At 39.8% G+C, this 72089-nt stretch overlaps 2 protein-coding genes and 1 pseudogene across 2 annotated transcripts; 2 read left to right on the top strand and 1 right to left on the bottom strand.

Annotated features, from left to right (window-relative positions):
- The first annotated feature begins 5179 nt into the window (after positions 1-5179).
- On the top strand, positions 5180-6691 carry LOC148119130 (putative sperm motility kinase W). The gene has a single exon (XM_087897804.1). It carries the CDS (start codon positions 5180-5182, stop codon positions 6689-6691), a length of 1512 nt encoding a protein of 503 aa, XP_087753930.1.
- A 12060-nt stretch (positions 6692-18751) lies between these two features.
- LOC148119131 (sperm motility kinase-like) lies at positions 18752-20285 on the top strand (annotated as a pseudogene).
- Positions 20286-35776: 15491 nt separating this feature from the next.
- On the bottom strand, positions 35777-47970 carry LOC146890786 (uncharacterized). Its single transcript, XM_087897805.1, has 6 exons — positions 47896-47970; positions 46837-46963; positions 46574-46634; positions 44601-45271; positions 44285-44332; positions 35777-36081 (listed from the first exon to the last, which is right to left on the bottom strand). Exons 1-6 carry the CDS (start codon positions 47968-47970, stop codon positions 35777-35779), a joined length of 1287 nt encoding a protein of 428 aa, XP_087753931.1.
- Positions 47971-72089: the final 24119 nt, after the last annotated feature.

Below are 72089 nucleotides of genomic sequence, written 5' to 3' on the forward strand. Positions count from 1 at the left end.
AGAGCTAGGAAGTAAGGGTGGGGTGGGGTTAAGGGAAGAAAGGGAGAGAGAAGTGAGAAGGGGAGGATGGGGAGAGCTTGGGGGATAGGGACAGTTAGGATGGAGGAGGAGTGGATATGGGAGAAGGGAAGTATAGATCATAATTAAGTGAGCCATTTTAGGGTTGGCAAGAGACTGAACTCTAGAGAGTTCCCAGGTGTCCAAGAAGATGTCTCCAGCTTGTTCCTTGAGCTGTTGAGGAGAGGGCGCCTGAACTGGCCCTATCCTATACACACACTGATGAATATCTTGCATATCACCATAGAACCTTCAACTGGCGATGGATGGAGAGAGAGACAGAGACTTACATTGGAGCACTGGACTGAGCTCCCAAGGTCCATATGAGGAGCAGAAGGAGAGAGAACAAGAGCAAGGAAATCAGAACTGCAAAGGGTCTGCCCACCCACTGTGACAGTGGGGCTGATGTAATGGGAACTCACCAAGGCCAGCTGGACTGGGACTGATGGAGCATGTGACCAAATCTGACTCTCTGAATATGGCTGACAATGAGGGCTGACTGAGAAGTCAAGGGCAATGGGACTGGGATTTTATTCTATCGCAAGTACTGGCTTTGTGGGAACCAAGACTGTTTGGATGCTCACCTTCCTAGACCTGGATGGAGGGGGAAGACTTTGAACTTCCCAAAGGGCAGAGAACCCTGACTGCTCTTTTGATTGGAGAGGGAGGGGGATAGGGAGTGGGGTTGGGAGAGGGAGAAAAAAAGAAGGAGGGAACGAGGTGAAATTTGTAATAATAAAAAAATAAAAGGGCCTGTAATAGACAAAGCAGGGGACCTTCTCCTCTCTAGCCTGAGGGATCTCTGCCGAGGCAGCAGAATAAAAATTCCTCTTGCTATTGCATCAACCACACTGAGAGTGTCTCTTGGGGCACACTCCTCCTTGGTGGGACTTAAGGTACATCAATACAAGAAGTTTAAAGGCCTTAGTTCCCCAAGTACTCTCTTAGGGCCTTGTGGGCCACCCAGGAATGCTGGCATTAATGCACCTGGGATTTTTTTTTTTTATTTTGCTTTCATTTGGTCTGATTCAGATGATTGTGTTTGAACGAGTTATTGGGCTCAACAACCTTCTATCTGGCGGTTCCACCAAGGGGGCTATTTTTCCCACTGACCTGGGACTACATACTGGGAAAACACCCAACTCTCAAACCACCCAATTCTCAAACCACCCAACTCTCAAACTACCCCAAAGCCCTGTCAACAATAGAATCACACTTTCTGTGGGCAACAGCGGGTTATCTGGAATGAGTCCCAGTGATGATCTGGTATTTATCGTCCATAAGAAAGCAAAAAAGGTCAGATGGTAGTGACTACAACCTTTATCCCAGCATTCTTCAGGTAGTGTCATCCACATCTGACTGTGAGTTCAAGGCTAACCTGGCTTACAAAATGAATTCCCAAACAATCACAGCTGATACACAAAAAAATCTCTCCAAAGTCATAAAGTAAAAGATCTGAAGAGCATAAAAATGATCTGGAAGAAAGAAAGGAAAGAAAAGATAAAATCAAATGCCTAATTGCATTGTAAGACTGACTGGGAAGAAGAATATGTTGTGTGAGACATTTCAGTTTTCTAAAGGCTTGAGTGGGGAGCTGAACCACTAACATCTTCAAAGGAAATCAGAAAGCAGAGACAGCAAATGGTGAAGGCTAGGCTCCTTACTCTCAAGGTCAATGCCACTGAAGGAATTCTGCCATTGAGATGGTTACTTTTGGTTGTCAACTTGACTACATCTGGAGTGAACAACAATCCAGAAAAGGAGGGCACACTTGTAATAGGACATTTTTGATTGGTTTGTTCTGAATCTCAACGAGGGAAAGACACTCCTTTGAAGAGTGGATTTGGTGGGAAGATAATCCTTTAATCCAGTTCATGGCACCAGAAGACACACCTTTAATTTTAGCCACGCCTTGTGCTGGAAGACTATATAAACACCTAAGGCGAGGCTTTTGCTCATTTCTCCCTGGCCCTCACCTTGTTAGCATCTCCATTCTTTCATGGGAATAGGAACCAACTTCTTTGGGATTCCAGCAGATACTGAAGACCAGTCAAGAGAGAAAGCACTCTGGACTGAGCAACTCCAGAAACTTTTGAAGTTTCAGTTCATAGCCAGCCATTGTCAGATTACCAGGAGAGCAGCCTGTAAGTGATTCCAATAAATTCCGAGGGGGAGAGAGGTTGATGTTACTGTTGTATATGGTGCTCTGTTGTTTAGAGAACTCTGACTAATAAGGCAACAAGGCTCTACCACATGAAATTACCCAAATGGGTCCCAAACTGGTGCTCAAATGCCCAATACTGGAGGGACCTGTCTCATTAAAACTACCACAGTGGTGTTCTTAGCAGTATCTCAGGTCTTTGAGCACTAAGTGACAATTAGCTAGTACTGATTGGAAAGCTTTGGAAGTCATAGAGGCAAAACTTTATAGGAAGTAAGCCATTGGTGGATAATTTCTAATGTAAGGTCACCAGCCACAGAACAAGACATTTCCAGGACCTGGGTTTCTATGTTGTTGAAATTCTGAGTGCGGAAAAACCGTTCCTTCCTAGAACTGATTCTTTTGATTGTTTGTTTGCTTGATTGTTCGTGTTTTGAGACAGGATATCTCTGTATTTTTGGAGTCTGTCTAGGAATTAATTCTTGTAAACTAGAGTTGTCTGGACCCACAAAGTTCCTCCTGCCTTTGCCTCCTGAGTGCTGGGATTAAAGGCGTGTGCCACCATCACCTGACTAGAATTGATTCTTAACTGGGACTTGATTACAGTCATGCTAAAAATAACCAGGGCTCTGTTATGGTATAAAAGCTTAGAAAAAGAAGGCAATTCCGGATTTGAGAAGACAAGATTGATTGGTTTCTTGTGGGGAATTACAAAGAGGCATTATAAATAATAGCAGATACTGGTCCATAAGGGTCACAACCTGCAGCTGTAACATTTCATTGTACATTGGAGTCACTGTTAGATGCTTACACAACAGTTGGGATGTAACAGTGGTCCTGATAGATTTGGAGTTCGCTATTCTATGGGACCTCAACATATAGATGTTCATTCCCAATGGATTGGTTTAGTTCTCTGCGATTTTTGTTTGTTGTTTATATTGGTATTTATAATTTTTTGTTTCTTTTATGGTTTAATTTGTGAATCTATTGTCGCTTTCTTAACTAAATATTACCTAAATGTATGTTTTGAAATTTAATCCTTTATTTTCCTTTTGATTGTTTTGTACTGTTAAAATATGATAATTGATATACCACACATAACAAACTTGATTATAACTTTCTATGCATGCTTGTACTGTACTTTGACCGTATTTCATGAACTGTTTAACTCCATCCAGTTTGTCTTTGTGACTGATCCTACGACTTTTACAAAACCTCAGGCCCGTTCTTCCTCATGACCCAAGCAACACAAAATTTATCTAATTTCTATACATGGAACTGCTTTGTTTCCTCCAAAATTATATCTAGTTGTAGCTGCATTCATTATATCACAACGGTTCCCTAATCACTGTGATTAGTGTGGTACCGTCCCCATAGTCTACTTACCTGCTATGCTATGGTTTGATTTGTTTAATCTGAATTCTCCTCTGGGTCCACAGTGAGGCAATTTTGATTGTGAATGAATAGGTCTTTTTTTTGTGGTTGACTTAGTAATTTTATCTTTTATTTATTTATTTATTAAAAATTTTCACTTCTTCCCCACCTGCTTTTTCCCTCCTCCTCCCCACCTCCCCCTCCCTCTCTAGTCCTAAGAGCAGTCATAGTTCCCTGCCCCGTGCGAAGTCCAAGGTCCTACCCCCTCCATCCAGGTCTATAAAAGTGAGCATCCAAACAAACCAGGCTCCCACAGAGTCAGTCCATGCAGTAGAATCAAAACCCAGTACCATTGTCCTTGGCATCTCAGTCAGCCTTCATTGCCAGGAATAATGAATAGGTCTTGAGTGGAATTCTGAGATGGATATGATGTATCAAGAACTCTCATTAAAATTATTCTCAATAAGTTAATGAGGTAAAGGAGTTTGGACTTTATTTACTGTGCTCATTTGGTTGTGGGCTCAGGGTAATCCTGCCATAAGCAGCAATGTAGATACCTTCCTTTACGTCCTCTTTCTTAAAGTATTTTCTCTCACTAAGGTGTTTGTCATAGTTAGGGTTTCTATTTCTTTATCAAAACACCACAAACAACATGAGTAATGGGGAAGGAAAGGGTTTATTCATCTTACACTTCCATTACTGCTGTTCATCTCTGATGAAACTTAGGACAGAAACTCAAACAGAACAGGTTCCTCGAGGCAGGAGGTGATGTATTGGCCATAGAAAGGTGCTGCTTGCTAGCTTGCTCAGTCTGCTTTAGTACAGAAATATGACAAATGATAGTATCCTTGAAATGGTTGTTTTGGGTTCTATTTAAGTGAACTGGGACCTCCCACAGTAATCACTAATTGAGAAAATGTGTAGCAGCTTTACCTCAGAGAGAGATTTCCTTAACTGATTTCCTTCCTCTCTGATGTCTCTAGCTTATTGTTTGTTCATATGTTTTGAGAGATGTGGAGAATCTCAGATGCCTGGAATCTGCCTGACCTGGAGTCATTTTTGTGCATAGCCACACTTGCTGCATATGTCTCATGTGTTTAAGTGTTCTCCTTTCACCTTATTTCAATGTTCACACAAGTCTAGGAATTCCCTTCAATCTTTGAAATTACTTAAGTTATAATATTGAAAGGTCCAGACAAGATCCACTGGATTGTAATTTGGGTAGGACATTACCTCCTTTTACTATAATTCAATTTCTATCTTTTAATACTTGATAAGGTTGCCCAAGGATTTTCATTTTGACTTATTGGTGAAAATAACCAAATCTTTGTTTCTCTGTCTAAGTACTTGGATTTGCATGAACTGATCAGTGAATTCCTCTTTGATCTCTACTGTGATTCCTTATCTACTGTTGGGCTCTTCTAGTATTTCTATGTCCTTGAAGTGCATCATTTGTTTTATATGGTATATCTAAGATTTGATGACCATGGATTCATCGTGCTAGACCTTCATCTTAAGATTGATTAAATTTCTGGTTTTAGCATTGCCTGCCAGCAAGAAAAGCTGGTGAAACTGAACGGACACATTATGGCCGTTTCCTCGGACCCGAACATCCTTCAAAAAGATTTCAGGATCCTAACACCTCTAGCTGCAGGTTCTTTCGGGGAGGTGAAGCTTGCCTGCCACATTCCAACGAAGACAACAGTTGCTGTCAAGATCCTGAGGAAAAAAAGCAATGTTCTGGGTGAGATCAACTCTGAAGCAAAGATCCTTCAGTCTTTGGAACACAGTAACATCATTAATTTTTTTCATGTCATTGGCACACGGTCAAGGACTTATATTGTAATGGAGTATGTGGCAGGAAAAGATCTGCAGATGTTCCTCAGTGAAGTTGGACATCTAAAGGAACAGGAGGCTAGACCCATCTTCCAACAGGTCGTATCAGCGGTGCACTTTCTCCACCAAAGATGCATTGCGCATCGTGATATTAAATTGGAGAATATCCTTATTGACGGATATGGCAACGTCAAGCTTTGTGATTTTGGTTTGGCCATTCAGCTCACAAAGGGGCAGATGTTGAAGAAAGTCTGTGGTTCGTTGCTCTATATGGCTCCAGAGATATTGGCAAGGGAACCTTATGATGGGCTGGCTGTTGACATGTGGAGCTTGGGAGTCGTCCTATATGTACTGGTCACAGGAAAATTTCCATACACAGAAAACACATCACATGGTATGTACAGGCTCATCACCAACACAATGTATCCCATTCCCTTTGACTTGTCAAAACCCTGTTTCATCATCATTGAACAATTACTCACAGTCCCCACCAACAGGAGAATAACAATATGTCAACTTGTGAAAAGACCATGGCTGGGCGCCATTATAAAACATACAGCCCCTACAAGTAAAGATATCCTTCCAAGGCTTGTAGAGACTATGTGCACCATGGGTTATGACTTGGAAGACATTTTTTCATCCCTAAGACACAGGCAACCAAATAATATAACAGCAACTCTTAATATTCTAAAACACAAATTGAGCTGTGAGGACAGTTATCAGCAAACTGAGCATCCCTCTTTAAGGAGCAGCCACATAGGTGCTCATCACCCCCTTTTCCCTTTGAAGAGGAGAGCCAGTGAACCAGCCCTTCCAACAATTAGAGAAGCTGGGACGAGACAATCTAAAGAGGGTGTAGAAGGAAGACGCAAGAGATGCCAAAGTCTAATCGAACTCAACAAATACCCCTGCCTGGTGTTGAAGCCCTGTTCAGAACACACAGTCCCAGAAGGAGGTGTCCTGATGTCTAATGTTATCAAGTGTGCTACTGGGGACATTGGAGACAGCATGGATTCTCTGGACAGCTCGCCTGGTGATCTCTCCTTATGTGAATCACTCTTGGATGGAAGACCCTCATTGTTTCTTAACATGGACTTCTGGACAGAGAAACCATCCATGGAACCCAATATGCCCCACTATCAGCCACAGATTGGATCTACAACCTCTGCATCCAGGGCATTCAAGGGTTGGAAACGGATGAGGAAGCGAATTTCCCATGTACTCCGTGCACTGTTGATCTGTGTCACGCCTGTTCCAGAGTGAATTCTGAATCCTTGTGTAAGCTACAAAGAAAGAGGTGATAGAGTAATGTGTAAGGGGTCTAATTACTTTGGTCACCAAGATCTTCTTTTCCATTGTATTTTAACTATGTTATATTAATAAATATATTTTTGTAAATGACACAAGTACAATCTCATGGTATTTGTTATCCATCTCTCCCCTGAAGTCAAAACCACACACAAACACACAGAGAAATGCATGAACACATACAACTGGTTGTCAGGGCCTGCAAGGTATACAAACATAAACTCCCAGCCCTCCACATAGCATTGGTTCATGACTTATTCTGTATCATATTGTGTACAGACAAAGTCTCACCTCATACATGTATTTGTTTCAGGTCTTCCTTGCTATTCCCTGCCATCCTGACAAAGCACCAGTCCATTTCTCATACCTACACATCAGGGTCTACCATATAACTTACATCTATCAACTTAAAGCCCACTCATATTAATCCAATTCGTTATTAAATTTTACTCTGTATCCCCCTGCATGATTATCATGGTCACAATATTCATAAAAGGCAAGTGTCTCTTTCTGTTATATTTCTCTTCCTTTCTGGTCACCCATACACAGGGATGGATAACTATCACGTACTACACAGAAGTTCCTACCATACATTCGAATAACTACCAGCACATGACAGGATAGGAGCAATTCCTCCTGTGCATTCTCTCCAAAACAGCCATGGTGCTCTCATATAGAATGGGTTTAGCTCCTGCTAGGTATAAACTTTCCTATAACAAAAACAAACATAAACTGGTGTTCATTATCACACAGCATGCTGTTAGAGTTTCTATTGTTGTTGGGTACACATTGACCACTTACAAAGAAAGATATTTAGCTCGATCGCTAATTAAAGCTTCAGAGGTTCAGTCTAGGATCATCCTGCCCAGCTATGGTGGCATGCAATAAGACATGGTGCTGATGAAGAGCTGAGAGTGGATGAGGATGTAAATTTTCATCCTACAGATAATGGGAAGAGGTGTAGTACACTGCACATGGCTTGAGTCCCTATGCCACCTCAAAGCTCACCGCCATAGTGACACACGTCCTAAAACAGGGCACAGTTTTCCAAGAAAGGCACACTTCTTAGTAATGCCACAGCATAGGATTCTGTGGATGCTGGTTATGTTCAAGCTACCACCTTTCATCCCTGTACTCTATAAATTTGTAGTAAAATCATAATGCAAATTTCTTTTTATGCAGCTTCAAATTCGCCCATTGTATACCACAGTCTCAACAATGTTTGAACTCAAAGTTGAACATCTCTTCTGAGTAGGTTTATACAAACTCTAATTATAATCTGCTATAAAATTAACAATCAAAAGCCATTTTCAACACTTTCAAGTTATAATGGCAGGAGATATCCACTACTGTTCAAAAAGTAGGGAAGAGAACATAGTGAGGAGATACTAGACCAAAGCAATGCTAGACCAAAAACACCAGTGCTTATTCGAAACTCTGTATTTCTAAGTCTGATGCCAAAATGCTCTTAAGATGTCCACCTCCTTTCAGCTTCACTGCCTGCAACATACTTTCTTTTTTCCATTTTAAATGATTTTTAAAATAAGATCTTTTTCATTTCACATAGCTGTCTGTTCCCATTTCCTTCCCATTTTCTGCCGCACCCATTCTCCAACTCTCTCCCGGTCTAAGAAATAATGTGAACCCAAGGAGAAACATATATAGATCCTCCTAAAAGTTGAAGCAGACTAGATTGCCAGGCAAAAGTTGGGAGCATGGGCATGGGGTGATATAGTGGAAGAGGAGAGGGAGAGAGAGAAGAGTGAAAGCGAGGTTTGGGGAGAGCTTGGGTGAGTGGGATGGATGACATGGAGGAAGGACAGATATAGGAGCAGGGAAGAAGATATCTTAATTAAGGAAGCCAATTTGGGGTTGGCAAGAGGTTTGGCCTTAGAAGGCTTTCCACGTGTCCACAGCGATGACCCCAGCTAGGACCCTGGGCAGTGGAGGAGAGGGTGCCGGAACTGGCCTTGTCTCATAGTCAGACTGATGAATATCCTGAATATCACCATAAAACCTTTGTGCAGCAACAAGTGGAGATAGAGGCAGAGACAGATATCAAAGCACTGGACTGAGCTCCAAGGTACAGTTTAAGAGAAGAAAGAGGGAGAATATGAACAAGGAAGTCAGGAATGCGAGGGGTTGGTCAACCCACTGAGACAGTGTGCCTGATCTAATGGGAACTCACTAAAGTCAACTGGACTGGAACTGAACCAGCATGGGATCAAACTGGACCTTCTGAATGTGGCTGACAATTGGGACAGACTGAGAAGCCAATTATAACAGCACTGGGATTTGTCTCTACTTCATGTACTGGCATTTTGGGATCCTACTCTATTTGGATGCAAACCTTCCTAAGCCTGAATGGAGGGGGGAGGTCCTTGGACTTCACACAGAGCAGGGTGGTACCCTGATCTCTCATAGGACTGGAGGGGGAGAGGGGTAACACAAGTGGAGGAGCTTGAGTGAATTGAGAGGAGAGGAGGAAGTGGAAATTTTGAATGGTATTATTTATAAAGCAATAAAAAATAAAAAAAGTTGCCACAATTAAAGCAATGGGAAAAAAGAGAGAGTGAATGAGCATAGGGATCAAAACCATGATAGTGATACCCACAAGAATAGCTGATCTGAGATAGTGAGAGATACTGACTCTGGACTGATAGCAAGGGAATCTGCAAAAACACCAAATTAGAACCCCTGAAAGTGATTGTGCGTCTTGCAGATATGGCCACTGATTGTGGAACCAAAATTTATCCATGGTGCTTTAAGTGTCAACATATGATTTCCACTTAGGCTGGTGCTGCACCAGAGAAGCAGCTGCCCTTGGCAGATAACCAATGGTTCTGGCATCCACAAAATCTTGGTGTTCTCTAGGCAATACAGGCTTCAAGATCACGCCTTCACACAATTTCACTATAGGCTTCCATTGAGGGTCACTCTTGACAAATGCCTGGGCTCAACTGCTTTTCTTAGGTAGAAGGAGAGTTACTAAAATGCCATTGTTCTACTTTTGACTCTAATGTATGAACCATGTAGCTAAGGCTGACAGGTTCTGTTACTAGCTGGATCATAGTCCCTGGTATTATTTCACCTTCACCAATTTTCGTTTTCTCTTTGTCTACTATAGTAACTTTGCTTGGCTCCTAAGGAATTTGCTGTGAATACTGTGCTTCCCTAAATCTCAGAGATCCATCGGCCTATACTTTACTAGAGTTGGGATTAAAAGCATGTACCACAATACCTGGTGCTAAGCTTTTCTTTAATTCTTTTTCACTAGTTGTTAACTTAACTAGGTTGACCTTGCCCTGAGGTCACCACTGCCTTTATTTCATTTCCTAATGTGCTTTTTTCCTTTAACACAGGATTTAATTCCATTCCACTTCCTGGTGCTCCTTTTCAACTTGAATTTTCTACTTCTTTCATTTTTTAAAGCAGTTTGTTGCTTTTTATTATAAATACTACTTAAATTCACTACTAACAACAGCTTGACAGAGACTATACTAGTGGTCTCTTTTTTCTTTTTTCTTAGAATTTGAGACTCCACAATTTAGACATAGAGAGACTCTTCAGAAAAGGGCAAAACCCAGATACATTCTTCATGTTATTATCACAAGAATCTCCAGGGCACATACTAATGTTATTCTCCTCTGAAACCTCTCAGTGAAGTCACACACAGTTCAAATCCCACTCAGCACCACTGTCTTCTTTTCCCTTAATTGTGTGCCCTAACTAGGAGCACGTAAACCTTTGAACTGCTTTTCTAATCCACAGTACCTAAGTCCATATTCCTTCATCAGAAACATGATCTCACCTATCACAGCAAGACTCCAGTTCTTGGCATCATCTTCCATATTAGTTATGGTTTTGTTGCTGTAAAGAAATATCATGATAATTGAAATATCATAATAATTGCAACTCTAATAAAGGAAATCATTTGATTTGGTGGCTTACATTATCAGATGCTTAGTCCTTTGTCATGATGCTGCAACACAGTATTGTGTTGACAGACATTCAACATACATTACATACATTGTATACATAATTGTATACATTACATACATGCTAATTCCTGGAAATAGGAAGTGAACTGAAACTCTAACCAAGGTATGTGCATATATGAGAGGTCAAAGCCTGCTTCCACATTGGCACACTTCATCCAACAATGCCATAACTACTCCACCAAAGCCACATCTGCAAATGCCTTTCCTATTAGCATATAGTTGGCAAATACTTCAAACTCCACAAATGATAACCTGACAAACAGATCAGGTCTTGGAAGGTAGAGAATTCTGTAGACACACATCACACACACACACACTCACACACACATCACACACACACACACACACACACATATATGGATACATTTCTAGTTCTCTGGCATGCTGGTACAAACATCCATGACCATGCAAGGAATGTCACCAGTCACAAAACAACCCAGCTCTATAATAACAAAATAATGTGAGCCCTACGGCTTTCTATGTCATTGAAAATCTGAGTGCTGAAAAACCCTTCTTTTCTAGAACTGAAAGTTTTCTATGTTTGCTTTTTTGTGTTTTGAGACAGGATTTCTCCATAGCTTTGGAACCTGTCCAGGAATTATTTCATGAAGACTAGAGTTGCCTGCCACGCAAAAAGTTTCTCCTGCTTCTGCCTCCTGAGTGCTGGGATTAAAGGTGTGTGCCATCACCACTTGACTAGAATTGATTCTTAACTGGGACTTGATTATAGTAATGATAAAAATAACCAGGCCTCCTTTGTGGTGTAGAAGGTGAGAAAAATTTAAAAAAAAATTAAAAGCACTGCTGGGTTTGAGAAGAGAGTAGTGATTGGTTTGTTGTGGTGAAAATACAAAGAAGCATCATAAATAATGTCACATACTAGTCCATAAGGGTACAGCCTGAAGCTGAGCCTTTTCTTTGTATATTGGAGTCACTGTTAGATGTTTTGGAAACCTGATTTTTGTCAAAGAAACCAGAAACTCATATTGGAAAGTAGACAGAAACATCAACAAATGGTGCTGGTCAAACTGGAATGCTGAGTGCAGAAAAATCCAAATAGACTCATATAGATTAACCTGCATAAAACCTAAACCCCAAAAGATCGAGGATCTCATCATAAAAAACAGATACACAGATCCTAATAGAAGAGAACATAAAGAATAGCCTTGGAAATAGTGTAGGAAAACTTACTGAACAGAACACCATTAACACACATACTAAGATCAACAGTTAATAAACTAGAACTTGTGACATTGAAAAGTGTCTGCACATCAACAGACACCACCACTGAGACAAAGAGGCAGCCTACAGATCAGGACAAGAGTTTCAATAACTACATATTCGATAGAGTGATAATATTCACAATAAATAACAATTAAATAACTGAATATAAAAACCAATAACCCACCTAAAATGGGGCAAAACATAAACAGAGAATTTTTGAAGAAGAACCTGCAACGAATGTGACATAAACAAATTTTTTGAAGCCCTTGCATGACTGGTAGAAGCCTCAAGTGGGCTGACCCACTCAGGTGCCATCAGGGATTAGATCTGGTTTTTAAGTCCACACACCCTGACAACTACTCCATCTACAAGCTGCTGGAGCACATCGAGGAGCTGGTCCTGTAGAAGCAGTTGTTATCCGTAAATAAGGGACTTTGGTCCACCAGGAAGCTTCTAACTTGGAGGTGCTGTGGTTGCAGTCATCACTGCTTGCTTTCTTGGGAGACTCACATAGTGGTTTGGGTTATGGGTGAGGGTAGGACAGTGGTGCTGTCTGCAGAACAAGCATAAACGTAGAGCTTGGTAAATTTTAGAGAGGAAGACATCAAGGGAAGAGTGGTATCTGGCAGCCTGGAATTCACAGGGAAGTTTCATGGCCCGGACCCAAAGCTGTCAACAATAGAATCACCCTTTCTCTGGGAAACAGCAGTTATCTGAGATTATCCCCAGTGATGATGTGGTATTTATTGTCCACATGAAATCAGAAACTGCCAAATGGTGATGATTCACATGTTCACTCTCAACATTCTTAAGACAGAGTCATTAGAACAGATTGTAAGTTCAAGCCTACCCTGGTTTCCAATTTGAGTTCCAGGTCAATCAGAGCTGTTACATTCATAAATCTTCTCTCAAAAGTCAAAAACTCAAAAAACAAAAGAGCCATGAAGCCAAAAAGAAGAGAGAGAGAGAAAGAGACAGAGAGAGAGAGAGACAGAGAGAGAGAAGAAACAGAAGTGGAAGCGGAAGCGGAAGAAGAAGAGGAAGAGGAAGAGGAAGAAGAAGAAGAAGAAGAAGAAGAAGAAGAAGAAGAAGAAGAAGAAGAAGAAGAAGAAGAAGAAGAAGAAGAAGAAGAAGAAGCAGAAGCAGAAGAAGAAAAAGAAGAAGAAATAGGAGAGGAAAAAGAAAATGAAGAAGACAAGGACTAATTGCATTGTAAAACTGACTGGACAGAAGACTATGCTGTGAGAGACACTGCAGTTTTCTTATGTGTTTAAGGCCTGAGTGGGGAGATGAACCATGAACATCTTTATATTAAATCAGAAAGCAGAAGGAGCTTGATGAAGGGAAGGCTCCTTAATCTCAAGGACAATCCCGCTGAGGGAATACTGCCATCGTGATGTCTATTTTTGCTTGTCCACTTGACTACATCTGTAATGAACTACAATCCAGAAATGGAGGGCATAATAGATCATTTTGATTAGTTTGTTCTGAATCTCGAAGAGGGAAAGATACTTCTTTGATGATTAAAAATGGTGGTAAGACACATGCCTTTCATTCAGTTCATGATGCAAAAGACACACCTTTAATTTTGACCACGACTTGTGTGGAAGACTTTGTAAATTTAGAAAAGGAGACTTTTGCTCATTTCTCCCTTTCCCTTGCCTTGTTGTCAAGTCCATTTCTACACTGAAATGAGAGTCAAATTCTTTTGGATTTTAGCATATACTGAAGACCAGACAGAAACTATAGCCTTGTTGACTGAGAAACTCCCGGATTTTTGAACTTTCAGTTCATAGGTAGCTATTGTTGGATTAGCTGGACAGCAGCCTGTAAATCATTCCATTAAATTCCAAGGGGGAGGGAAATTGATTGTGTCATTCTATAAGGCACTCTGATGTTATAGAGAATTCTGTGTAATTAGTCAACAAGACTCTACCACATGAATTTACCCAAACAGGCCAAAGCTGGCACACAAATGCTCAATACAATAGGGACCTGTCTCATTAAATCAACCACAGTGGTTTTCTAAGCACTATCTCAGGATTTTGAGCACTAGTGACCATTAGTTAGTGCTGCTTGGAAAGCTTTGGAAGTCATAGGGGTGAAACTATCCTATCACTGCAGAATAGAGAATTTATAAGGCAATGTTCCCAGCCACAAAACAAACCAGCTCTATAAACAACCCAGCTCTATAAAGAGCAAGATATCTCCAGCCTCATGCCTTTCTATATCTATTGAAAATCTGAGTGCAGAAAATTCTTCCTTCCTAGAACAAATTTTTTTGATTGTTTGTTTGCTTGCTTGTTTCTGTTTTGAGACAAGGTTTCTCTGTATCTTTGGAGTCTGCCAAGCAATTAGTTCATGTAGACCAGAGTTGCCAGGCACTAACAAAGTTCCTCCTGCCTCTGCTTCCTGAGTGTTGGGATTAAAGGCATGTGCTACCACCACCTGACTAAAATTCATTCTTAAATGAGGCTTGATTACAGACATGATAAATAACGTGGGCTCCTTTGTGGTGTAGCAGTTGAGAAAAAAGAAAGAAAAAACACTAAAACTACTGCTGGGTTTGATAAAAGAAAATTGATTGGTTTCTTGTGGTGAAAATACAAAGAGGCATTATAAATAATGTCAAATACTAGTTCATAAGAGGCACATCAACATTGATCACCATTCAGAAAAAGAGGCTGCCTACAGATCAGGACAACATTTTCAATAACTACACATCCAGTAGTGACATAGTATTCTCAATGTATAAAACTCAATAACTAGATATGAAACAAAAGAGTAACCACCTAAAAATGGATAAAACCAAAACCAGAGAATATTCTACGAGGAAACTGAAATGAATGCGAAACAAAAAATTTTCTGAAGCCCTGCATGACTGGTGGAGACCCAAGCACACTGACCAACTCTAATGCCATCAGGGCTTAGATTGTTGGACCATGGAGTACAAACACCGAGGAGGTGTTGCCCCCAGAGACAACCCCTCACATCACAGCTGATGTAAAAGCATGAAGATTTTATTAATTTCTGTCATTACAGGGTCCCTCAGCATTCGGGAAGCCAAGAAACCTCGAATAGCTGGTACAGGCTACTTTTAAAGGAGAAGGCCACAGACGCAAAGGGGGTTTGTTCTTTGACTATTATGATTGGGTTATTCAACAGGGTTATTACCAATAATTGACAGGAGAACTGTTGCCAGATCAGAAGAGGTAAGAAGTCATTTTGACCCCATTTCCCAGGGACTGAATCAAAACATACATGTATGAGTAATTGTTCAGGAACTGAGTCAACATCTTAAAGGTTATCTTGCCCCAATTTCCGGAAACATATGTGCATGTATAGCTGTTAGGTTCTTGGTTCCCAGGGGAGAAGGGGAAGCACTATGGCACAGAGGCTGAGAGGGTTCAGAATTGTCAGAAATGGTTTCAGAATTGTCTTAAAGTTTTACAAGATCCAATGCTGTCAGTCCACACACACACACACAAAAACTACCCCAAAAGCTGCTAGAGCACATGAAGAAGCTGCTTCTGCAGAAGTAGATGTCATATCTAAATAGGACAGGAGCTTGTAACTTTTGAGGTGCTGTGATTGCAGTCGGCACTGCCTGCTATCCTGAGAGTCTGACCTGGTGGGGTTTGGGTTGGAGATGAGGGTGGGACAGTGGTGCTGTCTCCACCTGGAAGCCTAAAGGTAGAGCCTGGCAAACCTTAGAGAGTAAGACCTCAAGGAAAGAGAGGTGGCTGGCAGCCTGGAATTTACAAGAAAACTTTCATGGTCCTCACCCTAAATCCCTGACAAAAATAGGATCACACTTTCTGTGTGATATCTGAGATGAACCCCAGTGCTGATCTGGTATTTATCATCCATAAGAAGCCAGAAACTCTCAAATGGTGGTGATTCACACCTTTAATCTCAACATCCTTCAGACAGAATCATGCAGATCTGTCTATGAGTTCAAGGCTAACCTAAATTACAAATCGAGTTCCAGGACAACCAGAGCTGTTACACACATAAACCCTCTTTTAAAAGCCAAAAGTAAAAGGAGCCATAGAGCCTAAAACCCAAAGAGCCAAAATAAAAGTAATGGAAGAAAGTAATAAAAAGAAAAAAAATAAAGTCCACTGACCAATTGAATTATAATCCTGACTGGGCAGAAGAATATGCTGTGTGACACAGTGCAGTTTTTTAAAGGCTTGAGTAGTGAGATGAACCACTAACATTTTCAAAATAAATCAGAAAGCACAGATAGCATATGATGAAAGCTAGGCTCCTTAATCTAAAGTTCAATTAAATGGAGGAAATTCTGTCACTGTGAGAGTTATTTTTGGTTGCCAACATCACTACACCTGGAATGAACTATAATCCAAAAATGGAGGGCAGAACTGTAATGGATCATTTTTGATTGGTTTGTTCTTAATCTCCAGGAGGGAAAGACACTCCTTTGAAGAGTGGATTTGGTGGGAAGACACACGCCTTTAATCCAGTTCATGACGCCAGAAAACACACCCTTAATTTCAGCCACGCCTAGTGCTGGAAGAGTATATAAGGACATACAAGGAGACTTTTGTTCATTTCTATGTTGCGCTTGCTTTGTTACCAAGTCCATTCCTTCATTGGAATAAGAGGCAACTTCTTTGGGATTCCAGCAGATCCTGACGACCAGACAAGAGAGAGCACATTGTGGACTGAACAACTCCTGGACTTTTGAAGTTTCAGTTCATAATCAGCCATTGTTGGACTAGCTGGCCAGCAGTCTGTAAGTCATTCCAATAAATTTCAAGGGGGAAGAGAGATTGATTGTACCATTGTGTCAGGTGCTCTCTTGTTTAGAGAACTCTGACTAATAAGTCATCAAGGCTCTACCACATGAAATTAAACAAATGCATCCAAAACTGGTGCTCAAATGCCCCAAACTGTAGAGACCTGTCTCATTCAAACTACCACAGTGGTTTTCATAACAAGATCTCAGGATTTTGAGTACTATTGACAATTAGCTAGTACTGCTTGGAAGTTTGGAAGTCATAGGGGTGAAATTTATAGGAAATAAGTCACTGGTGAATAGAGAACTTATACTGCAATGACATCAGCCAAAAACCAACCAAGCTCTATACTAACAAGATATTTTCAGCCCCATGGCTTTCTATGTTGTTGAAAATCTGAGGGCTGAAAAATCTTTCCTCTCTAGAACTGATTCTTTTGATTGTTTCAATTTTTTCAATAAGTTAATGAGGTAAAGGAGCTCATACTTTATTTACCGTGCTCATTTGATTGTGAGCTCAGGTTGATCCTGCCACATCTATCTGTGTAGATACATTCCTTTGCTTCCTCTTTCCTAAAGTATTTTCTCTCAGTATGGTATTTGTCATAGTTAGGGTTTCTATTGCTCTGGAACAGCACCATGACCAACATGAATGATGGGGAAGAAAGAGTTGATTCATATTACACTTTCAAGACTGCTGTTCATCTCTGACATATCTTAGGGTAGGAACTCAACAGAACAGGATCTTTGAGGCAGGAGATTATGCAGAAGCCATAGAAGGGTGCTCTTACTAGCTTGCTCAGTCTGCTTCAGTATAGAACCCAGGACAACCAGTCCAAGGATAGTACCATTTAAATAAACTGGACCCTCCTGCATTAATCACGAATTGAGAAAATGCCTAACAGCTGTACATCATAGAGGATTTTTTTTCCTCAATTAAGTTCCCTTCTGTGGAGAGCCGCAACCACATTCTCCATTGCTTCAGGGGACAAAGGTAGAGATTGACCTCTGTGACCTCAAGGTGTGGTGGTGCACGCCTTCGGTCCCAATGCCTGGGAGGCAGAGACAGGCAGATCTCTCTGAGTTCAAGGTGTTGTAGCACACGCCTTTAATCCCAGTACTTGTGCTTGGTAACTTTCTACTGCTGTGTCCCTGCCTACTTCCGAGGTATCTTCTGGGATAATGGGCAGCGGATCAATCCAAGAGTGACATGTCCGAAGTGAGGACTGTTTCCTTTATAAGGGCTGGTTTCCCCTCATTCTGGGTCTCTGCCATGTAAGCTTATGCTCTCTCTCTCAAGATGCATTAAAGCTTTTTCCACAGAAGGATCCTAAGTGTCCTGCGTCGTTCTTGCGGGCGAGATGGCAGCGTGGGACACCGTTCCTTTCTGACTCTAGTTTATGTCAATTCTTTGTTCTTTATTTTTGAGAGATTTGGGGAATCCAAGATGCCTGGAATCAAACTGTGCTGGAGTCATTTTTCTCAATAGCCACATTTGCTATGTATGTCTCATGTGTTTAAGGGTTTTTCTTTTATCATATTTCAGTGTTCACACAAGTCTAGGAGGAGTCTAGGCATTCCTTTCATTCTTTCAAATGTCCCTGGTTTTAATATTTGAAGCATCCAGAAGATATCCTCTGGAAAGTTATTTGGCTAGAACATTATCCCTTTTTACTGATAATTTAATTTGTATCTCTTATCACTTTATAAGGTTGACCAAAGATTTTTATTTTGGTTCATTGTTGAAAGTAATCAAATTATTATTTCTCTGATGTAAGTATTTATATTTCCATGGACACCTCAGCGATTCCCTCTTTGATCTTAACTGTGATTCACTGTCTATTGCTTTGAGGTTGGGCTCTTCAAGTATTTCTATGTCCTTGAAGTACATCATTAGGTATGTATTGGAAATCTAAGATTTGATGATAATGGATTCATAGTGCTAGACCTGTGTCTTAACGTTGATCAAATTTTTGTTTCTAGCATTCCCTGCCAACAAGAAAAGTAGGTGGATTGAGACAACACACTATGGCCAGACCCTGGGATGAAGACATCCCTGACAAAGATTTCAGGATCTTAACACCTCTAGCTGTAGGTTCTTTCGGGGAGGTGAAGCTTCCCTGCCACATTCCCACAAAACACAGGTTGCTGTCAAGGTTCTTAGTAAAAAAAGCAATTCTCTGGGTGAGATCAACTCTGAAATAAAGATCTTTCAGACTTTGGAACACAGTAACATCATTCGCTTTTTTCACGTCATTGACACACGGTCAAGGACTTATATAATCATGGAATATGTGGCTGGAAAGGATCTACAGATGTTCCTCAGTGAAGTTGGATGTTTAAAGGACCAGGAGGCTAGACCCATCTTTCAACAGGTTGTATCAGCTGTGCACTTTCTCCACCAAAGACGCATTGCGCATCGCAATTTTAAATTGGAGAATATCCTTATTGACGGATATGGCAACGTCAAGCTTTGTGATTTTGGTATGGCAATTGAGCTTGCAGAGGGGCAGATGTTCAAAGAACTCTGTGGTTCCTTGCTATATATGGCACCAGAGATGTTGGCAAAAAAACCTTATGATGGACTGGCTGTTGACATGTGGAGCTTGGAAGTCGTTCTATATATAGTGGTCACAGGACAATTTCCATACACAGAGAACACATTACATGGTATGCACAGTCTCATCGTCAGCACAATGTATCCCATCCCCTTCAACTTGTCCAAACCCTGTTTCACCATCATTGCACAATTGTTCATGGTCCCCACCAACAGGAGAATAACAATACGTCAACTTCTGCAAAGCCCATGGCTGGGTCCCATTAAAAAACATACAGCACCTACAACTAAAGAAATCCTTCCAAGGCTTGTAGAGACTATGTACACCAAGGGTTATAACTTGGAAGAGATTTTTTCATCCCTAAGATACAGGCAACCAAATAAAGTAACAGCAACTTTTAATATTCTAAAATGCAAATTGAGCTGTGAGGACAGTTATCAGAAAACTGAGCATCCCTGTTTAAAGAGTAACCATGTAGGTGCTCAACACCCTCTCTTCTCTTTGAAGAGAAGAGCCAGTGAACCAGCCCTTTCTGGAATTAGAGAAGCTGGGAAGAGACAATCTAAAGAAAAGTGTGTAGAACAAAGACACAAGAGATGCCAAAGTCTTTTCAAGCTCAGTAAATATTCCTGCCTGGAACTGAAACTCTGTTCAGAAGACACAGTCCCAAAAGAAGATGTCTTGATGGCTAATGTTATCAAGCATGCTACTGGGGACATTGGAGACAACATGAATTCTGTGGACAGATTGCTTGGTGATCTCTCCTTATTTGAATCACCCTTGGATGGAAGACCCACATTGTTTCTGAACATTGACTTCCTGACAGAGGAACCGTCCATGGAACCCAATATGCTCAATGACCAGCCTCAGATTAGATCCACAACCTCTGCATACAGACCATTCAAGGGCTGAAAACGGATGAGGAGTGAATTTCCCATGTACTCGGTGCACTGTTGATCTGTGTCATGCCCGTTCCAGAAGGAACTCTGAATCCTTTTGTATGATCCAAAGAAAAGATATGCTGGCGTAATTGGTGAAGGGTCCATTTGCTTTTGCCACCAAGATGTTCCCTTTTATTGTTTTTTAATTCTGTTATATTAAGAAATATTTTTTTCTAAATGAGAAAAGTACAATCTCATAAGGCACCTGTTATGCATCTCCCCCTGAAGTCAAAACCACACACAAACACACAGAGAAATGCATGAACTCATGCAAATGGGTTCAGGGCCTGCAAGCTATATAAATTCCAAGCCCTCCACATGGCGTTGGTTCATGACTTACTTAGTTTCATATTGTGTATGGAGAAAGTCTCACATATACATATATGTATATATTTCAGGTCTTCCTTGCTATTCGCTGCCCTCCCGACAAAGCAACAGCTCCTTTCTCACATTTACACATCAGGGTCTACTATATACCTCACCTCTATCTATTTGAAGCCCACTTATATAAACCAAATTCATTATTAAACTTTACTATGTAACCCCCTGCCTGATTATCATGATCACAATATTCACAAAAGGTAAGTGTCTCTCTCTGTTATAGTTCTCTGCTTTTCATCTCAATCCATACACAGGGATGGATAAGTATTATATATCCCACAGAAGTCCCTACACTACATTCAAATAACTACAAGCACTTGATAGGGTAGGTCGCAATTCCTACTATTCATTCTTTTCAAACCATCTCTGGTTCTCTCATACAGAATGGGTTTACATCCTGCTAGGTACAAACTTTCCTATGAGAAAAATACACATAAACTGGTGTTCATTAGCACACAGCATGCTGTTGGAGTTTCTATTGCTTTGGAGTACACATTGACCACTTACAAAGGAATATATTTAGCTATATCTCTAACTAAATCTTTGGAGGTTTAATCATCCTGCCCAGTCATGGTGGCATTTAAGAAGACATGGTGCTGATGAAGAACTGAGAGTGGATGAGGAAGTAAATTTTCATCTTACAAATAATTGGAAGTGGTGTAGTACACTGCACATGGCTTGAGTCCATATGTCACCTCAACGCTCACCTCCATAGTGATACACGTCCTAAAACAGGGGCACAATTCTCCAACAAGCCACACTTTTTAGTAATGCCACTCCCTGGGACTTTATGGAGGATGGTTACATTCAAACTACTACCTTTTATCCCTGTACCCTATAAATTTGTAGCAATATCATAATGCAAATTTCTTTTTATGCAGCTTCAAATTCGTCCATAGTCTACCACAATCTCAACACTGCTTTGAACTCAAAGTTGAATGTCTCCTCTGAAGAGGTTCATAAAATCTCTTAATTATAACCTGCTATGAAATTAAAAATCAAAAGCCATTTTCAATACTTTCAACCTATAATGGTAGAAGATATGCACTACTGTCCAAATGTAGGGAAGAGAACACAGTAAGGAGACACTAGGTCTAAGCAAAGTAAGATCAAAAACACCAGTGCTAACTCCAAACTCTGCATCTTTTTGTTTTTGAAAACCAACTAGGTTTTTATTTTTTTATTTTTTTTCTAAAAGTTTATTAAAATACAAAAGTCTCCATTTCCGCCCCTCCTCCCAACCCCCTCCCACTCCCTCTACTCCCTCCCCTCCTCCCTCTTCATCCCCAAGAGCAGTCAGGGTCTCCTGCCTTGTGGGTAGTTCAAGCTCCTCCCCCCTCACTCCAGATCCAGGAAGGTGAGCATCCTAACAGACTGGATCCCAAAAATCCAGTATATACAGAGAAAACAAGTCCCAGTGTCATTGTCAATGGCTTTTCAGAAAGACTCCGGGCCAGCCACATTCAGAGAATTCGGCCTCATTCAGAGAATCTGGCTGGATCATGTGCTCGCTCAGTCCAGGCCAACTGGCCTTGGTGAACTCTCATTAGATAAGTCCCCTTGTATCAGTGGGTGATCGCACCCTTCGCGGTCCTGATTTCCTTTTTCATGTTCTTCCTCCTTCTGGTCCTCATTTGGACCTTGGGGGACTCAGTCCAGTGCTCCAATGTGGGTCTCCGTCTGTATTGCCATCCAACGTTGGATGAAGTTTCCCTCTGATCTTGCCTTCCTTGCTCACGTTCTCTTTCCTTCTGCTTCTCGTTTGGACCTAGGGAGTTAAGTCCAGTGTTCCAATTTGGGTCTCCGTCTCCATCTCCATTCGTCGTCAGATGAAGGATCTATGGTGATAAGCAAAATATTCATCAGTATGGTTATGGGCCAAGGCCAGTTCAGGCACCCTCTCCTCTGTCCAGAGAACAATCTGGGGATCTCTCCTTGGACCTGGGATCCCATTTATAATCAAGTCTCTAGTAAACCCTAAACTGACTCCCTTAGTTGAGATATATTCTTCCCTGATCCCATATCCATCCTTCCTCCTTCCCCCACTCCCAGTCCCCCGAGCATTCCCCATTCCTCCCCTGCTCCCTTCTCTCAAACCTTCTCCCCTTCCAAAAACCCTTCTACCCCCCCATGCACCCGAGGTTACCTGGGACTCTTGTCTATTTCCAATCTCCAGGAGGAAAACTACCTGAATTTTCTTCATTTTCACCCTCCTATCCAGCTTCTCTAGGATCACGAATAATAGGCTCAAAGACCTTTAATTATGGCTAGAATCCATTTATGAGTGAATACATACCATATTCCTCTTTTTGGGTCTGGCTTACCTGACTCAGTAAAGCGTTTTCTTTTCTTTTTTATTATTATTATTTTTTATTTTTTTATTTAAATTTTACTATGAACCCCTCCAGAATCAAGTCTCTTGCAAACCCTAAAATGGCTCCCTGATCTGAGATATAAACCTCCCTGCTATCTTTCCTCCCTCCCCCCTCCCATTCCCCCAAGTCATCCCCAATCCTCCCCCTCTCCCCTCTTCCTGACCATCTTCCCTTACTTCCCTCCCCCCAGCCCCCATGGACCCAAGCTTGCCTGGCAATCTTGCCTAGTTCGACTATCCAGGAGGATAACTGTATGATTTTCTTCAGGTTCACCTTCTTATTTAGCTTCTCTAGGATCACGAATTGTAGACTCAAAGACTTTTAACTATGGCTAGAATCCACTTATGAGTGAGTACATACCATATTCCTCTTTTTGGGTCTGGGTTACCTCACTCAGTAAAGCGTTTTCTATTTCCATCCATTTGCATGCAAAATTCAAGATGTCATTGTTTTTTATCACTGAGTAAAGCTCTAATGTGTATATGTTCCACACCATCTTTAATCGTTCTTCTATTGAGGGGCACCTAGGTTGTTTCCATGTTCTGGCTATTACAAAGAGTGCTGCTATGAACATAGTTGAACAAATGCTTTTGTAGTATGATAGGGCATATCTTGGGTTTATTCTCAAGAGTGGAATTGCTGGGTCCTGAAGGAGGTTGACTCCCAGTTTCCTGAGAAACCGTCACACTGATTTCCACAGTGGTTGCACAAGTTTGCATTCCCACCAAAAATGGATGAGTGTTCCCCTCACTTCACATCCTCTCCAGAATGGCTATCATTGGTGTTTTTAAGTTTAGCTATTTTGACAAGATGGTATCTCAAAGTTGTTTTGACTTGCATTTCCCTGATCGCTAAGGAGGTTGAACATGACCTTAAGTGTCTTTTGTCCATTCGAAGTTCATCTGTTGTGAATTCTCTGTTCAGTTCAGTACCCCATTTTTAATTGGGTTAATTAGAGTTTCAGTGTCTAGTTTCTTGAGTTCTTTGTATATTTTGGAGATCAGACTTTGTCAGATGAGGGGTTGGTGAAGATCTTCTCCCAGTCCGAAGGTAGCCTTTTTGTCTTACTGACAGTGTCCTTTGCTTTACAGAAGCTTCTCAGTTTCAGTAGGTCTCATTTATTCATTGTTTCTCTTATTGTCTGTGCTACTGGGGTTCTACTTAGGAAGTGGTCTCCTGTGCCTATATCTTGTAGACTACTTCCCACTTTCTCTTCTATCAGGTTCAAAGTGGACAAATTAATGTTGATGTCTTTAATCCATTTGGACTTGAGTTTTTTGCATGGTGATAGATATGGATCTACTTTCATTCTTCTACAGGTTGACATCCAATTATGCCAGCACCATTTGTTAAAGATGCTTTCCTTCTTCTATTGTATACCTTTAGCTCCCTTGACAATCATGGAAATGCAAATCAAAACCACTTTGAGATACCATCTTACACCTGTCAAAATAGCTAAAGTCAAAAACACCAAGGATATCCTATGCTGGGAAGGATGTGGAGTGAGGGGAACACTCATCCATTGTTGGTGGGAATGCAAACTTGTGCATCCACTGTGGAAATCAGTGTGGCCGTTTCTCAGGAAACTGGGAGTCAATCTCTCTAAGGACCCAGCAATTCCACTCTTGGGTATATACCCAAGAGATGCTCTATCATACTACAAAAGTATTTGTTCAACTATGTTCATAGCTGCACTATTTGTAATAGCCAGAACACGGAAACAACCTAGGTGCCCCTCAATAGAAGAATGGTTAAAGAAGGTGTGGAACATATATATATTAGAGTTTTACTCAGTGGTAAAAAAAAATGACATCTTGAATTTTGCATGCAAATGGATGGAAATAGAAAAAGCTTTACTGAGTGAGGTAACCCAGACCCAAACTCTGCATCTTTAAGTCTGATGCCAAAATGCTCTTCAAATATCCAAGTCCTTTCAGCTTCATTGCCTGCAACATGCTTTCTTTTTTGCATTTTTAATCATTTTTATAATACAACCTTTTTCATTTCACATAGCTATCCCAGTTCCCACTCCCTTCCCATTTCCTGCCCCCAAAAATCTCAATCCCTCCATCTCCCCATCTAGGTAATAATATGCACACGAGGGAAAACATATAGATCGTCCTGGAAATTGGAAGCAGAAAAGGTCACCAGGCAAAAGTTGGGAGCATAGACATAAGTGTGTCTTAGGGGAAGAGGAGAGAGAAAGAGAGTAGGGAGAAGTGGAGGGTTGGGGAGAGCTTGGGCGAGTGGGATGGTTGAGGTGGAGGAAGGATGGATATGGGAGCAGGGAAGAAAATATCTTAATTAAAGGAGCCAATTTGCTGTTGGCAAGAGGCTTGACTTTAGAGGGCTTCCCAGGTGTCCAAGGGTATATCTGTAGCTAGGACCCTGGGCAGTGGAAGAGAGGGTGCCTGAACTGGCCTTGTCCTGTAGTCACACTGATGACTATTCCTGAATATCACCACAGAAACTTCTTCAGGCGACAGATGGAGATGGAGACAGAGACCCAAATCGGGGCACTGGACTGAGCTCCCAAGGTCCAGTTGAAGAGCAAAAAGAGGGAGAATATGAGCAAGGAAGTCAGGAATACAAGGGGTTGGTCCACCCACTGAGGCAGTGTGCCTGATCTAATGGGAGCTCACCAAAGCCAGCTGGACTGGGACTGAACGAGCATGGGATCAGACTGGACCCTCTGAATGTGGCTGACAATTGGGGCAGACTGTGAAGCCAATGATAATGGCACTGGGATTTGTCTCTACTTCTTGTACTGGCTTTTGGGGATCGTAGTCTATTTGGATGCACACCTTTCTAAGAGTGGATGGAGAGAGGAGGACCTTGGACTTCCCACAGCATGGGGTGGTACCCTGCTCTCTCTTAGGACTTGAGGGGGAGAGAGGTAGCGAGAGAAATGGAGCGTGAGTAAAATAGGAGTAGGGGAGGAAGTGGACATTTTTAAATTTATTCTTTATAAAGCAATAAAAAATTTACCACAATTAAAGGAATGGAAAAAAAGGGAGAGAGAATGAGCATAGGGATCAAAACCATGATAGTGATACCCACAGGAATAGCTGATCTGAGATAGTGAGAGCTACTGACTCTGGACTGATAGCAAGAGAACCTGCGCAAACACCAAATTAGAACCACTGAATCTGATGGAGAGTCATGAGGATTGGGCCACTGATTATGGAACCAGAAATTATCCCTTGTGCTTTAACTTTTAACATACTATTTCCACTTAGGCTGGTGCAGCACCAGAGAAGCAGCTACCCTTGGCAGATGTCCAATTGTTCTGGCATCCACAAAATCTTTGTGTACTCTAGACAATACAGGCTTCAAGTTCACACCTTCACATAATTTCACTACAGGCTTCCATTGAGGGTCACTCTTGACAAATGCCTGGCCTCATCAGCTTTCCGTAGGTGGAAGTAGAGATGCTAAAATACCATTGTTCTACTTTTGACTCTAATGCCAGAACCATGTAGCTAAGGCTGACAGGTTCTGTTACTAGCTGGATCATGGTCCCTGGTATAATTACACCTTCACCAATTTTCGGGTTCTCTTTGTATCCTACACTAACTTTGCTTGACTCCTTAGGAATTTGCTGTGAATACTGTGCTTGCCTAAATCTCAGAGATCCACCAGCCTATACCTTACTAGGGTTGGGATTAAAGGCAAGTACCAGAATACCTGTCTCTAAGCTTTGCTTTAATTCTTTTTCACTAGTTGTTAACTTAATTAGGTTGCTCTTTTTCTGAGGTCACCACTGCCTTTATTTCATTTCCTAATGTGTTTTTCTCTTTAAACGCAGGATTTAATTCCATTCCTCATCCAGGTGCTCCTTTTTGACTTGAATTTTTTACATTTTTAATTTTTTAAATGCTCAGTTTGCCTCTTTTCATTATAAATACTACTTAAAGTCACTATTAACAACAGCTTGACAGAGAGTATACTAGTGGTTTTCTCTTTTTCTTTTTTTCCCTTTTTTAAAGATTTTCTCTGCCATAAGGATCAATTCCAAACGCCACAATTTAGACTTAAGCAGACTCTTCAGAAAAGGGCAAAACCCAGATACATTCTTCTTGAAAATATCACAAGAATCTCCAGGGCACATACTAATGTTAATCTCCTCTGAAACCTGTCAGAGAAGTCACACACCATTCAAATCCCACTCAGCACCACTGTCTTCTTTTCTCCTAATTCTATGCCCTAACTAGGAGCACTTAAACCTTTGAACTGCTTTTCTAATCCACAGTAGCAAAGTCCATATTCCTATATCAGAAACATGATCTCAGCTATCACAGCAAGACTCCAGTTCTTGGCATCATCTTCCATATTAGTTATGGTTCTGTTGCTGTAAAGAAATCTCATGATAATTGCAACTCTAATAAAGGAAATCATTTGATTTGGTGGCTTACACTCTCAGATGCTTAGTCCTTTGTCATGATGTCGCAACATTGTAGTGTGTGGACAGACATTCTACATAAATGTTAATTATCGGTAATAGGAAGTGAAGCGAAAAACTAAGAATGGTTTGTGCATATATGAGAGGTCAAGCCCTGCTTCCACAGTGGCACACTTCCTCCAACAAGGCCATACCTACTCTACCAAAGCCACATCTGCAAATGCCTTTCCTTTTAGTGTATAGGAGGCAAAAACTTCAAATTACCCCAAATGATAATGTAAGACTTTAAGACAATTCTGAAGCCATTTCTGAACCCTCTCAGCCTTCATACCTTAGTGCTTCCCCTCCTCTTGGAACCAAGGACCTAACAGCTACACATGCAAGTATGTTTTCCAGAAATTGGTGCAAAATAATCTTTAAGATGTTGACTCAGTTCCTGAACAATTACCCAGACACGTATGTTTTGATTCAGTCTCCTGGGAAACAGGGTCAAATTGATCTCTTACCTCATCTGATCTGACAATAGCTCTCCAGCCAATTATTGGTATTAGCCCTTTTCGAATAAGCCAATCATAATGGTCAAAGAACAACACTTTGTTTCTATGGGGCCTTCTCCTTTAAAAGTAGACTGTTCCAGCTATTCGAGGTCTCTCAGTTTCCCGACTGCTGAGGGACCCTCTCATGACAGAATCAATAAAATCCTCATGCTTTTGCATTGACTGTGGTGTGTGAGATGGTCTCTAGTGGTGACTCCTTCTTGGTGTTGAGACACTAGAGTCCAACAGTAACCTGACAAATGGACCAGTCTTGAAAGTTAGGGAATCCATACACACACACACACACACACACACACACACACACACACACACACACTGACTCATATATGGAGACATTTCTAGTTCTCTGGCATGCTTGGTACAAATATCTATGAACATGCAAGCAATGTCACCAGCCGCAAAACAACCCAGCTCTATAATAACAAGATACTTTGAGCCACGTGGCTATGTTATTGAATATCTGAGTGAGTAAAAACCCTTCCTTTTTAGAACTGATTCTTTTGATTGTTTCCTTGCTTGCTTGTTTGTGTTTTGAGACAGGATTTCTCCTTAGCTTTGCAGCCTGTGTTGGACACTAGTGTCCAAACACCCAGAAGGAGTCACCCCCCAGAGACCACCTCACACACCACAGTTAATGCAAAAACATGAGTATTTTATTAATTCTGTCATGAGAGTGTCCCTCAGCATTTGGGAAGCCGAGAAACCTCGAATAGCTGGTACAGTCTATTATTAAAGGAGAAGGCACCATAGATACAAAGGGGTTGTTCCTTGACCATTATGATTGGCTTATTCGAAAAGGGCTAATACCAATAATTGGCTGGAGAGCTATTGTCAGATCAGATGAGGTAAGAGGTCGTTTAGACCCCATTTCCCAGGGGACTGAGTCAAAACGTACATGTATGGGTAATTGTTCAGGACCTGAGTACGTGCATGTGTAGCTGTTAGGACCTTGGATCCCAGGGGAAGAGGGGAAGCACTAAGGCATGGAGGCTGAGAGGGTTTGGAATGGTCAGAAATGGCTTCAAAATTGTCTTAATGTCTTACACCTGTCCCGGAGTTAGTTCTTGGAGACTAGAGTTGCCTGGCACTAACAAAGTTCCTCTGGCCTCTGCCTCCTGAGTGCTGGGTTTAAAGGTGTGTACCACCACTACCTGACTAGAATTGATTCTTAACTGAGGCTTGATTACAGTCATGATAAAATAACCAGGGCTCCTTTGTGGTGTAGAAGGTGATAAAAAAAGAAAAAAAACACAATAATACCTGATAGAAGAGAACATAAAGAATAGCCTTGAACTCTTTGTCACAGGAAAACTTAGTAAATAGAACACCATTAGCACAAATACTAAAAACAACAGTTAATAAACTGGAACTTGTGACATTGAAAACTGTCTGCACACCAATAGACACCACCATTCAGAGAAAGAGGCAGCCTAGAGATCATGACAAGATTTTCAATAACTACATATCCAATAGAGGAATAATATTCACAATAAAAACTGAATAACTGTATATAAAAAACCAGTAACCCACTTAAAAATGGGGCAAAACATAAACAGAGAATTTTTAAAGAGGAAACTGAAATGAATGTGAAATAAAGAAATTTTCTGAAGCCCTACATGACTGGTGGAAGACACAAACAGGCTGACACACATTGGTGCCATCAGGGCTTAGATACAATGCTTTCAGTTCAAACACCCCAACAACCACTTGACAAGCTGCCTGAGCCCGTGAAGAACCTGGTTCTGCAGAAGCAAATGTCATCCCTAAATAGGACAGGTATTTGATGTACCTGGAGCTTGGAACTTGGGGGTGCTGTGATTGCAGTCAGCACTACCTGCTATCCCCAGAGTCTGACCTGGTGGGGTTTGGGTTGGGGGTGAGGATGGAACAGTTGTGCTGTCTCCACCTACAAGCCTGAAAGTAGAGCCTGTCAAACCTTAGCAAGGAAGACATCAAAGAAAGAGAGGTGGCTCCCAGCCTGGAATTCACAAGGAAACTTTCATGGTCCTTACCCTAAAGTCCTGTCTAAAATAGGGTCACACTTTCTGTGTGATATCTGAGATGAACCCCAGTGCTTATCTGTCATTTATTATCCATAAGAAATGAGAAACTGTCAAATGGTGATGATTCACACCTTTAATCCCAACATCCTGCAGGCAGAATCATCCAGATCTGCCTGTGAGTTCAAGGATAACCTGGTTTACAAATCAAGTTCCAGGAAACTACAACCGTTACACACATAAACCCTATTTCAAAATATAAAAAGGAAAAAAAGCCATAGAGCCTAAAACCCAAAGAGCCAAACAAAAAAAAGAAAGAAAGGAAAGAAAGTAATGAAAAGAAAAGATAAAGTCCATTGACTAATTGCATTATAGACCTGACTGTGCAGAAGAATATGCTGTGTGACACAGTGCAGTTTTCTAAAGGCTAGAGTGAGGAGAGGAACCAGTAATATTTTCAAATTAAATCAGAAAGTGGAGAGAGCAAATGATGACGGTGAGGCTCCTTAATCTCAAGGTCAATTAAATGGAGGGAATTTTGCCATTGTGAGAGTTATTTTTGGTTGCCAAAATGACTCCATCTAGAATGAACCACAATCCAAAAATGGAGGGCATACCTGTAATATATCATTAGGATTAGTTTGTTCTCAATCTCAAGATGGGAAAAACAATCCTTTGTGAGTGGATTTGGTGGGAAGACACACGACTTTAATCCAGGTCATGATGTCAGAAGACACACCTTTAATTTTGGCCATGCCTTCTGCTGGAAGAGTATTTAAGGACATAAAAGGAGGCTTTTGTTCAATTCTCCATTGCCTTGCCTTGTTAGCTTGTCCGTCCCTTCATTGGAATGAGAACCAACTTTTTTTGGGATTCCAGCAAATACTGAAGACCAGACAAGAGATACAGCATTGTGGACTGAAAAACTCCTGGATTTTTTGAAGTTTCAGTTCATAGCCAGTCATTGTTGGAATAGCTAACCAGCAGCCTGTAAGTCATTCCAAGAAATGCCAAGGGGGAGAGACACTGATTGTACTGTTGCATAAGGTGTTCTGTTGTTTATCCCACTCTGACTAATAATTCACCAAGGCTCTACCACATGAAATTACCCAAATGGGCCCAAACTGGTGCTCAAATGCCCAATAGGGACCTGTCTCATTCAAACTACCACAGTGGTTTTCTTAGCAAGATCTCAGGATTTTGAGCACTTGGAGAAAATTAGCTAGTGCTCTTTGGAAAGATTGTGAAGTCATAGGGGTAAAATTTATAGGAATTCAGTCACTGGTATTAGAGAATGTATAATGCAATGTCACCAGCCACAAAACAACCCAGCTCTATAATAACAAGATAATTCCAGCCCCATGACTTTCTATGTCATTGAAAATCTGAGCGCTGAAAAACCCTTCCTCCTCTCAAGAACTGATTCTTATTTTTTATTTTTATTTATTTTTAGTTTTTATAATAAAAATATTATTGAAAACACATATTTTAAAGCCCATTGAAGGATTTAAAAACTACAGATCAAGTTTTACCAATTTGATATTCAGGTTATAATTGGCTTAACACATAGCCTAAATTTACTTCCTAAAATCATACGGCAGTATCATTTCAAAAATATAATGCCTTCATTAGTTATATTAGTAGAGGTAAATATGTAGACGCTATACTCATCCCACGGTTTCTTAAAAGAAACAAACTAAAAAGTCTTAGTGTACGTTTAAAACTTTAATATTTATAAATTTAAAAATGCTACACGTGCTGAATGATAGCAGTGCTAGCATTCTGTGGTCACTAAACCACAGCTCACTGCATGGAGCTTCTTTTTGTACAGAGAATAGGATCACAATACCAGGGTTTGCCATTTGTCATGATCTCGTGGTAAAGACACCACACCAGGATACCTGAGCTTAGAGCACACTTGAGGTCAGATTCCCCACTCCCACCCCCAGGAGGTACACAGTACAGACTTGGTAAATAACCTCAGGCTAGGGAAGTTAGCCAACAGAACATGCCTGACAGCTCCTAATAGCAAAGAGGCCAAAAAATGCAGACACAACAAGAAAGCCAAACCTTCCCACAAATGGGAAGTTCTGGAACAGGTGAAGAGCAGGCCACAGGGGTGCCAGTCACACATCTCTCACTGGCCAGGAGGCCTCACCAGTACAGTCTTTACAGAGACCTCCACACACATCTACATTTCTCCATCCATCTTCAAAACTAGCAAAATCAAATACATTGTTAATCTTCTACTTTGACCTGAACCAAACATACTCTTTGGCTATATAAGTCATGGTTTCCCCTTATAACCAACCAGGATCACTTCACAATTCTTATGCCTAAGGAAAAGTGAAGTTAAACTTGAGCCAAGGCCCTTTAAATCAACTTGAATTTAGCAAGATGTCTAATTTGGACATTTTTTCTAATTCTAGAAAGTTAAGTTTTAAAGAAATGCAATGTTTCCAGAAAAAACCCACTGACATTTTCAAGTAATTTAAAAATACTATTACAGCCTCAAATTATCTGTTATTCTGTGGGAAATTTTATAGAAAATCTATAATGTTAGAAACCTCATATCCAAATGAGTTCCTTATTCTTTAGAGAAAAAAAAGAAAAAACAAAAGACACCTCTGCACAACACTGCAGTTCCTTCAGACTCAAATGCTGAGTGTGTTACTGAGACCCCGGTAGTGATCACTTGCAAGACAGGGCCCATGACAATCACCTCTACTAACAGAGACAGCAAACAAAATATATGTAAATACATAACAAAAAAATATTTTCAAGGGTACAAACAACATTACCCTAGGAGACGCTGACCTGAAATACTTGAAACTGACAGCTAGCACCCTGTCAGTACTTGAGGGGTTCAGTCAAGTATTGACAGAGAGGAGACAGAAGGTGACACAGCCTTGACTGCAGGAAGAGCGCTGAATGATGCTGACTGGGGAAGATTATAGATATGTTTGGTTTTGAAGTGAAAACTGGGACAGAAGTATCTGATTATCATTAGATATTTTTCCATACAATCATTCAAATTTTTACGTTTGGAGAAAAGCTCGACAAAGTGTACACAAAATGTCATTTGTATCAGACAAAAACAATACAGTCACATTGACATAATATAGTCTTCCCCCAAAATAATAATCAACTACTGTGTTAGATAGGACACTGTCAAATACAACAACCCAGCACAAAGACATCAGTCAAACTACCCTCTGCAGAAGCCACAAGAGCACAGCAGAGGGGGTCATTACAGCACCACTGTTATCATACAACCTCCCTGCCTGGCGACTCTATTGACTTAGTGATTGCGCCCTGGGAAAGAAAAGGTCAAGAAGCATAAGGTGAGCCAAGGCGACCAACAGAAAGGGGAAATACAGGTTAGAGGATTCGCTGTGAACAAATGAAACTTAACACAAATACCTGACAGTGAGCATTCTCTTAACATGTATTTTAAAAAGTGCACAATGATTTAACAGTCAGTTTAAATTGGAAAACTAGTTTGTGACCATGAAATCCATGGCCTCAACACCCACTGGGTGAAGAGCATCAGGAAGTGGACAGCAACAAAACCCAGAGATTAATAGAGCACTTGTAAACAACAAAGTCGGGCAAAGGAAAAGACCAAACTAAACAAATACTCAATAAAGCAAACAAATGCAAACACACACCCTGAAAAATCTAGTTGGTACAAGTGGCATTCCCATTATCTGAAATATGGTGGTGTTATTCACTGTCAGTTGGCCACTAATCAATGTTCCGGTGATCATTTAAGCATTATTTGGTCCAATCTAAAATAAATCTTCCTTCAATTAAAAGTGGTGTAACAGAATTGGAGTATCATACTAGTATCCGGACAATTTCATAAATATAGTTCTGTCTGTATAGAAGCTATAATCAGATGCCTTCTTACCGCATCCTTCCCTACCCATCTCCACGTGAACTTAGGCCCATAGTTACAACTCGCACAGCACACACAATCCACACCCGCTGACGAAACACAGACATCAAGAACAACACAAAACAGAGCAATTACTGATGTAGAGCACTTCAAGTTAAGAGAAAAAGAATCTAAAAGCACTCCTTTCCAAGAATTTAAAATACAGAGCATGTAGAGATTGCAGTATTTAGAGATTTTTCTTCCTCCATATTTACTGGTACTAAATGGTGATCAATAAAGAAGAAAGGATTCTCTAAAAGTTATGACCCTCAGCTCTGCATCAACTCACACCTACCATTACAGGAATGGGATGCTCTGTTATAGAGAGCCATACAATGTCTCCAGAGCGTCAGATGCTAAGATGCACACACTGTGTATGTGGTTCAGGTTTAGCCGAGAGATGCCAAGACCAGCAGAGGAGCCTGCCCCTCCACGGCAGTCTCAGATGCACCTGGGCCAGAAGCATCTTGTTGCCACTGTATTCTGTGATTGGTCCTGCAGTGGGCAGTTTCCAAGGACTGCTGTTTATAAATAAGCTTTTATTTTCATAATTAAAACTGGCACACAAAATTAAGTGGGGGCACGGTAGCAGTATAAAAATCCTGATTAGAAAAGCCAGAGGATCTAAAGTGAATTTCACTCTCTCTTTCTCTTTCTCTCTCTCTAAAAAAAGGACAGATCATACTTTGTAACCCAGACTAGCTTGGCATTCATGCCTATGCCTGGATGAAGATAAATTTTTGGTCTCTGAAACTGAACTAGTGTGGCTCCTGTGACATGAAGATAACACCCACTTTAGCATAATTATTGACCCTAATGCCCCAATATGAAATAGTCTGTGTGAAGTGGTAATTCACATCTATTAAAAAGTTATTGCTTAAGCAAGCCATCCAGAGTAGATACGGGCTGTGTGGCCAGACAGAAACACAGAGAGGTAACCACACAGGGATTCTCATTTCATTTCACTGGGAAACACACATAAATACATAAGCAAAGGGGCAGAAGGGTCATAGCAGCTAATACCCTAAGCCAACTCTTACGTATCAAGACTAATTTCTCTCTTAAACAAGTCTGGTTTGTTTTTTCCTCTTAAAATTAAGGCAATGAAATGGCTAGAGTTTCTCAAGTTAACTTTACGAAACAGAAATATACACACATTTCCCTCAAGTTCAGGCATCACAGTCTGATTAGAAACCTGCAATAATTACACAAGACCTGCAACGCTGAGGACAAAAGGGAAGGAAGGTGAGGAAGGGGGAGAAGATGAACAATGAAACTAACAAACACTGATGATTTTTCTTCCTTCATAATTATAATCACTGAAGGGAGAAAAAGTAGAAAAGCATAAAATCTCTGATGAGTTTTCACCATCTCTTGCACTGATTCAAAATGTTTAGGATAACAAAGGGGAAGAACTTATTAAAATGGAGACCCCAGAACTAACAACCAGGTATTCTGAAGATGCACAGTAGGGTCCAAGAATCCACCCCTACAACCAGTTCCCCAAGGGATGAGGGGAATCTATGGACATTTTAAAATAAATCTGAAAACATACCACCTTTGGCCACCTATGCTTTGATAAAAGGGCAAAAGGCACTGAATAGGAATTTCATGGTGCCCATATCTGTTTGCACATATATGGAATTGCATTTTGAAATTTTAAATCACCATTCAGAATCTAGAAGACAAGTTATGGCAGATCATGGCTAGCACCTAATAACAGAAGCTGATTTTAAGTTGACCTCTCCTGTTTCATCAAATTCCACATCAAAGTCTCAGGTTCTCCAAAATCCAAATGGTCAAATGAACCAAGAAATAGGGCAAGACTCAAGCCAACTTTCAGCAATTCAGAGCACTTTGCAGAAAGGATCTAAGTTAAGAATATAGCTCTGCGGTTTATTACACACAAAGGAGACCACCAACATTTGCCATAAATTCTTCTAAACTCTTTAGGAAGGCCATCTTCTGCTTCCGGTCCAGGGTAGGAGGAGGGCTGCTTGTGGTGAGCTTGTTGAAGGCATCTGCTAATCTCTGGTAAATGATTGGGTCTTGCTGACTTGACAATAATGTCTCAACTAGTTCAGAATACTCAGCCTGGTGCAAACACACCAATGTGTAGATCGCCTCTCCTGCTGCAGTTGTCATCTCCGTGCTGTGCTGCAATACCAGCATATCAAAAACCAGCTTAAGGAAGTGCCGAGTTGCTAGAAAAAGTGGTGAATCTGTCTCTTGTGTTTAGCACATTGCTCGGCTAATGGTGTTAAGGCCTCAAGGCAGAGCTGGCATACTTCTGAACTCATTGAGGTCATTTCTAGTTCTAGAGAATAGATGAGGCTCTTAAACAGATCCTCAGGAAGCTGGGGTATTTTTTTAAGGAAAAATCTCACAAATAAATGTGATCAATTTGTATTATTGATTACAAAGGGTTGGAAACTTCAAAAGATCTTGTGACATTAAAGGCAGAATTAGGTTTACTCCATATAAAACAACATCAGCTGCTGATACAGATCTGCCTGCTGCTTGTCCTGGCTCGTGTCCTCTAAACACTTCATCTGTGTCACTGAAATCTATGAACTCCTTGGAGAGAAGGTTAGTGAGAAGCTCCATAATGAGAAGCAGGTCCTGGTACTGCTCTCTTCTTCTGTAACATGTATCCATTGCTGCCCTAGATTGTTCTTAGAATATACTTGCAACAAAGTAAGGCAGACTTCATATAAATGCATAGCTTTGGACTCTCCAAGATAGCATATCTGTTTATGTGCAACTTCAACAAAAAATTCTATAATGAGATTGACAGTTTCTGGAGTATTTTTGTAAACTCCCATTAACCTAATGCAATTGTTAAGGAAGTCCATTAAAAAAATAAAAAAGAATGACTACATTGTCAATCTGGGTGTCCTCAGCAATGCCACACAGGGCCTTCAGTGTAGCAGTGATCTCCTGCTTCACTTCCTCCTGCAGGCACATCTGCTGAAAGTTTTCTAGAACTGATTCTTTTAATTGTTTCGTTGCTTGCTTGTTTGTGTTTTGAGAGTTTTTCTCCAGAGCTTTGGAGTCTGTACAGGAATTAGTTCTTGTTGACTAGAGTTGCCTGGCACTAACGAAGTTCATCCTGCCCCTGCCTCCTGAGTGCTGGGATTAAAGGCGTGTGCCAACACCACCTGACTAGATTGATTCTTAACTGAGGCTTGATCACAGGCATGATGAAAATAACCAGGACTCCTTTTTTGTGTAGAAGGCGTGAAAAAAGAAAAAAAAACCTATAATACCACTGTCAATTTTGAGACGATAAGATTGAATGACTGCTTGTGGTGAAATTACAAAGAGGCATTATAAATAATGTCAGATACAAGTCCATAAGGGAAACAGCCTGCAGTTGTTCCTTTTCTTTGTACAATGGTTTCACTGTTAGATGCTTACACAGCAATTGGATTGTAACAGTGGTCCTGATTGATTTGGAGTTCTCTAATCTACAGGACCTCAACATATAGACGTTTATTGCCAGCTTGTTGGTCTAGCTTTCTGGGATTTTTGTTTGGTGTTTCACATTTATATTTATAATTTTTGGTTTCTTTCTATGGTTAATTTGTGAATCTATTGTCCCTTTCTTAACTAATTATTATCTACATTTCCATTTTGAAAACAAATTCCCGTATTTCCCTTTTGATTATTTTGTCCTATATTAAAATATGTTAATGGAATACCATACATAACAAACTTAATCATAATTTTTCATGCAAGCTTGTACTGTGCTTTGGCCATATTTTCTGAACTTTTTAACTCCGTCCTGTTTATCTTTGTGGCTGATCCTATGACTTTTACAAAACCTAGCCCCCTCCTTTCTCATAACACAAACAACACAAAATGTGTCTAATTTCTGTATGTGGACCTCCTCTGTTTCTTGCAAAATTATATCTAATTTTACCTCCATTCATTATAAAACAATGGTTCACTAGTCACTCTGCTTAATGTGGTACCGTCCCAACAGTCTCCTTAAATGCTATGCTAAGGTTCGATTTGTCTAATTTGAATTCTCCTGTTCCAGAGTGAGGCCATTTTGATTGTGAATGTACAGGTGTTTAGTGTGATGCTGAGATTGATGTGACGTACCACGGACTCTCATTATTATTTTTCTCAATAAGTTATTGAGGTAAAGGAGCTCATACTTTATTTACTGTGTTCATTTAATTGTGGGCTCAGGGTAATACTGCCACAGGTATCAGAGTAGACGCATTCCTTTGCATCCTCTCTCCTAAAGTGTTTTCTCTCACTAAGGTGTTTGTCATAGTTAGGCTTTCTATTGCTTTAGCACAACACCATGACCAACATGAATGATGGGGAAGAAAGAGTTTATTCATATTATTCTTCCAAGAATGCTGTTCATCTCTGGCATATCTTAGGGCAGCAACTCAACAGAACAGGATCTTTGAGGCAGGAGATTATGTGGAAGCCATAGAAGGGTGTTCTTACTCGCTTGCTCAGTCTGCTTTAGTATAGAACCCAGGACAACCAGTCCAAGGATAGAACCATTTAAATGGGCTGGCCCCTCCTGCATTAATCACTAATTGAGATGATGCCTAACAGCTGTACCTCCTAGAAGGATTTCTTCAACTGAGTTCCCTTCCTATCTGACTCTAGATTATGTCAATTGTTTATTCCTGAGAGATATGGGGAATCCAAGATGCCTGGAATCTGTCTGTCCTGGAGTCATTTTTATTTTCAGAAGCCACACTTGCTACGTATGTCTCAAGTGTTTAAATGTTTTTCTTTTACCTTATTTCAATGTTCACACAAGTCTAGGAATTACTTTCATTCTTTCAAATTTCCTAGAGTTTAATACTTGAAACATTCAGAATAGATCCTCTGAATTGATATTTGGCTAGAACTTTACCTCTTTTTATTTATAATTTTAATATTTATCCCTTATCACTTGATCAGGATGGCCAAAGATTTTCATTTTGGTTCATTGTTGAAAATAATCAAATCATTATTTCTCTGATGTAAGTATTTTTTATTTGCATGGACACACCAGTGATTCCCTTTTTGATCTTTACTGTTTTTTCTTTGTACAGCTTTGAGGTTGGGCTCTTCTAATATTTCTATGTCCTTGAAGTGCATCATTAGGTTTCTTGGGGATATCTAAGATTTTATGACCATGAATTCATAGTGTTAGACCTGTATCCTAATGTTGATTAAATTTACACTTCTAGCATTGCCTGCCAACAAGAAAAGTAGGTGGACTGAGACAACACATCATGGGCAGCCCCTATGATGAGGACATCCTTAATGTTCAAAAATTTCAGGATCACAACACCTCTAGCTGTAGGTTCTTTTGGAGGGGTGAAGCTTACCTGCCACATTCCCACAAAAACACAGGTTGCTGCCAAAATCCTTAGGAAAAAAAGCAATATTCTGGGTGAGAACAACTCTGAAGCAAAGATCTTTCAGTCTTTGGAACACAGTAGCATCATTCATTTTTTTCTCACATCATTGACACATGGTCAGGGACTTATATTGTAATGGAGTATGTGGCAGGAAAAGAGCCGAAGGTGTTCCTCAGTGAGGTTGCATATCTAAAGGAACAGGAGTCTAGACCCATCATCCAACAGGTCATAACAGCGGTGCACTTTCTCCACCAAAGACGCATTGCACATTGCAATCCTTATTGACAGAAAAGGCAACATCAAGGTTTGTGATTTTGATATGGCAATTCAGCATGCAGAGGTGCAGATGTTGATGAAAGTCTGTGGTTCCTTGCTCTCTATGGCTCCAGAGATGTTGGCAAGGAAACCATATGATGGGCTGGCTGTTGACATGTGGAGCTTGGGAGTCCTCCTATATGTACTGGTCACAAGACAATTTCCATACACAGAAACCACATTACATGGTATGCACAGGCTCATCACCAAAACAATGTATCCCATCCCCTTTGACTTGTCCAAACCCTGTTCCATCATCATTGCACAATTACTCACGGTCCCCACCAACAGGAGAATAACAATATGTCAACTTGTGAAAAGACCATGGCTGGGTTTGATTAAAAAACATACAGCACCTACAACTAAAGATATCCTTCCAAGGCTTGTAGAGACTATGTGCACCATGGGTTATGACTTGAAAGAGATTTTGTCTTCCCTAAGATATAGGCAACCAAATAATGAAATACCAACTTTTAATATTCTGAAACACAAATTGAGCTGTGAGGACAGTTATCAGCAAACTGAGCATCCCTATTTAAAAAGCAGCCATGTAGGTACCCATCACCCTCTTTTCCATTTAAAGAGGAGAGCCAGTGAATGATTCCATCAAACAATTACAGAAGCTCTAAAGAGTCAATCTAAAGAACAGTGTTTAAAAGAAAGTCACAGGAGATGCCAATGTTATTCCAAGCTCATCAAATACTCCTTCCTAAGGCTGAAGCAGAAGACACAGACCCAGAAGAAGGTGTCCTGATGGCTAATGTTATCCAGTGTGCTACTGGGGACAATGGAGACAACATGAATTATGTGGACAGCTTGCCTGGTGATCTCTATTTATGTGATTCAAGCTTGGATGGAAGACCCAAATTGTTTCTGAACATTGACTTCTTGATAGAGGAACCATCTATGGAGCCCAATATGCTCAATGTCCAGCCGCAGATTGGATCCACTACCTTGTAACCCAAGCCTTTCAAGGGCTGGAATCAGAAGAGGAAGTGAATTTCCCATATTCTTCATGCACTGTTGATCTTTGTCATGTCCATTACAGAGTGAACTCTAAATCTTTGTATAAGGAACAAAGAAAAGCGATGATCGTGTAATCGATAAGGGCCCAATTGATTTGGCCACCAATGTTCCCTTCCATTGTATTTTAATTGTGTTATATTAATAAATATTCTCCTGTAAATGACAAAATTACACTCTCAGAATGCACCTGCTATTCTTCTCTTTCCTGCAGTCAAAAGCACACACAAACACACACACACAAATACATGAACACATAGAACTTAGTGTCAGGGCCTGCTAGGTTTACAAACATAACATCCATGTCTCCATATAGCTTTGGTTCATGACTTATTTACTACCATATTGTGTGTATTCAAAGACCCACCTATACATATATGTCTATGTTTCATGTCATCCTAGGTATTCCCTGTCCTCCTGAAAAAGCAACAGTCCCTGCTTTAGGACTGCATTCAACAACACCCTTGACACATACCTGGCCTCAGCTGCTATTTTTAGTTGGAAAGGGAGATTCCATAATGCCTTCCTTCAATCTTTGATTTTAAAGCCAGAACCATGTAGCTGAGGCTGCCAAGTTCTGCTACTTTCTCTAGCTGGAACATGGCCTCTGGTTTAAAGACATCTTCACACGTTTTCTGGTTTTCTCAGTTTCTTTCCCTACCTGTGATTTGCTGTTCTAGAATTTGCTGAGTAGGTAAGACTTATCTAAATCTGTTGGGATTAAAGGCATACACCATGACATTTGATTATAATGTTTTCTTTAATTCCTTGCAGTTGTTGGATACTTAACTAGGTTTATCTCACCCTGATTTCACTGCTTCCTTTATTCTATGTCTTACCCTATTTTTCTCTTTAAACACAGGATTTATTCCATCACACCAACTGCTGCTCCTTTCTACTCAAATGGTCTGAAATCTTGCATCGTAATGAAAGCTTGCTGCTTTTCATTACTAATACTGATTAGAGTTACCACTAATAACTGCATGGTAGAGTCTATACCGGGTTCTCCTGAGATTTTTTCTGCCAAAAGGAGCAATCCAAATCTTCTCACTTTAGCCTGAGGAGGACTTCACACAAGGGAAGACCAGTCACATTCTCCATGAAAACACCATAAAAATTGTCTCTAGGCCACCTATTTCTATTCTTCTCTTCTGAAACCTCTTGATGCAGTAACACACTGTTCAAATCATACTCAGCACCATTGTCTTTCAGCTCCTACTGGTATGGCTTACTAAGCAACTATTAAAGATTTGAACTTCTTTTCTAATCATCAGTTCCAAAATTCATATTGCTTTGAGCAGCAACATGGTCTGGCCTATCACAGCAAAACTCCAGTTGCTGGTACAATCTTCCATATTATTTATGGTTTCTGCTGCTCTAAAGAGACATCATGACCATGGAACCTCTAATAAAGAAAAACATTTCATTCTGTGGCTTACAGTCTCAGAAGCTTAGTCCTTGATTATGGTTCTGCAACACTGTAGAAGACAGTCAAACATCCTGCATACATGTTGACTCTCAGCAACAGGAAGTTAACTAAAACAATAATCATGGTTTGTGAATGTATGAGATGTCAAGGTCTGCCCCCACAGTGGCATATTTCCTCCCAAAAGGCAATACCTATTCCAAAAAGTCGCATCTACAAATGACTTTCCCTATGTGCTCAAAGAAAACAATTACATCAAGCTACCTAACCTGATAGAATGGCTAGCTGTCAGGCCTTGCTAGATACAGAACTCCATAATCCATAATCACACACACACACACACACACACACACACACACACACACACACACACTCTATCTATCTATCTATCTATCTATCTATCTATCTATCTATCTATCTATTTATCTTCTATGTATCTATCTATCCGTCATCTATCTTACTCTCTTTCTCTCCCTTTCTCTCTCTCTCTCTCACACACACATATATACATACACGTCTATTTATATGGCATGTTTCATAAAAAGTTACAAAAGTTTCATAGAAGTTACAAAGTTTCATGAATGCCCAAACGTTTGTCTCTTAAAGGGACAGGGTACTGACAAGGAATGTTGATTTCTCAAAAAATTAGGAAACAACCTACTTCAAGACCTAGCGATACCATTTTGGGGCATATCACCAAGGGATACTTAATTATGCCACAAGCATGTGTGCTTAACTATGCTGCTAGGAGCATTATTTTTCATAGCCAGAATTTAAAGAAAAATTAAATGCCTATCAGCTAAAGAATGGAGAAGTAAAATGAGGTGCATTTACATAGGTGAGTACTATTCTGAGGAAAAAACAATGATATCTTGAAATTTGTGGGTAAATGGATGAATCTAGAAAATATCATGTTGAGTGAGGTACCCCGGCCCAGAAAGACACATATACTCACTCAAAAGTGGCTTTTAGACATAGAGCAAAGTTAAACCAGCCTATAATTTACAATGCAAGAGAACAGAGACAAAAAAGAGGGACATAAAAGAGTTATACATAGATCTAATAAACTTGGAAAGTAGAAAATATCGAGATCTCAGGCTAGAGAGACGACTCAGAGGTTAAGCACTAACTCCACTTCCAAAGGTCCTGAGGTCAATTCCCAGCAGCCACATAGTGGCTCACAACATTCTGTAATGGGATCTGATGCCCTCTCCTGGCCTACAGGCATACATGCAGGCAGAACACTGTACACATAATAAATAATAAAGAAAACATTTTAAAAAAAGAAAAAATCAAGATCTCCCAATAAACTGTGAACATGCCGATCATGGGAGAGGGTAGAAAAAGAGGGGAGAGAAAGGGAGGAGAGTAGAGAAAAATATATCCATTAATGAAAACAATTAAAACCATGAAATGACAAATGAAAAAGTAATGGAGATATGAATTTGAAAATAGAACACTAAATAAGGTAGGCAAATCTATAGCACATCAACCTATGTTGTGAGATATAGAGTTGATTGCTGAGTATCTTACTTCCTGATATATCAATCAAAAAATATCTAGCTTTGAATATGCACATGATATATCTACTGTTTATTTATTTATTCATTTACTTACTCTAGTTAGCTTTTAGATTCTCTAATATTAAATATTCTAACATTAATTACATTAAAGCATGTTATATCACATGTACAGAAAAGGCAAAAATACACATCCATAAATGCTCACAGCTGGATTAGATAATTAATATAATTGAAGAGCACTTGGAAATCTAAAAGTGTTACATCATTTTTTAAAAAAAAATTGTAGGGCTTTACTTCATATAAGTTTACAGGTACAAACAAAATAAAGAATATAAAAAAGCTTAGACAGATTGCTGGTTTTGATAGAATATTTTTCCAGATACAACAGAAATGTGTACCTTAATAATGAATGATGGCTGAAGATATTGCCAAATCTTTTATAGTTACATTTCCTTTGATACTGGTTTGCACGTCCTCAAATAGTACTGTAATAAGAACAGGTTTTAACTGATTGATTGTGTACTAAACGTTTATTCTTCTAGGAAAACGACCATGAAATAGAAAAATTACTATACTGACAAGAATTATCAAGGTTCAACAGTGTATTTTGTCATGACTTCAAAGAATTCTGATACATACAAATGTTTATCCACATTGATCCTATTCATATATTTTCCTCAAGTATGTATTCTTTTATGATTCTGAAGATTATTGCAACTAAAATGTTCATCATTACAGTGACTGCATTCACAGGGTTTCTCTCCAGTATGTGTTCTTTTATGCTCTTGAAGACCATTGTGATATGAACAGGCTTTACAACACTGACTACATTCTTAGGGTTTCTCTCCAGTATGTTTTCTTTATTCTTTTTTTGTTTTTGTTTTTTTTCAAGACAAGGTTTCTCTGTAGCTTTGGGGCCTGTCCTGGAAGTAGCTCTTGTAGACCAGGCTGGCCTCCAACTCACAGAGATCCGCCTGCCTCTGCCTCCCAAGTGCTGGGATTAAAGGCATGCTCCACCACAGCCCAGCTTCTAGTATGTTTTCTTATATGCCTCCGAAGATCACTGTGGCATGAAAAGGCTTTACCACACTGACTACATTCATAGGGTTTCTCTCCAGTATGCATTCTGTTATGTCTTTGAAGATGACTGGAACAAGTAAAAGCTTTACCACACTGATTACATCCATAGGGTTTCTCTCCAGTATGTGTTCTTTTATGCTGTTGAAGACCACTGTGATATGGAAAGGCTTTACCACACTGACTACATTCATAGGGTTTCTCTCCAGTATGCATTCTGTTATGTCTTTGAAGATGACTGGAACGTGTAAAAGCTTTACCACACTGATTACATTCATAGGGTTTCTCTCCACTATGTGATCTGTTATGTCTTTGAAGAAGACTGGGACGTGTAAAAGCTTTACCACACTGACTACATTCATAAAGTTTCTGTCCAATGTGTACTTTTTTATGATTTTGAAGACTACTGGGACGTATAATAGTTTTACAACACTGATTACATTCATAGGGTTTCTCTCCAGTATGCGTTCTGTTATGTCTTTGAAGATGACTGGGATGTGTAAAAGCTTTACCACACTGATTACATTCATAGGGTTTCTCTCCAGTATGTGTTCTTTTATGTATTTGTAGTCGAGTCTCACATGCAATGGCTTCATCATGTTGAATACGTTCACATGCTTTCTCTTCCATAAAAATTCTTTCGTATCTTTTAAAGTGACTGTTATGGAAAGGGTTTAACATATTAACTATATTCAGAAGGTGTCTTGGAACGTGTAAGAGCATTAAAACATTCATTACAATTTAAATCCTTATATCTGTATGAATTAGTTTACCATTCAGTCTATTTTGTTATAAACAGAATGTTCCTCTTGCCTGTACACCTCCATGCCATTGGAGGACATCAGATCTCAATAGCAATGGTTGAGGGCCAACATGTGTTTGCTGTGAGTTGAACTCAGGACATCAGTGCCCTTAGCACCTAAGACGTGGTCTAATTTTTAAGAGAAATCAGAACTTTATGTTTTATCCTGTCATTTAAACTCATGTTTTCCTTTTATTAAAGGTTGCTGTGCATCTTTAAAGATGCCTCTGATGGTAAGAGCATTTATTACAGTGTTTGCTTTTCGAACACCATATTTCTGGATGAGATTTTTCACAAATGTAAAGAGAACTGGCAATATTAGAGAATTAACAAACTTAAATGCAAGAGTGTGATTCATGCTACATTTGTAAAGTGATTCAAGACAAACAGAACTGTCTACAAATACCTTGTACTCAAAAGCCTTCTGCAATATTAGATTGTTGATGTATGCTCATTGAAACTGAAAAATCAATTACTTATGAACTTAAATCACAATAAGAAGTCTAGTCAGAGACAACTGCAAATCTTCTAATTGTTCTGAGAGAGATAGTGTAATTTCTTTCCACATCCCTCTGCTCATATGGTTTCTAGCCACACTGAGATACGATATTCCTATTATGAAAAGAACTACAAATCAATGGTTTCCACAGTGAATTTACACAGTTTGATCTCTGTTTTTCTTAGACATGTAGTATAGGGATTATGGTTTCTCCATAAAAACTGTCTCTTGACTCCATCTGCCCATCTCAAGAAATTTAGCTAAGTCATCACCAGTATATGAGTCACATTAGCTTTTCTAGGAACTGCTTGCTTAGTAGAAAATTTGGGACTTATGCTTATCACCTGTTCAAATTGAACAACTACTGTAATATGAGTGGTATGAAACTAAACAGATTGGCAGTTCTACAGCATAGCTCTCACTCAGTTGTGATTCAGATGGTGATAACTTTCCTTGCCTTCTTTCTTACAACCTAGCAAACACTACTTTCCTAACTGACATTGAGCTGTATGGCTTTTTGAGAATTTAATAATCATCAATCCACTTTAAGCTGTGCTTATTTACAGCAGAGCATGTCTTTTAAAAATCCAGGGCACATTTAGCATTTCTCAGACACACACTTAAATAATCTTGCTTTTTCAGGTTACCTTCCATGTCCTCTAGAACTTTGAGAATGCACTTCAATTTTTTGATCTTCCCAAGTGTATCCTAAAAATAATACCAGAAAATATGTGATATGTGATTGGCAATTGTGCAAAATTTAAGTTATCATCTTCAATGAACCTTAGCACCATGAATGATTTATTCACCATACTCTTTCTCTTTCTCAATCCACATTACAGAAGACACTTAATAACCAGGAAACATTTGTGCACTTACGTTAAAACGTGAGTAAATTTCAGCATCTTACCAATAGCAGTGAGGTTCCCTAAGGTCTCCAGCATCACATCCTTGTAGAGATTCTTCTGGGAAGGGTCCAGCAAAGCCCACTCTTCCTGAGTGAAGTTCACATGCACATCACCATAGGTCACTGTATTCTAAAATATCCCATACATATGGAAAACAAAAGGTGTGATACCAACAACATTGTAAATGAATTCAGTATGATCTTCTAATTCTGGTGCTTCTTGCATTTGTTTCATGACAGGGATTTTATTATGTCATCACCACATCACTACAGAACCCATTATGGTCCTGACCTTTTTGTTCATATTCTCACTCGTTTCACTCTTCAATTGGACTTTGGGTGCTAAGTCCACGGCTTTGATGTGGCTCTCTGCCTCTGCCTGCATCAGTTGCTAGATGAAAGCTCTATGGTGATATTTACGCTTTATCTTATTAATCTCTAATAGGCATGGCTTTCCTAGTACTTATCTTAGTATATCTGGGAGGCAGTCCTCCCTTAGCTAAATTCTACTTTATGTAACTTGATGCCACTTTAAGATTTGGTAGATCCTTACACATGATCAATTCTATTAGCCACAGTTCTAATATTCTGTACTAGTTAATGCTGGGAAGCTGCTGTACACCTGGGGAATCATTTACAAACTCCAAGCAATCAACTCCTGATGGATCATAAACCTAAATGTTCAATTTTACTAGTGCAGAAATTCTGGAAGAGACTAGAGAGACCAGGCTTCTCTTCCTTTAGCAAATCTTCGTTCCATAGCACAATACAAGTACTGCAGGCACCAACATAACACAGTAAAGTCAACAAGAAAAGCTTTTGTAAACACGATTCCACTCCCAGTGCACTACGCGGATGCAGACAGCAGAGATAAATTAATCCAAGCCTGCTGTCCTAGCCTAGGGAATTACAAGGATCTTACAGAAACCATGGTAAACCGATAAAAAAAACACGCTGAACTCAGCATTAGCTCTCACCCAAACAAGGGAGGACCCAGCACATGGGTTACTGTATTTCAGCCAGCTGCTCCACTCAGTCTGGAGACAGTTGCACATCACTCACCATGGTCTGCCGCTTTTCCTTCTCCGAGGACAGCTGCCCATATCTCACCATGGCCTGACTGCAGAGCTCAGCCATGCTCACTACACATGGATCCCACAGTGCAGCAGAATATGGCCCAACTTCTGAATTGCACAAGAGAACACAGAAGCCTGGAAACCGGAAGAATCCTCCCATCTGAGTGGCAGGTTGGGCAAATGCTCTGATTGGCTATTGTTGCTTGAGTGACATACATAGTAATCAGAAGGAACACAGCACAAAGGTTCTTAGGTGGAGCTTCCTTCTAAGCACACCCCTATCTCAGAGTTCCTGGAAGATTTGAGACAACTTCCACAAGTCTCTTGTTAATGTAAACCAGTGGTTTCTCTTCTAAAAGGAAGTTTCAAATTGATAAAGAGGCTTTTCAAGCAATGGTGCATTAATCAAACACATGGTAACTCGAGATTATAATAAAATCAAGTCTACATTGGCATTCCCAATAAAATGCTGCATTTTTAGGACCTGAAGCAAACCCCTTTTCTCTAAAGGCCATGGGTGCAAGACATTACCAGCACTTCCAAGCATCTTCTTGGTATCAAAGGAGATCTAATTTTCGTCGATATAGCAGGGTCTCCGAGAAACAGTGAGGCGCAAGCAGGTTGCTGTTTTTGGAGAAGCCTAGTTGCTCAAGTGTCATCTAGAAATAATTCAATTTTCATTTAACATATATTCATAAATTTAATTTGGACATATTTGTGGAGGTTGTGTACTGCGCCTCCCAATCTGGGTAGAACTCCCATGCTGATCTGTAATGTATAAGAACAGAACTGCTGGTATATAGGATTTAATAACTCCTAGAAAATATTAAATGACACAGATAGGATTAACCTGAAGGAGGGCTGCCTCTAAAACAGCCCAAGGACTAATAGTATGACAAACAGGCCTGAATAAAATTAGGATGCTTAAATGTAAAGGTTTATTCACATTTAGTGGATACTGTTAATGGTCACTTTCCCATGGTAAAATCAACAAATGGAATGCATATTGATGGAGAGGATAGAGAGCCCCTCTGTGTAAAGATCTTTCTATAGTAAGCGGGAGCATCATAGCTTTAAAAGCGATTTCTTAGATGTGTTGTATTCGATGCTGTACACAACAATTTAATGATGTTTTGTTAAAAATTTGCTGTGTCTTAGAATGCCTACATACTCCCATAGAAATTCAAAAGGATACTTAGAGCAGCAATGCTGTGTATTCTACTGTTTGCTCTAAGGTGTAGTTGACCACATTGTTCCAAGGAAATATTAATTTATTGGAGTATTTCATATATAGTTTCTATTTAGTTTTCTTGTCCTTAACTGTTGCTAACCACTATCATAAGACCAATTAGTAGTACATCCCTATGACTGTAATGTTAGGAATGTGTAAGTAAGTGGATTTAAGGTACATAAAGGATGATATTTGGAGATCATATATTCTATTAAGATTCACAAATTCAGAGAGCAAATATTTTGAGAACTGGCATTTGCATACCAAATGAAATTTTTTGAATTACCTCTGGCTTTTGAAATATTAAACAGTAGTTTATGGTACCAAGATGATGTAAAACTGATATTTTGGGTGTTTCATAATCATTCTTGGAGGGTATTTTATTTTGCTTAGACCAACTAACACAGAAAATATTTATGCCTTCTCCTTGAAGTTCAATGAGGTTCAAGTGGCTCGGGATGAAGGCCATTAGACACTTGTCTTATTCAAGGAGGTCATAGAGATCCCACTCAATGAATTTGAAACATTTTCCACTCTACAGCAAGGAGGGTTAATGTGGAAAAGATTTTCTGAAAGCATCAAACGAACACACTGTACATAACGCTGTACCTTTGATACATCCTAACAATGATGGACAACTACTGAAAGAGGGGCTAGAAGAGTCTGTGATTCCCCTTTAACCCAAGTGGTCCCTGTGGACTAGCTGCTCATTTGTTCCTGAGAGCACAGAAAAAAATTAATTTTGGCCATCTGCATGATCTTCAGCACTCAGGAGCAATGCGTAAATGGAGACTGAAGGAGTGAACTGGTCACAACCCAAGGGATTGCACTCCACAAGTATTAGATGTGAATCTACATGAGCTATTATTTAGACAATCAATCTCAGAAATATTTTCTTCTACACTCAAATATATTTCCCACATGTGAGATAACACACTCTTCTTCAATAAACATCACCTCAGACTGAAGGAAGACAGGCCCATGATAGTTTTAACCACTGAAATTAAATGATGGCTAAGACTCCTTCTCATTCTATGCAGAAGCCACATGGGAAGGCCGTGATGCTGACTTTTCACTGATAAAAGTTCTATGAAGGGGTTTGGAAGCTGATTTTGGGTTCCTCACTCTGGATCCCAAGCATAAATGTCAAAGGAAAACATGTAGTAGTTTGGGGCTACTGTGAGATCATCTAGAATATCTTATGTGGTGCGGGAGAATTGTCTGTATTCTGTCAATCGTGTATTTTAATAAAAGGCTGATTGGCCAGGCAGGAAGTATAGGTGGGTCAACCAGACAGGAAGTAGAGGTGATGCAATGAGAACAGGAGAATTCTGGGAAGCAGGAAGCTTCCGGTTCTGACCAGGCCCCCGGAGAGGAACGATGTAAGCTACCCCACTGAAAAAGGTACTGAGTCATTATGGCTAACATAGATAATGATAATGGATTAATATAAGTTACAAGGACTAATAAGTAGCCTGACCTAATGGGCCAATCAGCTTTATAATCTTATAGAGTCCTGTGTGTGATTTTCCTTGGGGGGTTGCCGGCTGTGGGGTACCGGGTGGGACAGAAACCCCAACCAGCCGGCCCACATGTTACATATGGTGGCCAGACGTGGATAACTGAATCCACAGAAAGCTTGAGAAAGCTTGGGAAACAATAGAGTAAAGCATGTCTTCTTGGTAGCAGAAATTTCTCGGGTCTGCTCTGCTTGCTAGAGGCAAGCAAGCACTCTCATCTAAGAGAGGCTTCCTGACTCAGCTTTAGCTGAATAACTTTGCAGCTTTTTTAAGAGGTCCTGCCACGAAACACTTTAACAGTGTTGGTGAAAAGCTGAACGCATGCTTTTTGATTTTCAGCCGTAGCAGGAAAAAAGCTGTGCTGTTTTAAAATGCTGGCTTTCTGGGCTGTCCTGCCAGAGCAAACTCTGACTCTTTCAGGCAGGCAGTCTGACTGAGTGTGGTCTGTGAGCAGAATGCTACAGCTTGCTTGCTAGCAAGGACCTTGAAACGCCATAGAGTTGTGGCAGTGAAGACAGCTCTGGCTGGTATCTCAGCCATGAGTTTGGAAAGCTAAGGAATGGACTGGATCTAGGCGTCAAAGCCACGGTTTTAGACTTATGTGGTAAGAAAAAGAGAGACATACCATAAAGAGAGATTCAAATACAAAGAAAACCTCTAAATGGTTTACAGTGTATTAAAAATATGTGCCGGCTAAAGGTTAAAGTCATTAAAAATAAAAAAGAAAGAAAAGGAGAAATAGGGTGTGGTAGTACACAATTTTAATCCCAATGCCTGGGAGGCAGAGGTACATTGACCTCTGAGGCTTTAAGGGACAGAGGTAGTTGACCTCTGTGACTTTAAGGTGTGGTAGCACACACCTTTGAACCCAATGCCTGGGAGGCAGAGAAAGACAGATCTCTGAGTTCAAGGTGTGGTAGTATACACCTTTGAGCCCAGAACTGGAGAGGCGGAGACGATGGATCACTGTGAGCCCAAGGACAACCTGGTCTACAGAGTTATTCCAGGACAAAGATATATACAGAGAAACTGTCTCAAAAAGACAAAAGTTAAAAGTAAAAATAAAAGAAATAGAGGTTAAAGTAAAGCCACATAAAGATGGAAAATACACAGAGAATCTTGATACTGTATGCTATTATGCTCTCTTTGAATTGTCTGAATGCTGAGGAAGGAGCAACAGCTGCTAAAAGACATTTGTTTATAAATGCCGCTGAATTAATCCAATATAGATATTTTGAAAATATATTTGGCTTAAAATATATTTTGGCTTAAAAATTGAAGTCAAAAGGTATGTTACTTTGGAGAAGAGATTCCGCTTTTGTTTCCACAGAAAACGAGAGGCTCTGGATTTATTCAGAGTTAAGAAAAATCATCTTTGACCAAGGGAGGCCACCTGAGAAATCTCCGACAGGAACAGATGGCCCAGATGACAGAGTTCTACATCCAGAACTGATTCAGGATTGCCACCTGAGATGAACAAGACTCACTCACAGGATACTCCAGTCAGGACTTGATTATAACTCTGAATTTTCTTTAGGTCCCCATAAGATCATCAGTGCCCCCAACCAGCAGGAAGTAGCCTGAAATACTATGCCCACATTTCCAACAAATGGACTATGGGTATTTTCCTTTGCTTAAAAAAAAAAAGAGGAAAATGGTGCGGGAGAATTGTCTGTATTCTGTCAATCGTATACTTTAATAAAACGCTGATTGGCCAGGGAGGAAGTATAGGTGGGTCAACTAAACAGGAAGTAGAGGTGATGCAATGAGAACAGGAGAATTCTGGGAAGCAGGAAGTTTCCAGTTCTGCCCAGACTACCAGAGAGGAAAGATGTAAGCTGCCCCGCTGAAAAAGGTACTGAGCCATTATGACTAACATAGATAATGATAATGGATTAATATAAGTTACAAGGACTAATAAGTAGCCAGACTTAATGGGCCAATCAGCTTTTTATAATCTTATAGAGTCCTGTGTGTGATTTTCCTTGGGGGTTGCCAGCTGTGGGGTACCGGGTGGGACAGAAACCCCAACAAGCCGGCCCACATGTTACACTTATGAATTATGGACAATTTAGTTCTTTTGAGACACCAGTATAGGAATTACTTTCTTGTACTTCTCTGAGATTTTTTAACTTTACGAAAGTCCATCAGGGATGGTATGCCAATACTGTAACCAGATTCTCCAAATTCTGCTGGAAGAAGCCATATCTATCAATAGCATTTACGACTAACCACATCAGAGGCAGGTGGGGTAGGAACTGGATGTAGAAATTTGTCATGCAGTTTGGGTAAAAAGACAGCAACAAAAAATAATAGATGCTTTCTTGACTAAAATCCAGAAGTGTTACTGGGAGACTATCCAGTTTTATCCTTGAAAAATGGGTGGAATGTCTATCTCAAGCCTCCTCCTGTGGGAGTTGCCTCAGTCCAGACTCCACCTCTTTATTAGCCTGCCAAACAGTGGCCCCTTTTCAGACATGTTCAATATCATTCCCACAGGATATTTAAACTGCTCTGTGAAGAACAAGCAGGTCGTCTGCTGGGCTTAGTTCCCCATCTGCACAGTGGAGCCCTAGGGGCCAACCCAGGAGTGCTGGCATCCATTAAAGCTGGGAATTTACTAAATTGGTTTGATTTGGTCTGATTCAGATTATTATATCTTAGAGGTTTATTGGGCGCAAGAAACCTTCTATCTGGAGGTTCCACCAAGGGGGCTGTTTTTCCCACCAACCTAGGGCTACATGTTGGGAAAACACCCATCTCTCCCTTACCTGCTCTCTGCCAGGCTATGATTGTCTTCATGTCCTGAGTTCCGTGTCATTGCCTTAAAGGACCAAGGTGTCCTACAATTCTGGCCATCTGCAAAAGTTGTTACTATCTCAGGCATCCAACTTGACGGAGTCAAGGACCTGCTATGTTCAGTAGATGCAAGGACTTGCCTTGTAACTGTAGGGTTCTTTCATTAAGAGACACCCTTTTAAACAATTTCCCATGCCCTTCTGCTTTTTTCAGTGTTATTTATTGCTTTATAAATAATTACCATTCAAAATTTTTCCCTCTTCCCCTCCTCCCATTTCCCTCCCAGTCCCACCATTCCCCGTCCCCCCTCACCCTCCAGTTCTAAGAGAAGCAACAGTACCCTCCCCTGTTGGAAGTCCAAGGCCCTCCCCCCTCCATCAGGCCTAGGAAGGTGTGCATCCAAACAGACTAGGATCCCAAAAAGCCAGTACATGCAGTAGACACAAATCCCAGTGCCATTATCATTGGCTTCTCAGTCAGCCTCCATTGTCAGCCACATTTAGAGAGTCCAGTTTGATCACATGCTAATTCAGTCGCAGTCCAGCTGGCCTTATTGACCTCCCATTAGATCAGTCACAGCATCTTAGTGGGTGGATGAACCCCTCATGGTCCTGACTTCCTTGCTCATCTTCTCCCTCCTTCTGCTCTTTATCTGGTCCTTGGGAACTCAGTCTAGTGCTGCAATATTGAACTCTATCTCTATATCCATCCATTGCAGGGTGAAGGTTCTATGGTGATATTCATGATATTCATCAGTGTGGCTATGGGACAAGGCCAGGCCAGGCACCCATTCGTCTGCTGCCCAAGGACCTAGCTGGGGATATCACCTTGGATACCTGGAAACCCCTCTTGACAAACCCTAAAATGACTCCCTTAATTAAGATATCTTCTCCCTTGATTGGCTCCTCTGGAATCTGCTGTGAATATTGCGCTTGCCTAAATCTCAGAGATCTACCAGCCTATACCTTAATAGAGTTGGGATTAAAGGCAAGTACCACCACAGCTGGCTCTATGCTTTTCTTTGATTCCATTCCACCAGTCATACACTTAACTGGGTTGATCTTGCCCTGAGGTCACCACTCCCTTTATTTCATTTCTTAATTTGTTTTTCTCCTTAGAAACAGGATTTAATACCATTCCACTTCCTGTTTTTCATTTTTTACTCAAATTTTTCTACACCCTTCATTTTTTTTTTAATTTTTCTTCCCTGCTCCCATATCTGCCCTTCCTCCATCCCAACCATCCCACTCCCCAAAGCTCTCCCCAATCTTCCCCTTCTACCTTTTCTATCCTCCTCTCCCCTTCCACCCACCCCACCCCCATCTCCATGCCCCCAACTTTTGAATGGAGATTTTGTCTGCTTCCTATTTCCAGGAGGATCTGTATATGTTTTTCTTTGGTTTCACCTTATTATTTAGCTTCTGTAGGATCACAAACTATATGTTCAATGTCCTTTGTTTATTGCGAGAATATGCAAATGAGTGAGTATATACCATATTCATCTTTTTGGGCATGGGTTATCTCACTCAGTTTAGTGTTTTTTATTTCCACCCATTTGCATGCAAAATTTAAGATGTCATTGTTTTTTGCCACTGAGTAGAACTCTAATGTGTATATGTGGCACACTTTCTTTATCCATTCTTCCATTGAGGGGCACCTAGGTTGTTTCCTGGTTCCAGCTATTACAAATGGTGCAGCTATGAACACAGTTGAACAAATACTTTTGTAGTATGATTGGGCATCTCTTGGGTATATTCCCAAGAGTGGAATTGCTTGGTCCTGAGGTAGGCTGACTCCCAGTTTCCTGAGAAACTGCCACACTGATTTCCAAAGTGGTTGAACACGTTTGCATTCCCACCAGCAATTGATGAGTGTTCCCCTTATTTTACATCCTCTCCCGCATTGGTTATCATTGGTGTTTTTGACTTTAGTCACTCTGACAGGTGTAAGATGGTATCTCAAAGTTGTTTTCATTTGCATTTCCCTGACTTCTAAGTATCTTTTGTATCTTAAGTATCTTTTAGCAATTTGAACTTTTCTGTTGAGAATTCTCTGTTTAGTTCATTACTCCATTTTTTAACTGGGTTATTCAGAATTTTAATGTCTAGATTCTTGAGTTCTTTATATATTTTGGAAATCAGAACTTTGTCTGATGTGGGGTTGGTGAAGGCCTTTTACTTTTAAGTAGGTTGCCTCTTTGTTTTAATTTCTGTATCTTTTGCTTTACAGAAACATCTCAGTTTCAGGAGGTCCCATTTATTCATTGTTGCTTTGATTGTTTGTTCTACTTGTGTTATATGTAGGAAATGGTATCATGTGCCCATATGTTTGCAGACATTTTCCTACTTTCTCTTCTATCAGGTTCAGTGTGGTCAAATTTATATGGAAGTCTTTAATCCATTTGTACTTGAGGTTTGTGCGTGGTGATAGACATGGATGTATTTTCATCCTTCTACAGGTTGACATCCAGTTATGCCAGAACTGTAACATGCAGCCGGCTTGTTGGGGTTTCTGTCCCACTTGGTACCCTACAGCTGGCATACCCCAAGGAAAATCACACAGAAGACTCTATAAGTTATAAAGCTGACTGGCCCATTAGGACAGGCTATTTATTAGTTCTTATGACTTATCTTAACCCATTATCCTTATGTATGTTAGCCATATGGCTTGGTACATTTTTCAGCTGTCAGCTCACATGTGTCTTCGGTGGTCTGGGCAGGAATGGCAGAGGAACCTTCCTGCTTCCCAGAATTCTCCTGTCCTCATTGCATCACCTCTACTTCCTGTCTGGTTTTCCCGCCTATACTTCCTGCCTGGCCAATCAGCATTTTATTAAAATACATGATTGACAGAATACAGATAATTCTCCCACACCATTTCCCTCTTTTTTTTAAACAAAGGAAAATACCCATAGTCCATTTGTTGGAAATGTGGGTGTAGTATTTCAGGCTACTTCCTGCTGGTTGGGGGCACCAATGATCTTATGGGGACCTAAAGAAAATTTAGAGTTATAATTTAGTCCTGACTGAAGTATCCTGTGAGTCTTGATCATCTCAGGCAGCAGTCTTGAGTCTGTTCTGGATGTAAAATTCAGACACCTGGGCCATCTGTTCCTGTCGGAGATTTCTCACGTGGCCTTTCTTGATCATACTGGATATTTCTTAGCGCAGAATGAATCCACAACCTCTCATTTTCTCTGGAAATAAAAGCAAAATCTCTTCTCCAAAGTAACATACCTTTTGACTTCAGTTTTGAAGCCAAGGTATTTTCAAAATACCTATCTTGGGTTAGTTCAGCAGCATTTATAAAAAAATATCTTTTAGCAGCGGTTGCTTCTTCCTCACCATTCAAACAATTCAAAGAGAGCATAATAACACACAGTATCAAGATTCTCTGTGTATTTTCCATCTTTATGCGGCTTTATTTCAATCTCTATTTCTTTTATTTTTACTTTTAACTTTTGGGTTTTTGAGACAGGTTCTCTTTATACATCTTTGTCCTGGAATAACTGTGTAGACCAGACTGTCCTTGAACTCACAGATATTCACTTGTCTCTGTCTCCCAAGTGCTGGGATTAAAGGTGTGTGCTACCACACCTTAAACTCACAGAGATCTTTCTGTCTCTGCCTCCCAGGCATTGGATCTAAAGGTGTGTGCTACCACACCTTGAAGTCACAGAGGTCAATGTACCTTTGCCCTTGAAGTCACAGAGTTCAATATGCCTCCGCCTCCCAGGCATTGGGATTAAAGGTGTGTACCACCACACCCAACTCCTCCCTTTTTTCTTTTTTACTTCTAAGAAGTTTAACCTTTAGCCTGCATATATTTTCAACACATAGTAAACCTTTTAGAGGTTTTTTCCTCTTTGAATCTCTCTTTACTGTATCTCTCTTTTTCTGACTACATGAGCCTTTAATTTACTAAGAAATATGGAGAGCTGTGGCTTTGACGGCTAAATCCATCCCATTTCTTAGCTCTCCAGCCTCATGGAGGAAATACTGCTGGAGCCATTTTTATTGTCACAACTCTATGGCGTTTCAAGGTCTCTGCCAGCAAGCAAGCTTCAGCATTCTTCTCACGGACCACACTCAGTCTGACTGCCTGCCTAAAAGAGTCAGAGTTTGCCCTGGCAGGACGACCCAGAAAGTTAGCATTTTAAAACAGCGCAGCTTTTTTCCTGCTATGGCTGAAAACCGAAAAGCATGTGTTCAGCTTTTGATCAACACCATTTAAGTGTTTCATGGCAGTACCTCTTAAAAGAGCTGCAGGGGTGTGCAGCTAAAGCTGAGTCAGGAAGCCTCTCTTAGATGGGAGCACTTGCTTGCCTCTAGCAAACAAAGCAGATCCAAGAAATTGCTGCTACCAAGAAACCATGATTTACTCTATTCTTTCCCAAGCTTCCTCAAGCTTTCTGTGGATTCAGTTATCCACGTGGGCGCCATATGTAACATGAGGGCCAGTTTGTTGGGGTATCGGTCCCCGCCCGGTACCCCACAACCGGCAAACCCCAAGGAAAATCATACACAAGACTCTATAAGTTACAAAGCTGAATGGCCCATTAGGTCAGGCTACTTATTAGTTCTTATGACTTATCCTAACCCATTATTCTTATCTACATTAGTCATATAGCTTGGTACCTTTTTCAGTTTTCAGCTCACATGTTGCATTTTCGGTGATCTGGGCAGGAATGGCAGAGGAACCTTCCTGCTTTCCAGAATTCTCCTGTCCTCATTGCATCACCTCTACTTCCTGTCTGGTTTTTCCGCCTATACTTCCTGCCTGGCCAATCGGCATTTTATTAAAATACATGATTGACAGAATACAGATAATTCTCCCACACCATTGATGAAGGCATAAGTCACAAACAATCCCACACCAGTTTGGAATTATGATTAATAGAATGGTTATTTATTCAAAGGGGAAAACAACTTACAGATTACCGTTCCAGACAACAGCCCCTCTGCGCGAACAGGAAAGGAGCCTAGGAGCTGGAAGCAGAGCTGGAAGCCAGAGAGAGAGTGGAGGACAGCTACTGCTTTTCTAAAGAGAGAAAGAGAGAGAGAGACCACGCCCCAATGGCTGGTATCTCAGTGGCTATTGGCTGAAAGAGAGGAAGGAGCTCCCCAGCATCTCCCCTTTTTGATTAAGTAAGAGAGTGCTAAGCCTACTAAGAAATTAGATACAATAATTACAAACCTATGAAATTATATACAATAAATACAAATATCCTATTCTAACTAGCTTAAGTCTTGTATAACAAATAACTTGGCCAAGTCATGAGAGGAAAGTAACTACATTTATATAATCTTCAATCCCATCGAAGATCTGAGAAGGGAAATAATGTTACCTGAGTAATTAGGAAGTGCAATAAACAACTTGCAGAACATGTAACAAATCACAGAGACAACTGGCTACCTGGGCAAACACCCAAAATCACGTTTGCAGCATTGAAGCAACCAACTTTGGCTAAGGCCTGACATAACTGACATACCATTTTCAAAGGCAAGAAACTTTTCAAAACTCTTACCCTGTCATGGCAGGATATGAGAGTCCTGTTTTATCCATTTACGGATATTCTGTAACTCTGTCAGTAGTTGAGGTGTGGGCATTTCTTTACCCAAAGGCCAGTTCTGGCAAGAAGAAAGGCTCCAGGTAGAGTGTCTTTGGTGCTCAACATTCTCTCGGGAATAGATCGGTGTTGCCAGGAGCGATTGTGTCTCACTACCACAGAACTCTGAATTAGATTAAAGGCCATTATCTACAGCTCTTTGAAGAGGTTGAAGATTATCTATCTATACTGAATATAATCTCTATGTATCTAAAGAACCTGATTAGTCTAATTATAAATAACAGAATTAGATGACAATTGATCTATATAATTCTCAATACCTATCTAACTTAAAGACTGAGACAATAAACAACTATGCAAAAAATGAGGACAAGATGACCTCCAAATATAAAAAGTGTGCAAGTATACATTGCTATATGATAAATATACATATCAATACATAGACAATATATAAGTATCTTAATCAGAGGTTGAAGTGTACCGTGCAATATGGTAAATATACATATATCAATACTATATATATATATATATATCAATACATAAAAATGTTTTAAACAGAGGTAGAAGCATGCATGTATATAATAGTAAACATAATTTGACTTTGTATCAATATATAAGAATCAATACCAATATATTTGTCTAAAAACAATAACTCACAAGTACAAATCTATTATCCCATAATCCAATTATCCCTCCATTTTTTTTTAAGATTCCTGCACTTATAAAATTCCTCCCCCAACCCTCAACCGTATACTAATTATAACCAACCCCTAAATGATGTCCCTAGATCCAAGGACAAACTTTACTGGGAGAGGGGACGTCGTTCTCTAGAATTACTTCCAGCTGTCATGGGGGCGATGTTTTTTCTGGGGGATCCTGTGAAAGTAAAATGATGGTTAAATTTCAAGATCAATGTCTTTTAAAATTGCAAATAGTCTCTGAGTATTTGGTGGGGGTCTGGTCAGAATGTTGTACAAGATGTCCACCATTTCAGCTAACCACGTTGGAACCGTCTTGTGCAGCTGGTACCCAAAACAGGTCTTGTAGTAGTGCTATCATTATCATGACGTCATAGCAACCGGGTGGAGTTGTTGTTATGGGGCCCCATCTTCTTCCTGGAAACTTCAAATGTCACTGCAGGAAAAACTCATTGTTCATTGTGGAAAACTTAAACAGTAATCATATAGACATATACAGACATACATATATTCAATGAAAGGCATGATAGATATCTTTAATGAAAGGTATGATAGATATGAAGAAAAGTAAAGATGTTTTCTAAACTCATATTTCTTTCTGTCCCATATCATGGCTCTTGACATGAGACAGAAACTCCAGAAACTCTGGGTTTTTCTTTTAACAACAGGCTTGGAATTAGAGAGGGACCGAGCCATAGTCCAACTCCAAAACCAGCTCTATAAATTTAGAAATATGATTTAGTATATTTTACTTACAGAACCTATTCAGTTTTCTTGATAATCCCTATTGAGCCATTATTTTCCATCTGTCAGTATTCAAATATCCAGAGTCTCTTGAATTTTTCAAAGATGAGTGTTTTCCTGTGGATATAAGAACAGAACCTTGCCCCTGTTCTATATGTTTTTCTTACCACCTGTATGAATATCATCATTGTAGATGACCTGTCATTTCTCCTTTCCAAGAGGTTTCTCCTCTTCAAATTGAACCTTTATTAATTTTGATGGTATCTACAATTTTTCTTCTCCTGTGTAAACAAGAGCAAAACCCCTTCCCCAATGCAGCACATCTCCTGGCTTCCATTGAGAGGTCAGCACATCTTTGAAATAAACAGGTTGGTTTAGTTCAGAAGTTTTTTCCATTATCCAATGCCTCTCTGCTGCTGTTGTTCCTTTCTCATTAGCATTAAGAAAATTCAAGTTTTCTAAAGCATTATGCAATCTATTTCTGGGGGTATCTTTTGTCTTTTTCTGTTTGTTCAGCATATCCTTTATAGTACGATTTGATCTTTCTATAACTGCCTGACCTGTAGGATTATTTGGTATACCTGTAATGTGTTTAATATTATAATAAGCAAAAAAGCATTTCATTTTCTTAGATAATTATGCTGGACCATTGTCTGTCTTTATTTGTGCAGGTAGACCCATGATGGCCATAACTTCAAATAAATGTCTGATTGCCGAATCAGCATTTTCTGAGTTCAGGGCAGTTTCCCATTGAAAACCTGAATATGTATCTATTGTGTGGTGTACATATTTTAATTTACCAAATTCCATAAAGTGGAACACATCCATCTACCAGATTTCATTCCTTTGAGTACCCTTTGGGTTACTCCCTGCAGGCAACGGTGTTTGATTATAGAAAGAACAAGTAGGACATCTCTTTATAATGTCCTTAGCTTGTTGCCATGTAATGGAAAACTCCTTCTTTAAGCCTTTACTATTGACATGATTTTTTTTATGAAATTCTGAGGCCTGCAGAATGCTTCCAATCAATCATTGGTCAATTTCAGCATTACCTTGTGCTAGAGGGCCAGGCAGACTTGTATGGGACCAGATGTGTATTATGTACATTGAACAAAGCCTATTCCTAATTATGTCCTGTACCTGGATAAACAGTGAAGTCAACTCTGTTTCATCTGGTATGAATTCAGCGGTTTCAATATGCAAGATAACTCTTTCTGCATATTGTGAATCTGTAACTATATTAAGAGGTTCTTTAAAATCCCTTAGCACCATAAGAATGGCATATAATTCTGCCTTCTGGACAGAATTATAAGGTCTTTGTTCCACCTTACTCAATTCTTCCGATTTATAACCTGCTTTCCCTGATTTATTTGCATCGGTATGAAATATCTGGGCTCCAGTTATTGGAGCATCACGTACAATTCTAGGAAGAATCCAAGAAGTTCTCTTTATGAGGTTAGGTCTGTCACTTTTGGGATAGTTGCTGTTAATTTCTCCCAGAAAATTAGCACAAGCTCTTTGCCATGGTTCATTATCTTCCCATAACTTTCTTATTTCCTCGGTAGTAAAAGGCACTCTCATTTCTGCTGGGTCTATACCTGCTTGTTGTTGAAGTCTCAGTTTACCTTTTATAATTAATTCAGAGACCTTTTCTACATAAGTTTGTAATTTTTTACTTGGTTTATGAGGTATAAATATCCACTCTAAAATAATATCTTCCCTCTGCATTAAAATCCCTGTAGGAGAAATTCTGGAAGGCAGTATGACTAAGATGGAACTAAGATTCGGGTATTTATCTAAAGACCAATCCATTTCTTGTACATTTTCCAACTTTGTGGCATATAAACTTTCGTAGTAAGATCTAATGATTCTCTGAATTTCCTCTGTGTCTGTCGTTATGTCCCCCTTTTCATTTCTGATTTATTAATTTGAGTGTTCTCTCTCTGCCGTTTGATTCGTTTGGCTATGGGTTTGTCAATCTTGTTGATTTTCTCCAAGAACCAACTTTTTGTTTCGTTGATTTTTTTGGATTGTTTTCTGTGTTTCTATTTTGTTGATTTCAGCCCTCAGTTTGATTATTTCCAATCTTCTACTCCTCCTGGGAGAGTCTGCTTCTTTTTTTTCCAGAGCTTTCAGGTGTGCTGTTAAGTCTCCAGTATGTGCTTTCTCTGTTTTCTTTAAATGGGCACTTAGTGCTATGAACTTTCCTCTTAGCACTGCTTTCATTGTGTCCCATAGGTTTGAGTATGCTGTGTCTTTATTTTCATTGAATTCAAGGAACACTTTAATTTCTTTCTTTATTTCTTCCATGACCCAGGGATGATTCAGTAGTTGACTGTTCAACTTCCACGCATTTGTAGGCTTTCTGGTGTTTGAATTGTTATTGAATTCTAACTTTATTCCATGGTGATCCGACAAGACACAGGTGATTACTAATATTTTTTTGCATCTGTGGAAGTTTGCTTTGTTACCGAGTATGTGGTCAATTTTCAAGAAGGTTCATTGAGCTGCAGAGAAGAAGGTATATTCTTTTCTTTTTGGGTGGAATGTTCTATAGATATCTGTTAAGTCCATTTGATTCATTACCTCTAGTAATTCTCTTATTTCTCTGTTGAGTTTCTATTTGATTGACCTGTCCATTGGTGAGAGAGGTGTGTTGAAGTCTCCTACTATTAGTGTGTGTGGTTTGATGACTGCCTTGAGTTCTAAAAGTTTTTCTTTTCATAAGTGGGTGCTTTTATATTAGGGGCATAGATATTCAGGATTGAGACTTCCTCCTGATTAATTGTTCCTGTTATGAGTAAGTTTGAAGTCAATTTTGTTAGATATTAGAATGGCCACGCCTGCTTGTCTCTTAGGTCCGTTTGCTTGGAAAGCCTTTTCCCAGCCCTTTACTCTGAGTAGATGTCTGTCTTTGTGGTTGAGGTGTGTTTCTTGTAAACAGCAGAATGATGGATCCTGTTTTCGTATCCAATCTCTTAGTCTGTGCCTTTTTATAGGTGAGTTGAGTCCATTAATATTAAGTGATATTAATAACCAGTGGTTGTTGATTCCGGTTATTATTTTTTTTGTGTGTGTGTCTAGTAGAGTTTTTGTGTTTCTCTTCTTTAAATTGTGGTTCTGAAGGGTTGCTAGATGTCTGGGTTATTGTAGGCAGTGATGGCAATGTTGGATTCCTTGGGTTGCGATTTTCCTTCTTTTACTTTCTGTAAGGGTGGATTTGTTGCTACAAATTGTTTAAATTTACTTTTATCCTGGAATATTTTGTTTTCTCCATTGATAGTGAACGATAGCTTGGCTGGGTATAGTAGTCTGGATTTGCATCCATGGTCTCTTAGTTTCTGCAGTACCTCTCTCCAGGACCTTCTGGCTTTCATGGTTTCCATAGAGAAGTCCGGTGTAAGCCTGATAGGTTTACCTTTATAAGTTACTTGACCTTTTTCCTTTGCAGCTCTTAATATTCTTTCTTTAATCTGTATGTTTTGTGTTTTGATTATTATATGGCGAGGGGATGTTCTTTTTTGATCCAGTATATTCGGTGCTCTGGATGCTTCTTGAACCTTCATAGAAATATCATTCTTTAGGTTGGGAAAGTTTTCTTCTATAATTTTGCTGAATATATTTTCTGGGCCTTTGATCTTCAAATCTTCTCCTTCTTTAATCCCTATTATTCTTAGATTGGGTTATGTATTTTTTATTTATTTACTGTTTTTGTAGGGAGGTTTTTGATGACAACTTCTATATCCTCATGACTTTATAGGTCTATTTAAATTATTCACTTGGTCTTGATTCTACTTTGGTATATGGTACTTTTCTAAAAATGTCCATTTCTTTCACATTTTTCAGTTTTGTGGCATACAGGCTTTTGTAGTAAGATCTAATGATTCTCTGAACTTCCTCTGTGTCTGTGGTTATATCCCCCCTTTCATGTCTGATCTTGTTAATTTGCATGTTCTCTCTCTGCTGTTTGACTAGTTTGCATAGGGGTTTTTCAATCTTGTTGATTTTTTTCCACAATTCAGCTTTTTGTTTCATTGATTTTTTGGATTGTTTTCTATTTTTATTTTGTTGATTTCAGCCTTCAGTTTGATTATTTCCAGTCTTCTACTCCTTCTGGGTGAGTCAGCTTCTTTTTTTTCTAGAGCTTTCAGGTGTGCTGTTAAGTCTCCAATGTGATCTTTCTCCTTTTTCTTTAATTGGTCATTTAGAGCTATGAACTTTCTTCTTAGTACTTATTTCATAGTTTCCCATAGGTTTGAGTATGTTGTGTCTTTATTTTCATTGAATTCAAGGACGACTTTAATTTCTTTTGTTATTTTTTCCTTGACCCAGGGGTGGTTCAGTAGTTGACTGTTCAGTTTCCATTATTTGTAGGCTTTCTGGAGGTAGAATTGTTGTTGAATTTTAACTTTATTCCATGGTGATCCGAGAAGACACAGGTCGTTACTAATATTTTTTTGTATCTGTGGAAGTTTGTTTTGTTACCAATTATGTCATCAATATTTGAGAGGGTTCCAAGAAATGCTGAAAAGAAGGTATATTCTTCTCTGTTTGGGTGCAATGTTCTATAAATGTCTGTTAAGTCCATTTGGTTCAATACGTCTCTTAGTTCTCTGTTAAGTTTATGTCTGGTTGACCTGTCCATTGGTGAGAGAGGAGTTTTGAAATCTCCTACTATTAGAGTGTGGGGTTTGATGTGTGCTTTGAGTTCTAGTAATGTTTGTTTTACCTATGTGGGTGCTTTTATATTAGAGTCAAAGATATTCAGGATTGAAACTTCCTCCTGATAAATTGTTCCTGTTATGAGTATAAAGTGTCCTTCTCCATCTCTTCTAATTTTTTTAGATATTAGTATAGCCACACCACTTGTTTCTTAGGTCCATTTGATTGGAAAACCTTTTCCCAACCCTTTACTCTGAGGTAGTGTCTGTCTTTGAGGTTGAGGTGTGTTTCTTGTAAACAACAGAATGTTGGATCCTGTTCTCATAACCATTCTCTTAACCTGTGCCTTTTTATAGATAAATTGAATACATTGGTATTAAGTGATATTAATAACCAGTGGTTATTTATTTATTCATTTTTTTGGTGGTAGTGTTTGTGTGTTTCCTTTCTTTGAGTTGTGCTTGTGGAGGCTTGTCCGATACCTCTGTAATTCTGGGTGTTGTTGGTTTACTTGGTTTGTGGTTTTCCTTCCAGTATTTCCTGTAAGGCTGGGTTTGTGGCTATGCATTGTTTAAATCTGTTTTTGTTCTGGAATATCTTGTTCTCTCCATTCATGGTGAATGCAAGCTTTGTTGAGTATAGTAGTCTTGGCTTGCAACCGTGGTCTCTTACTGTGTGCAGCACATCTCTAAGAATTTCTGTCTTTCATGGTTTTCATTGAGAAGTCAGGTGTAAATCTGATAGGTTTCTCTTTTTATATTAATTGACCTTTTTCCTTTGCAGCTCTTAATATTCTTTCTTTATTCTGCATGTTTTGTGTTTTGATTATTATATGGCAAGGGCCTGGTTTTTTTTTAATCCAGTCTATTTGGTGTTCTGTATGCTTCTTGTAACTTCATAGGAATACCCTTCTTTAGGTTGGGAAAGTTTTCTTTTATAATTTTGTTGAATATATTTTCTGGTCCTTTGAGCTGGAATTGTCCTCCTTCTTCTATCCCTATTATTCTTAGATTTGGTCTTTTCATGGTGTATCATAGTCCCTGGATGTTTTGTGTTAAGAATTTGTTGAATTTGTTGTTTTCTTTAATCAATCAGTATATTTCCTTTATAATATCTTTAGCATCTGAAAATCTTTCTTCTATCTCTTGTATTCTGTTAGTGATACTTGTCTCTGTAGTTCCTGTTTTTTCCCCAGATTTTCCATATCCAGCTTTACCTCAATTTGTGTTTTCTTCATTACATCCATTTCATTTTTCAAGTCTTGAACTGTTTCCATTACCTGTTTGATTGCTTTTTCTTGGTTTTTTGGGTATCTCTGAGAGATATATTCATTTCTTCTACATTTTTGTTTGTCTTCTCCATTCCTTTAAAGGAGTTTTTCACATCCTGTTTAAGGTCTCTATTATTTTCATAATGTTATGTTTAAAGTTGATTTCTCCTATTTCTTCTGGAACAGGGTGTTCAATCTTCTTGTTGAATGATCAATGGATTCTGGTGTTGTCATGTTGCTTTTCAGGTTGTTGGTGGAATTCTTGCCTTGGTGCCTGCCCATCTCATCCATCAAATGCAGCCAGGAAAGTATTGGCCTCTTGGTCCAATTTTTGGTCTAACTGACCCTGTACTTGGGGAGTTTTCTTGGTCTGGCTTCTCTTAGGGACCCTCAGCACTGAAGCTGGTCATGCTGGTGGATTTAAGGACCCTGCAGAGTGAAAGGAGTGCCCTCTGACTGGATCTCCTCCGTGCATGAGTAGTATCTGTTCCTGGGCCAAGGACCTTGCAGACAATAGGGCATGCTTGGGGGAGGCAGTGTCATGTGGAAAAAAGAAGCCGCTGCCACAAAAGCTGAAGGGGCCCTGTACTCCCTTCCGGAACTTCTGCTCCAGCGGACACACACTCACTCCACTGGATGGATATCCTCAGCACTGGAAAGCTTAATTTTTTCAAAAATAATGTTCCTCTTGCCATACTTGGAGGCTCATGTTTATAAAATCCTAGTGGTCCAGAAGCTGAGACAGGAGAATCCCAGCAACTTCCATATTAGTCTGTGCTCTCGTCACAGATTATACACCAGGTAACATCTAATCCTCCATTTTATTTGCTCTGTCACTTGGTTCACAATTAGTCTAGATTATTCATTTTGATGAGATATCATGTGTGCTGGACAGGGCAAATTCAAAGGAAAATGAAGAGGTTGAAGAAAATTTGAATCAATAGGTGGAGGACGATCTTTGGCCACAGTATACAGAGTCTGTATACGGATGTCTGGTCTGTTGTGTTCTCAGTCAATGATGCCTTCACTCTGTCAGCTCCTAAGCTACACAAAGGAATCCAATATGGTGGACTATTCTCAGTTTTAGGCAACTATGTGCTGCTCATTACCATGAGAGCTATGGAACCTTGGTTCACATGTGTCTTCACTTTCTTCCCATGGTATTATGACTATGTATTTAGGATGTAGGTGGGGAAGAGGCCGAAGATTAATTAACTTAGTCAATTGACTGCTCTGGCTCTATAAGTTATTTTCCATCTCCATGGTAATATAAATACATCTTCTCTTCTTGGGAACGATGCTGTGGCCTTGCAAAGAAGTGGAGTTATATTTCTACATTAAAAGACACCTAAATTGGCCCTGTACTCTTCCAGGATTATCTGGAGTCACCATGTCTGCATGACTTCTTTCATGGTCTTAGCTGTGTCAGTTTAGTACATTCTATGGTAGGGGTGTGAGGATTAGATATGTTAGGTAGGAAGAACAGAGATAAAGAATCAGAGAGACACAGGATAGCAACAAGAGGTCAACTTTATGAATACTGAATGCTGAGTTGTTCTTTTGTGTTTGCCTTCACTTATTTTCTCACACACTTCCATATCCCAATACAAATTTGTTAAGAAAGCAATAGATTGCTTTATTATGACTAATATGTTAACCAGAACAGTTATTTGCCCCAATACTTGTGACACTAAGTCATTACTACTTGGCAAAGGCATTCTATCATTTATACAGTAAACCACACTAAACCAAGACTCCCTTGGTCAAATCTCCTATTTCAAAAGAACCAGCGGAAGTATGCTTGAATTGTAAAACCCTTGGTTAAGGTGTAGTGGATTCTTTATGGGATATTTTAATGCCCAAAACAACAAATAACAACATCCTAGTTCAGTGTGTGTGGTGACAGTTGTCAACAATTTTGAATAAGCTCCAACTCTCTGATCTTCAGGCAAGGTGGAATTGGCTCACATTTTTGGGCTTCCCCAACATAGGAGGATGTTACTGCTGAGGGGAGAGAATCTTTCTTCTACCTCTGTTTTAACAGTTCTCTTACTGACAGTTAATAACTCTTTTCATTACTAGCCTCTTTCATAGAGACAATAATAATCTATTTTGCTCCTAACATTCTGCCTTCTCATCTCCTGCAAGGAAAAGATGCCTATGGTCTTCAGGATGGCAGTTACCTACATGCTTCTCCAGCCACACTTCCTGCAGAGTATGAGCCCACCAACTCCCAAGTCTCCTATCATCCATGTCAGCCCATGTATTCAGGAAGTAGCCAGACTTGAGCCAGTGTCCCTACAACCAGAGTCTGTGATGATTGATTGGAAGTGTCATCCCACCCTCTGACAGGATCCATATACCCAAAAAGTCTGAAAGGTTGAGTGAAGGCTTCACCCCAGCCTCTGGCATCCTTATATCCAAAGAATCTGAAATATTTTGGTGGAAATTCCATACCAAGCCTCTTTTTCTGATAGTTGCCTCATTCCAAACTCTACCTCTGAGGAAGCACGCTATTTGGGGACTTCTTCTCAGAGATGCTTAAGACCACCCGCAAAAGATATTTAAAGTGCTTCCCAGAGGACAAACAGGTAACCACTGGCTCTTCCTTCCCCATCTCGATCTTCTCTCTGAGGGAATACAGAGGGCCACCCAGGAGCACTGGCAGCCATTAAACCTGAACATTTTCTAACTTGGTTTGATTTGGTGTGATCAAGATTATTCCTCGAAGATGTAATGGAGTAAGTCACAAAACAATACCACACCAGTTTGGAATTATTATTAACAAAAAGCTTATTTGTTTAAAGGGAAAAACTTACAGATCACTGTCCTAGACAACAGCTTTCCGCATGACCAGAAAAAGAGTCTGGTAGCCAAAAGCAGAGTCCAAAACAAGAGAGGGATCAAACAGTTACCATTGCCATTTTAAGCGAAAGAGAACCACACCCACGTGGGCTGGTATCTTAAAGACTATTGGCTAAAGGAATAGAAGGAGATCCTGCAACAGAGATGTTTATTGGAACATAAAAACTTCTCACCACAGCCCACAGATGTCAAAACTGTTTGCGGAGCACGAGGAACAGAGATAACAAAGAATTACAGAGACACAGGATAGTAACAGGTGGGCAACTCTGAATACTGAATGCTGAGTTGTTGTTTTGTATTTGCCTTCACTTACTTTCCCATACACTTCTATATCCCAATACAAATAAGGTAAGAAGGCAAAAGAATGCTGTAACAAGGCTCATATGTTGACCAGAACAGTTATTTGCCCCAACACTTGAGAAATCAAGTCATTTCTTTACAACAACATTCTATTGTTTAGAGGGCAAACCACACTAGCACATATATCTTGAAATAACCACTTCCTTGGTCAAATCTCCTATTTCAAAGAAGCAACAGAAATATGCCTGAATTGTAAAACTGTTGGTTAAGGTGTAGTGTATCTACCTTTATGGTATATATTCATGCCCAAAAACCCAAGTAACAAAACCCTAGTGTGTGTGGTGACAGTTGCCAACAACTTTGAATAAGCTCAAAATCTCTGATCTTCACACAAAGTGGATTTGGTTCATATTTTTGGGCTTCCCCAACATAGGAGGATAAGACTGAAGACGGGTGAGAAGCCTTCTTACACATCAGATCTAACAATTGCTGGTACTATATCTCCTGAAGTTCTGGATCTTCTGGGAATTCAATTCACACTGGCCAGCTGACTTGCAATTGGTATCTATACTGGCAAATCCAAACACACAAATTAATTTTAATTCTTTAAAAAATAACCCACATTTTTCGAGAACAGTTTTCATAAGATGAAATTATATATGTATTTTTAATTTCACTATGTGCATACATGGTTTCCTACAGGTCAGTAAAATGCAACAGATCTCCAGAATATGGAAACACAGTCCATTCTTAGCCATGAGATGTGGGTGCAATCAACCAATCATGGCTACCAAAGAACAGTATCCTTGAATCCCAAAATATTTCATTATAATGCACAAGAATAAGATCTCCATTATTTTTCCTTCTCCTATCACTCGAAGGTGATGATCGCCCCACTAGATAAGTGGGAAAGACTCAATGACTCTCCCTCTCTGTGAATGGAGTCTGCATATGTCTTCTTATTATCATTTTAACACAGAATTCTTAATGTAAGGACAACAAATATTTTTTCTTGAAACCAGACAGTGTTGAGTAAGATTACATTAGAGAATGTTTCATAATTTGAGATATGCTTTCTCTTTTCAGAAGTTTTTAGAGACAGACCATCACTCCTTAGCCAAAACTATTCTAAAACACATGATGTGTAACAAGCAGGTCTCACATTCAGGGAGATTATCCTCCCAGTTTCTAACAAATCCACGGCTTATAGGCATGAGCAAAAACAGCTAGGAATTTTTATTGACCTTTGTAGAAGTCAGAGAATATAGAGTAAAATAATATATAAAAATTAAAGTCAGTGTTTTCATTAATGGTGATTATAACTGAAATTCTATAATAATAATAATTTGAATTGGCCACTTATTTCATATATTTTCAAAACTGGGCTACTTGTTTTGTTCATCTCATCCATTCAAATGTGTGAACTGTGTCTTTGCACACATCTGTGCCATTGTGAGTCTGTGGCAGTGAGAGGATAACATAGATGTTTCCATTATCTACTTTCTCCATGTGAGTTCTAGAGATGAAACCAAGGAAGTTGTTTGGATACACTTGATTTATTTTGCTCATTTGGTTTTCAAGGTTACTTATGTATATTCTGATGTGTGATTGTGCATATACCACAGACTAAGTGCAGATACAATAGAAAAATTTGCTGGAGAAGTATAGGTTTCCAAGGGTTATACCTTGGGTCATCTCTCTTATCAGTAACTAATTATATCTCCTGAGACAATTCTGTGGTATTCACCTGTGTATGAGAAAGTGTTATGAACAAGTATTCAGTCTGTAGAATAAACTAACACAAACAAAATAAAAAGATAGCAATATATCACTTTCATTTACAAATGGAAATTTAAAGATTTATTGTGTGAGGTGTGGGAAAATTATCTGTATTCTGTCAATCATGTATTTTAATAAAATGCCAATTGGCCAGGCAGGAAGTATAGGCAGGTCAACCAGACAGGAAGTAGAGGCAGGGTGATGAGAACAGGAGAAGGCTAGGAAGGAGTTAGCCCATTCCTCCATTTCTGCCCAAACCAAAGAGAAGCAAGATGTAACCTGCCCCGCTGGAAAAGGTACTGAACCACATAGCTAACACAGACAAGAATTATGGGTTCCCATAAAATGTAAGGAATAGTTACTAAGAAGACTGTGCTAATGAGCCAATCAGTTTATAACCTAATGTAGACTCTGTGATTTTTTGGGGGCCTTGCCGGATGTGGGGTGCTGGGTGGGACAGAAACCCCAATAAGACGGCCCTCCTGTTACAATGAGGGAACTTGGCAGGTTTCACTGAGGATGAAAGACAATGAGAAAACCCAGAATATAGCATGCAGAGAGATTTTGGGAGTAAAAAGTTTATGTTATGGAGAAGGAATTGGGAGGGTAGGACAGAGGAAGGAAGAGAAACATTGGCAGTGTGAGAGACAGAGAGGAGAGAGTGTGACAGAGAGTTAGGAAAAATGAGAAAGAAGAGGAGAGAGAGAGGCCCACATTTGCCTCTTCAGAAGAAATGCAGGCAG

This window comes from Myodes glareolus, chromosome 18 (assembly GCF_982192425.1).
Source record: "Myodes glareolus chromosome 18, mMyoGla1.1, whole genome shotgun sequence".
NCBI classification, from domain to species: domain Eukaryota; kingdom Metazoa; phylum Chordata; class Mammalia; order Rodentia; family Cricetidae; genus Myodes; species Myodes glareolus.

Excerpts from the sequence above, each read along its gene's own strand:
- LOC146890786 (XM_087897805.1), bottom strand. The coding sequence starts at position 47,970 with ATGGCTGAGCTCTGCAGTCAGGCCATGGTGAGATATGGGCAGCTGTCC. Across the intron at positions 45,272-46,573 it reads AGTTCTAGAGGACATGGAAG|ATACGAAAGAATTTTTATGG; the intron begins GTAACCTGAAAA and ends TCACTTTAAAAG. Across the intron at positions 36,082-44,284 it reads ACCCTGTGAATGCAGTCACT|CAACTCGGCACTTCCTTAAG; the intron begins GTAATGATGAAC and ends CACTTTTTCTAG.
- LOC148119130 (XM_087897804.1), top strand. The coding sequence starts at position 5,180 with ATGGCCGTTTCCTCGGACCCGAACATCCTTCAAAAAGATTTCAGGATC.